The sequence below is a fragment of the Zeugodacus cucurbitae genome, chromosome 2 (genome assembly GCF_028554725.1).
Source record: "Zeugodacus cucurbitae isolate PBARC_wt_2022May chromosome 2, idZeuCucr1.2, whole genome shotgun sequence".
Classification (NCBI taxonomy): Eukaryota; Metazoa; Arthropoda; class Insecta; order Diptera; family Tephritidae; genus Zeugodacus; species Zeugodacus cucurbitae.
In genome coordinates, this window is record NC_071667.1 from 34,260,863 (window position 1) to 34,332,951 (window position 72,089).

The 72,089-nt window shown below is 36.5% G+C and overlaps 1 long non-coding RNA gene across 1 annotated transcript; it reads left to right on the forward strand.

Annotated features, from left to right (window-relative positions):
* Positions 1-35,645: 35,645 nt before the first annotated feature.
* Positions 35,646-46,831, forward strand: LOC105210708 (uncharacterized). The gene is made up of 3 exons (XR_008471071.1): positions 35,646-36,219; positions 36,297-38,534; positions 38,595-46,831. It is a non-coding gene; the product is annotated as an uncharacterized LOC105210708 (long non-coding RNA).
* The last annotated feature ends 25,258 nt before the right edge of the window (positions 46,832-72,089 follow it).

The window sequence follows — 72,089 nt, forward strand, 5'->3', positions numbered from 1 at the left end:
CAAAACCTTTCTCTCGAAAACTCCCAATGCCGTCTCATCGGATGTTGACATCGTCCACGCTTCACACACATCTGCTCCATCGTCGTCGATTGGGGAATCGGGTTCGCCATCTCCTGTTGTTGTACTTTCACTGCCATTCAGCAGGCTGGAGAAGTGTTCCCTCCACAAACTCAGTATACTCTGGTCATCAATAACTAGATCACCTCAGGGGGTCCTACAGGAGTGTGCTCCGGTCGTGAAACCTTCAGTTAGTCGCCGGATCTTTTCGTAAAATTTTCGAGCATTACTCCTGTCGGCCAGCTTGTCAAGCTCTTCCTACTCACGCATTTCGGCCTCTTTCTTTTTTTGTCTGCAAATGCGTCTCGCCTCCCTCTTTAGCTCTCGGTATCTTTCCCATCCCCCTCGTGTTGCGGTCGATCGCAACATTGCGAGGTAGGCAGTCTGTTTTCTCTCCACTGCGAGACGACAATCCTCATCATACCAGCTGTTTTTTTGGCTTTTCCGAAAACCAATGGTTTCGGTTGCAGCTGTACATAAGGAGTTTGATATGCCGTCCCACAGCTCCCTTATACCGAGATGCTGATGAGTGCTCTCAGAGAGCAGGAGTGCAAGTCGAGTAGAAAATCGTTCGGCTGTTGGTTGTGATTGCGGTTTCTCGATGTCGAACCTTCCTTGTGTTTGTTGACATGTGCGCTTTTCTACACAAAGGCGGGTGCGTATCTTAGCTGCTACAAGATAGTGGTCCGAGTCGATGTTGGGACCACGAAGCGTACGCACATCAGAAACACTGGAGACATGTCGTTCATCTATCTCAACATGATCGATCTGGTTGCGAGTGATTCGACCCGGGGACAGCCAATTAGCTTGATGGATTTTCTTATGCTGGAATCTAGTACTACAGACGACCATATTTCGGGCCCCGGCGAAGTCGATCAGCCTCAGACCGTTTGGTGATGTTTCGTCATGGAGGCTGAATTTTCCGACTGTTGTGCCAAAGACACCTTCTTTACCCACCCTAGCGTTGAAATCGCCAAGCACGATTTTGACATCGTGGCGGGGGCAGCGCTCATAGGTACGTTCTAGGCGCTCATAGAAGGTATCGTTGATCACTTCGTCCTTCTCTTCCGTCGGGGCGTGGGCGCAAATCAGCGATATGTTGAAGAACCTTGCTTTGATGCGGTTTGTGGCTAGACGTTCATCCACCGGAGTGAATGCCAGGACTCGACGACGGAGTTTCTCTCCCACCACGAATCCCACACCGAATTTGCGCTCCTTTATATGGCCGCTGTAGTAGATGTCACAAGGACCCACCTTCTTCTGTCCTTGTCCCGTCCATCGCATTTCTTGGATTGCGGTGATGTCAGCCTTTACTCTTACGAGGATATCAACCAGATGGGCAGAGGCACCTTCCCAATAAAGGGTCCGGACATTCCAGGTGCATGCCCTTAAATCGTAGTCCTTTAAACGTTTGCAGTGGTCCTCATCAAAATTGGGGTCTCTCATCCGAGGCTGTTTTGTTCTTTTCATTGGGGCGGTGTTTTTATGTGGTGGGTCCCAAACCCTACGCACAACCGCATAAGCGGGTTTCGCCTTCTCACTTTAGCTCGCCTCCAAACGGATGTCTGTTGGCTACCCAGAGGATACTTGGTCTAAGACCGGAAGTCGTGAGCTGCTTGAGCCACATGTAAAAGAATCGTTCCTGGCCATTCCCAAGTGAATGACAGTCAGAAACTTTCCTCACTTACGTGAACTTCTACATATGACTCCATCCTCCAAATATATTGTCGGCATACGACATACGTCTTGGTCTTTCATAAACTGGAATATCGTCTGTAAGTACAATTTTCATTGAAATTGGGGATATACGCGCCTCGCTTGGTTTATAGCTGGTAATTAACTGTTTTACAATTTTGATATAGTCTTCCTTTAAGTGTGACAACTCTATATCTGATTCAGTTGTTTTAGCATTTCCGGCTATTAAGCAAAAGCCTTTAAATTCTTCCAATAGTCCATCATTTAGATTTTTCTTTTCTACAATATCTTGCACTCTCGTGTCCATTTTTTCTAACAAAAAATTTCCATCTATTATGCTCTTCTGTTTAAATTCTACCAAATCTTCTGAAACCAACTCGTCGACATGAACCAGAATAGTAAAACTACCCAATGTGTAAAGCACACTACCGCTAATACCCCTTAAGCACCGCTTATCGTTGTTTAATTCTATATTTCGATTAGAGCCGAAAAGGTTACACTATTATAAGTCAAGTTTTTAAAAATACATCTTCCAAATTCCTGCGTTTTTTGAACCAACTGATTTGTTATTGTATTTACTCTATCGGTTACCGTTTTGAACGTGAGTTTGGTACCTGGACAATTTGCTGCAATATGTCCCGGTTGTCCACATTTGAAACATTTAAATAGTGTCTGTTTACAATCCTTGATATGAGAATCATTGCCGCATTTAAAACAACATTTGGTCACTTCTTTTTGTCCGCCTTGATTTTGCGAATTAATTTCTTTGATTCTGGATTGTTCAAAACTAGTCGCTTGCTGGCGGCCAGCCCGAACTTTTTCGTAAACCCGTATTTGCTCTTTTAAATCGAATAATGTTTTTGCTTGATATAAATTACTTTTATTTTGTCGCGTATCAGGAATACCGTCTATGAAATATTCAATTAGACTTATATCATCTATTCTAATCTGCTTACCTATTTCTATGAGACTATACAGATATTCTTTAAAATCTTAATTTTGCCGTTTTCTACGATTTCGTAACATACGGTGTACCTCAATGGCTGACACTACCGTACCAAACTCAGATCTAAAGCCTGAACTAAGGCTGTTCAATTACTAACGGCCCGTTGGCTGCGTATAACTGTTAGTAACTGTTTTGCATATATAAACTTTTGTATTTCGTTCCAGTTAACTGCTTCTGCATTTTCGATGAAATCTTCTAACCATTCCTCGACTGAAGGAGAACCCGACCCACTAAAGGATGTCAATGAATCCTCTATATCACGCAAAGTGAATAGTGTACGATTATGTGCTTCAGGTTGATTTTCGCGTGATGGCGTTGAGCCTGCATCACCGTATTCGGAATCTTCATTACCCTCGTCATCAACATCTACACTTTGGCCAAAATATTCAAGAAGTCGGTCTTGTAATGTAGTTTTTTGTCCCGTAACTGAGAGTCCTCGCTCAGACAACTTTTTCTTCAGTCCATCGACAGTCAACTTTAGAACTTCGTCGCGATTCATTTTAATAATATAGTCGTAAATATTATATTTAATTCTAATCTCAACGGTAGGTAAGTGTATATGTGTATACAAAATTTAGAAATATTTAATGTGTACTTATAAAGAAAATATTTCTTATTCTAATTCTACTCATATACTTCAACTGCAACGCTGTGTCCACCGACGCTTCGAAAAATTAGTTATCGCTGGCAATAACGACATCAACATTTGGCATAGCAACTCAACGTAAGCGATTTCATCAACAGCAACTCTGCTACAATTTTCCAACGATGCTTGCATGTACTTAACAACACCAACAACTTTAAACGACGTTGTACGTTTGTACCTTACTTAGCGTAGACGACGTTTTTTCAAAATTGTCTTCATATATGTACGTTTGTACATATGTACGTAGCGTTAGCCTAGCCTAAGGGGATTGCATTCTAAATATGACTACTTGTCACGCTATAGCGTATTCGCTCTAATCTTCTTTGTTCTACCATTACATTTGCGACCCAGTGTTTTACGTAATGCCACACGTTCTTCGACTGCAGCATGTGTACTACTATATTTTCTGGAGCTAATTTCTCACAGTTTTCGTACTCTAAATTCACTCTCTCCATCGTCCATCGTACTTTGGACGCTGTATCCCACTGTATTTGCCACTCGTTTATACTCTGGCATCTTTCTTTTTCACGCTCTTTAACTGTTAGAGGTTTTCCAAAATGTTTACTTTTCTCGTAATTTCTCTTCAACTCCTGAGCCATTAGATCTGGTGGCATTATGCCAGATATGACTGCTGCGGCTTCGTGAGACACTGTGCGGAAAGCGTTTGCAACTCTGATTGCACTAAGCCGGAATAGAGATTTAACAGGCTTGACATATGTTTTCTGCATAAGGGTAACACTGCTGCATATGTCTTCAATTTGGTGTAATGAAGGAGTGGGCCCAAGACAGATCCTTGTGGTACTCCACCGGTCACTTTGTATCGCTTGACTCCTTCGTCCGTATTGCACAGCAGGACTCTATCAGATAAATAACTGTTAATGATGCGTAGCAGATACGTTGGCGTTTTAAGAGCCTGTAGTCTTTGAAGTATGTGGGTCCAACATGCAGAATTGAAAGCATTTTTTACGTCGAATGTAACGATTGCGCAGTATTCCTTGGTTCCAATCTCTGTTAGTTTTTTGATCACGTCAATTGACGAGCGTCTCCTGCCAAACCCGTATTGGTTTTCTGACAACCCTTCCACTTCTTCAAGGTGTTTTTCTACCCGATTACAAATTATTCGCCCGAAAATTTTACCAGTAGTATCGATCATACATAGTGGCCTGTAAGAGCTTGGTTCACCTGGCGGTTTATTTGGTTTTGTTAAAAGCACCAAACGCTGCTTTTTCCATATTTTAGGAAAAATACCATCCCGTTATTTTTGTTTTTTACAGCAATTTTTAGGACCCTATTAGGAATGCCATCTAAGCCAGGAGCTTTTGCATTTCCGAAGCGTTCATCGTCATCGATCGGTATAAAAAAGGGGTCTCTAAGCTATTGGATAATACTCCCTCAGATTGTGCCCAAAGTTTCCACTACTTCTTTTAATAGTATATGGCAAGTCGGCATTTGTCCTTTATTACCCCTTACTTTCGTCATTACTGCTTTATAGGCTCCACCCCATGGGTTTTCTTCCGCCTTGTCACAGAGTTATTTAAAGCATGCTGATTTACAATTTCTGATCGCAATTTTGAATTCTTTTCGTTTTTTTTTTAATTTCTCGTAATAGCTCATTTCCACAGCATTTCTATGTCTTTGAAATTTCCTCCTGGCTTTATGGCAGCTGCTTCTCAGATCTGCGATTTCACTATTCCACCAATATACTGGCTTTCGGCGGCCGTTGCACTTGTTTCTGATCATGACAGCATCGCAAGCTTTGCTATCATAATCAATCAATTGTTTTGCTTTATCGTTCGCGTCTTTTGAGTTGTTCAATTCTGCATCCAAACAGATCTACGTCCATGGTCTCGTCTTTCCAACCTCCAGTTTGAGACTTATTCTCCCGTACACATCCCCCTTTCCATTTATCATATATGTCAATATCTATCATTATTGCTGGATGGTCGCTATGAGTGTATAGTTCACATATCTGCCACTTAGTCTTCCCTGCTAATGACCTACTGACTAACGATACATCAATTAGGGAGCCATATCCATTCTTTTCAAATGTGTTTTGGGTTCCTGTGTTCAGCAGTACCACGTCAAGTATAGAGAATGCTTTTAACAAAGCATGTTCACGTTGATTTTGTGGTCCTACTTCCCCATTCTATTGCCCAGGCATTGAAGTCACCTGCAATTACCGAATGGTGTTGTTTTTTGAGCATCACTAACTAGGTCGTCAAGAATCTTCTCATACTCTACAATAGATAAACTAGGTGGCAAGTAACAACTATAGATGTGAACACCACAAACTTTTACTCTTACGTAGAACGATTTATCAACAAGAGGTCTCTCTTGTACCGTTTTGTCGGCGCAGACCCAAATTGCCACTTTTTCAGTGCAATCGGAAAACCATGTTCCTGCATTTAGACTTTTATATTGCTCCGAAATTATTACGACGTCTATTTTCTTTTCACATACAGTTTGTTTTAGCAGTTCTTGGACTGCGTCACAATGGTTAAGGTTAATCTGAAGAAATTTCATTTTCCATTCTTACATGCTGCTAGGTACACTGGGATTTTTTTTACTACCAATTTGGTGGTTTGTACTTGCCCTTCCAGCGATTTTGCAAGATACACAAAAAGGTTCTTTAGTACAAGTTTTGGCAAAATGCCCTTTTTCACCACATTTACTACAACATTCACTTCGGTCTTCTGGATTAGTGCACCTGCACTGCACATTAACACTTCCTTTTTGCGCTCAGTATGTCACCTGTTTTTGGAATCATAAGGGCATTCGGTTTAGGAGGGGGCCTGTGTATATTCTTACCCTTTTCTTTTGTGGTCTTCCCTTTGTATTTAACAGTAACCCAGTTTCCGCCTTTACTGGTATCTTTCCTTTTATTACGGGAGGGACTTACTCTCAATTTTCCCCGTGTATGTTTTCACCCACATTTGTTAACTCCATTCCATGAGATGTTTTATTCTTCTTTGGGGCTGTTTTACGGTAGTTTTATTTCTCCTCCCGCATTCTTTTCGGTGTCGCCTCTGCCACACTTTTAACAAGGCTTTCTTCGAGTTGATATTTTGCTCTTGTGCACGAATATACAATCTCGAAATAGCACTTATGATCTCTCTCATGCTATTGTTTATAGAGCGTTGAGGTGGTCGCATCAAACTTACGAGCTTATTTATAGTGTCTCCTAGCTCTGCCATATAGTCCCTAACAGTTTGCACTGTTTCCACGGGAGGCGTATTTCCTAGCTGTAATGAAGGTGGCGACGATCTTACTCGTATAGGCCTACCCATAATAACCTTTTCAGGTGTGCGAGCTAACTTCGATCCTCGTTTAAAGGATCTACTGCTACGCTTTCAACTATGCTTGTGGCATTATCTGATACGCTGGCCAAGTGTGCCACCACCGTATCATTGCAGTCATTGGCCGGAAGCCTGCTTGCTCACTCCCTAAAAACCGCCGGCAGGTAATTCCTGAGCCGATTAAACTCATTTTCATCATCAACATCCAGCCCAACTGGTTGATGTCCTCGTAAGAGTAAAGGTTGACATCACCGCAATCCAAGAAATGCGATGGACGGGACAAGGACGGAAGAATGTGGGTCCTTGTGACATCTACTACAGCGGCCATATAAAGGAGCGCAAATTCGGTGTGGGATTCGTGGTGGGAGAGAGACTCCGTCGTCGAGTCCTGGCACTCACTCCGGTGGATGAACGTCTAGCCACAATCCGCATCAAAGCGAGGTTCTTCAACATATCGCTGATTTGAACTATGGTCGGCTGTAGTAATAGATTCCAGCATAAGAAAATCCATCAAGCTACTTGGCTGTCCCCGGATCGAATCACTCGCAACCATATCGATCATGTTGTGATAGATGGACGACATGTCTGCAGTGTTTTATATGTGCGTAGGCTTCGTGGTCCCAACATCGACTCGGACCACTATCTTGTAGCAGCTAAGATACGCACCCGCCTCTGTGTAGAAAAGCGCACACGTCAACAAACACAAGGAAGGTTCGACATCGAGAAGCTGCAATCACAACCGACAGCCGAATGAAAGAAAGAGGTCGAAACGCGTGAGTATGAAGAGCTTGACAAGCTGGCCGACAGGGGTAATGCTCGAAAATTTTACGAAAAGATCCGGCGACTAACTGACGGTTTCAAGACCGGAGCACACTCCTGTAGGACCCCCAGAGGTGATCTAGTTACTGATGACCAGAGTATACTGAGTTTATGGAGGGAACACTTCTCCAGCCTGCTGAATGGCAGTGAAAGTACAACACCAGGAGATGGCGAACCCGATACCCCAATCGACGACGATGGAGCGGATGTTCCATTGCCCGACCGTGAAACCGAGCTATTCAAATACGGCGGCGAAGAGCTGATAAGGTGCTTGCATCAGCTTCTTTGCAGAATATGGTCGGAAGAAAGCATGCCTGACGATTGGAATCTCAGTATACTCTGCCCAATACACAAAAACGGAGACCCCAAAATTTGCGCCAATTACCGTGGTATAAGTCTCCTCAATATCGCATATAAGGTTCTGTCGAGCGTATTATGTGAAAGACTAAAGCCCACCGTCAACAAACTGATTGGACCTTATTAGTGTGGCTTTAGACCTGGAAAATCAACAACCGACCAGATATTCACCATGCGCCAAATTTTGGAGAAGACCCGTGAGCAACACCAAAAGCTCCATCAGGATCGGGAAGGACCTCTCCGAGCCGTTCGATACCAGACGAGGTTTCTCGTGTGATTTCTTTAACCTGATGCTGGAGAAAATAATACGAGCTGCAGAGCTAAATAGAGAAGGTACAATCTTCTATAAGAGTGTACAGCTACTGGCGTACGCCGATGATATCGATATCATTGGAAACAACACCCGCGCCGTTAGTTCTGCTTTTTCCAGACTGGATAAGGAAGCGAAGCGTATGGGTCTGATGGTGAATGAGGACGAGACGAAATATCTCCTGTCGTCAAACAAACAGTCAGCGCATTCGCGTCTTGGCTCCCACGTCACTGTTGACAGTCATAACTTTGAAGTTCTAGATAATTTCATCTACCTGGGAACCAGCATTAACAGCAATAACAATGTCAGCCTGGGAATCTAACGCAGAATCACTCTTGCCAACAGGAGCTACTATGGACTAAGTAGGCAATTGAAAAGTAAAGTAATCTCTCGACGACAGCGGCTACGCTGGCTAGGTCATGTTGTTCGAATGGATGAAAGTGCACCAGCTCTGAAAGTATCCGATGCAGTACCCGTTGGTGGAAGCCGAGGAAGAGGGAGACCTCCACTCCGATGGAAGGACCAGGTGGAGAGGGACCTGGCTTCGCTTGGAATAACCAATTGGCGCCAACAGAAGGAGGGATACGTGGCGCGCTGTTTTGGACCCGGCAATAACCGCGTAAGCGGTGTCTACGCCAGTCAAGAAGAAGAAGAAGAAGAAGAATCCCGTCGAATTTTCGAAAATCCTATAATTAGCTATATGAGAGCTCGGGGAAGTTATGACCCGATTTTAACCCTTTCTGATACAGAGACACACTATTAGAAAAAAAGATTTCCTCTGAAATAAATTAAGATATCTGAGAGATTTACCGATATTTTCGGTGAAAAATTATTTTCGGTGAGTTCTTCAAATTCGATAACAGGGGCCTTGAAAAGTTATAGTCCGATTTCGACAATTTTTTCACAAGTGATGTCCCGGATCATAAACAGTATTTATGTAAACTTTTATTTCGCATCCACGTCCACCTCCCATACAAAGGTTAGGTTGAAAATTACTAAAATTGCTAACTCACTTACGAAAAACATCAGAAACACTAAGTTTTACAGAAGAAATAGCAGAAATAAGTTGAACTCAGATATTTTTACAAAATGGAAAATGGGCGTGGCATCGCCCACTTATGGTTCAAAAACCATATCTCAGGAACTACACGACCTATTTCAATGAAATTCGGTACTTAATTTTTTTTGGCACCATGTAACAGGGATGATAAAAGGTTTTTTAATTTCATCAGATACGTTCACTTTATAATATATACCTTTGGAACCAATGAAGATAGCGGAATAAAACTTTACACAAATACTGCATTTGAGCTGAGGTATCACAAAGGACACAAAGTTGCCTAAATCATTCCAAGCATTATAAATATAGACATGGAAAACCAATTGATTTATTTTTTTTTACAAATTATTATGCACTCAAATATACTTTGTTTACTAACTCACCTTGGTGTACACGTTCGATTTAAGTTATAAAAACTTATTTTATTTAAGTATAATGATTTTACACAATGATTCAAGAAATACATATGTATGAACGCTAAAAAAGGATACACTGTTTGTATTAAATGTTTATATTCGTATGTATGAACGCTAAAAAATGATACACTGTTTGTATTAAATGTTTATATTCGTATGAAAAACCGTGTAACAGAAATATAATATATGGAAAATTGGGATACTGCGAAAAACGGAGATATAACTCGATCAACGTCGTATCGATAAAAGAGGCTGTGGTATGCTTTATCTTCCTTTTTGTTAAAATTTGTATGCTGATTGGTGTCATCGTGTTTTGAGGTATGTGTGTGTTAAATGTTTATATTCGTATGTATGAACGCTAAAAAATGATACACTGTTTGTATTAAATGTTTATATTCGTATGAAAAACCGTGTAACAGAAATATAATATATGGAAAATTGGGATACTGCGAAAAACGGAGATATAACTCGATCAACGTCGTATCGATAAAAGAGGCTGTGGTATGCTTTATCTTCCTTTTTGTTAAAATTTGTATGCTGATTGGTGTCATCGTGTTTTGAGGTATGTGTGTGTGTGTTAACGTGTAGTATTCTCTGCCGTGATTGAGCTTTCTATGTGGTGAATTGCTATGAGTGTGTTTTTCGGTTTGACTCATTTAGCCATCCCGGCCCTCCTAGGGGAATATTTAGCCTAGAAGCCGCTGTAGCTGCTGTAGCGTGGCTACGACGCTGCTGAGGCCCGTTGACCGGCGGGATAGCGGCCTAAGCTGCTGACGTCGTGCTGATGTGGCACGGTGTTGCCAGTGACGGGATTCTGCCGAAGAGGGTCCGCGCCGGCGGTATTCTATCAGAGGCGCTCTTTGAGAACGCCGGATGTTACCGCTGGTGCGAGGAGCCGCTTGTCGCCCAGCGTCGCGTCTGTTAGTGCGATGCAGCAGCGTGTGATGCGCCTGCTGGCGTTGCATCGGTGGCACGCCCTTGAATATGCCACAGTGCGATAGCCGATGCGTGTCGTTACGCGGGTCAATTGGCGCGGCGGCGCCTGTCCTTGGTTGAGGCGCGGCCGGTGCAGTGGTGGCCCGGGGTGCTGCTATTGGCACAGATCCAGAGCGCGGGGCGCGAATTGCTGAAAGTATGGTTGGCGTTGAGGATGATGCCATATCCACGTGCGTTCCGGTTTGGGTGCTGAGATCAACTACTCGAACATGACCGTCGGAGCCGAAGTGAAGCTACTTTATGCGTCCAAGTCGCCATTCCGAAGGTGGGAGACAATCGTCTTGTATAAAGACACAATCTCCAAGCTTTGGTTCTTTCCCTTGAACTTTCCACCGGTATCTCTTGTGGAGATCCTTTATATAGTAATGCCCTGGGGTTAAGGGATCTTGCGAGAGTGGTGAGATAGGTCTAGAGTTTAGTACGGCTTCGATACTAGCGAGTAGTGTGGTAAACTCCTCATAATTAAACTTATGGTTACCTGCCGTTTTTTTAAATGGGATTTGAAGCATTTTCCTCCTGATTCCCAGAGTCCGCCCATGTGTGGAAAACATAGGGGTATGAATTGCCAATCGATCCCTTGGGATCATATTTTTTGAAAATTTCAGGGGCTACTTCTTGGCTGAATTGTAAAAACTCCCTTTCCGTGGCTCTTTGAGCTCCAACAATGTTTTTTCCATTGTCGCTCATAATTTTTAAAGAAAATCCGAGTCGTCCGACAAATCGTGCAAATGCTGCGAGAAAAGCTGTAGAACATACAAAGACAGCCACATACCCTTTTCTAAATGAGGAAGACCTTAACATCTAGGCCTTTATCTGGCAAGGTCAAGCAAATTCAACCCCAGTGATGGTAATGGATAGAGCATAATTGCAGCGTTCAGGTGGTAAAGCTGCCATGATCTGCGTACGCATCTTGTGTTTGTATATAGTACACTGTTTACACATGAATATGGTTCTTTTAATTTGTGGCTTTAGTCGCGGTTTATAAAATTCTTGCCGGTGAACTTCCCTTTTCGAGAGGTCGTTTTTCCAGTAGCTTTGATTTCTCTCGTCTGAAATAGCGAGTTTGGGTATATAAGATAAGACTGACCTTGGCATGTTGCAAGTCGGAATGAGTTAGTTGTGCGCAATGATCACATGATATTCCCTTAATTTTTTGTTTAATCCTTTCGATAAATTTATGGATGTAAGCTACTACCCTTAGTGCTCTAGGGAATGATGAAAATCGGTGGAGAATATCATCCTCTTCGGGAGGGATATGAAAATTTTCAATTTTCCGACTTTCCGGCGGAATTTTTTCTTTGGCCAGAATTCTTGTGATTCTGTTAGCCAAGTAGGACCGTTCCACCAGAGTGTAGTGCTGGTGAGGTGAAGTGGTTTGCAACCTCTTGGGCCCAGATCCACTGTGTTATCTCCAGTTGCAACATGTTGCCATTTTGCTGGGCCAACTAAGTCTAATATTTGAGATATGCGGTTAGGGACATACGTCTTCCAAGTATAGGGTGTTTTTTTTTTAGCCATGCTAGAACTATTTCTGAGTCTGACCAAAAATACATTTTGTGATCGTTTAATTTGAGATGGGTTTGAACTATTGAAATTAAATTTGCTAACAGAAGAGCACAATTCAGTTCGAGCTGTGGCAGGCTTAGTGTCTTCAAAGGTGCAACTTTGGCTTTGGCTACCAAAAGATGTGAAGATATTTTGCTATCGAACTGAGTTCGTACGTAGACAGTTGCACAATATGCCTTTTCAGAGGCGTCACAGAAACCGTGTAATTCAACATTAATTTCAGGGGTGAAGTTTACCCATCGAGGGATTCGAATTTATGATATGGTGTGTAAGTTGTTAGCAAATTGAACCCATTTTGTTATGCGTATAGGAGGATGGGATCATGTGTAGAAGTTCACGCAAGTGAGGAAAGTTTTTGATTGTCATTCACTTGGGAGTGACCAGAAACGATTCTTCTCCACATTGTTCAAGCAGCTCACGACTTCCGGTTTTAGACCAAGTATCCTCTGGGTAGCCAACAGACATCCGTTTGAAGGCGAGCTAAAGTGAGAAGGCGAACCCGGTTGTGCGTAGGGCTTGGGACCCACCACATAAAAACGGAGTACCAATGAAAATCGCAAAAGAAAGCCTCGGATGAGACACCCCCCTTTTGATGACGACCCCTGCAAACGTTTTAAGGATAATGATATAAGAGCATGCACCTGGAATGTCCGGACCCTTAATTGAGAAGGTGCCTCTGCCCAGCTGGTTGATGTCCTCATACGACTAAAGGCTGACATCACCGCCATCCACGAAGTGCGATGGACGGGACAAGGACGGAAGAAGGTGGGTCCTTGTGACATCTACTACAGCGGCCATATAAAGGAGCGCAAATTTGGTGTTTGATTTGTGGTGGGAGAGAGACTCCGTCGCAGAGTCCTGGCATTCACCCCGGTGGATGAACGTCTAGCCACAATCCGCATCAAAGCTAGGTTCTTCAACATATCGCTGATTTGCGCCCACGCCCCAACGGAAGAGAAGGACGATGTGACCAAAGATACTTTCTATGAGCGCCTAGAACGCACCTATGAGCGCTGCCCCCGCCACGATGTTAAAGTCGTGCTTGGCGATTTTAACGCCAGGGTGGGTAAAGAAGGTGTCTTTGGCACAACAGTCGGAAAATTCAACCTCCATGACGAAACATCGCCAAGCGGCCTGAGGCTGATCGTCATCAAGCTACTTGGCTGTCTCCTGATAGAAACACGCGGAACCAAATCGATCACGTTGTGATAGACGGAAGACGTGTCTCCTGTGTTTTAGACGTGCGTACGCTCCGAGGACCAAATATAGACTCGGACCATTATGTGGTCGAAGCGAAGATACGCACCCGCCTCTGTGCAGCAAAGAATGCCCGTCAACAAACACAAGGAAGGTTCGACGTCGAAAAGCTGCAATCGCAACAGACAGCCACGAAATACTCTACTCGACTTGCACTCCTGCTCTCTGAGAGCAGTCATCAGCCCAAACTCACTGCGTACCGCTGCAGCCGAAACAATTGGTTTTCGGCAACGACAAAAAACAAGCTGGTACGATGAGGAGTGCCGTCTCGCAGCGGAGAGAAAACAGACTGCCTACCTCGCAACGTTGCAAACGACCACAACACGTGCGGGATGGGATAGATACCGAGAGCTGAAGAGGGAAGCGAGACGCATCTGCAGACAAAAAAAGAAAGAGGCCGAAATGCGTGAGTACGAAGAGCTTGAGAAGCTGGCAGACAGAGGGAATGCTCGAAAATTTTATGAAAAAATGAAGCGACTTAACGAAGGTTTCAAGACCGGAGCATCCTCATGTAGAGACCAAGGTGGTAATCTGGTAACCGATGTCCAGGGCATACTGGGATTATGGAGAGAACACTTCTCCGACCTACTGAATGGCAGTGAGAGTACAACACCAGGAGACGGCGAACCCGATCCCCCAATCGATGACGATGGAACAGATGTTCCATTACCCGACCATGAAGAAATTCGAATAGCAATTACCCGCTTGAAGAACAACAAAGCAGCGGGGGCCGATAGATTACCGGCAGAACTATTCAAATACGGCGACGAAGAACTGATAAGGTGCATGCATCAGCTTCTTTGCAGAATATGGTCGGAAGAAAGCATGTCTGACGATTGGAATCTGCCCACAATCTGCGCCAATTACCGTGGGATCAGCCTCCTAAATATCGCATACAAGGTTCTATCGAGCGTACTGTGTGAAAGACTAAAGCCCACCGTCAACAAACTGATTGAACCTTATCAGTGTGGCTTTAGACCTGGAAAATCGACAACTGACCAGATATTCACCATGCGCAAAATCTTGGAGAAGACCCGTGAAAAGAGGATCGACACACACCACCTTTTTGTCGATTTTAAAGCTGCTTTCGACAGCACGAAAAGCAGCTGCCTGTACGCCGCGATGTCTGAATTTGGTTTCCCCGCAAAACTAATACGGCTGTGTAAATTGACGTTGAGCAACACCAAAACCTCCGTCATGATTGGGAAGGACCTCTCCGAGCCGTTCGATACCAAACGAGGTTTCAGACAAGGTGACTCACTATCGTGCGACTTCTTTAACCTGATGCTGGAAAAAATTGTAAGTGCTGCAGAGCTAAACAGAGAAAGTACATTCTTCTACAAGAGTGTACAGCTCCTGGCGTACGCCGATGATATTCATATCATCGGAAGCAACAACGGTGTCGTTTGTTCTGCTTTTTCCCGCATGGATAAGGAGGCGAAGCGAATGGGTCTGGAGGTGAATGAGGACAAGACGAAATATCTCCTGTCATCAAGCAAACAGTCGGCGCATTCGCGTCTTGGCTCCCACGTCACTGTTAACAGTCATAACTTCGAGGTCGTAGATAATTTCGTATACCTGGGAACCAGCATCAACAACACGAACAATGTCAGCCTCGAAATCCAGCGCAGAATAACTCTTGCCAACAGGTGCTACTTTGAAAATTTTGCGTAAGATTTATGGTCCTCAGAACATTGGCAACGGCGAATACCGCAGACGATGGAACGTTGAGCTGTACGAGTTATCCGATGACATTGACATAGTTCAGCGAATAAAAAGACAGCGGCTACGCTGGCTAGGTCATGTTGTCCGAATGGACGAAAACACTCCAGCCCTGAAAGTATTCGATGCAGTACCCGCCGGAGGATGGGGAAGGCCTCCACTCCGTTGGAGGGACCAGGTGGAGAGCGACCTGGTTACACTTGGGACTCCAACTGGCGCCGAACTGCGAAAAAGAGAGAGAGAGGTGGCGCACTATCGTCGATTCGGCTATAACCAGTTGCAACGCCAATCACACACATAGGTTTTACCTGTTCATCCCATTCAGTGCCATCTTGCCAAAATTCTTGGATGAGGATTTTTGCTTGAATCATTATTGGCGAAAGCCAACCTGCGGGGTCGAAAAGTTTTGCCACCGAGGAAAGTATTTGGCGTTTGGTTATGGAGCACATTGCAGATATTGACTCAATTCTATATGAGAATTGATCTGTTATCGCATTCCATTGAATCCCTAGCGTTTTTGTTGTACTAGCCTTTTCAAATTTAAGGAAGTCTGTATCTAATAAGTCTTTTTTATATCTTTTATTATTTCGGGGTGGTTTGATGTAATTTTCTTTAGGGGAAAACCTGCTGAATTAAGTGCTTTGATCACTTGAGATAGTGATTCGCACGCTAATGGGATACTGTGGCTACCTGATAGTATGTCGTCCAAAACCTGCTGAATTAAGTGTTTTGATCACTTGAGATAGTGATTCGCACGCTAATGGGATACTGTGGCTACCTGATAGTATGTCGTCCACGTATGTTTGTGTTTGCAACACAGAAGATGGTAGGAGCAAATTTGTTTCGCATGTTTTTGCAACTTCATGTAATGTCCTAATGGCTAAATAAGGTGCGCAATGGATGCCAAAGATAACTGTTTTAAGTTTGTAGTCGCTAATTGGACTATTAATTGCATTGTGGAAGACTATGCGTTGGAAATCTTAATCATCTTCATGTACCATAATTTGCCTGTACATTTTTTCAACGTCTCCGTTAATACATATTTAAACATGCGCCAATTTAGTAGAAGAAACATGAGGTCAGGTTGTAATGTTGGCCCTGTGTATAGTACGTCATTTAGTGATTTACCTGAGCTCGTAAACTTTGAGGCATTGAAAACCACTCGTACTTTCGTTGTGATTTTATCTGGTCTTATTACCCCATGATGTGGAAGGAAAAAAGACAAATATCTACCCTTGGATATTTTCTCATATGGTACAGTTTCCGGCTCGAAGGACCATGCTTACTAACACACCTTGGTGTTCACGTTCGATTTATGTCACTTTCTTTAAAAGAAAAAAAAAACGCACTTGTTTCGCACAAATCGTTATAAAAACTTATTTTATTTAAGTATAATGATTTTACACAATGATTCAAGAAATACGTATGTATGAACGCTAAAAAATGATACACTGTTTGTATTAAATGTTTATATTCGTATGAAAAACCGTGTAACAGAAATATAATATATGAAAAATCGGGATACTGCGAAAAACGGAGATATAACTCGATCAACGTCGTATCGATAAAAGAGGCTGTGGTATGCTTTATCTTCCTTTTTGTTAAAATTTGTATGCTGATTGGTGTCATCGTGTTTTGAGGTATGTGTGTGTGTGTTAACGTGTAGTATTCTCTGGCGTGATTGAGCTGTTTCTATGTGGTGAATTGCTATGAGTGTGTTTTTCGGTTTGACTCATTTAGCCATACTTAATTACATTCAACATGCAAAGTCCGCTCGAGAAACTTCAAAGAGTTATAGAGCGGGCTTATCGTGGACGTTCTTCCAGCACCTTGTCCACTTTTTGCATAAATTTTTGGCTTAAAGCCGAGTGGAAGAAATCTTTATTATGTATTTGAGTGTGTATGCGAAAAGTGTGTTTTCGCGAAAAAAGCATTTATAATATGTTAGCCACCTCATGCCTGCGGGTGCGAAAAATGGACAGTGGACGAAACGGAGCGGCTAATTCATGAAGTTGAATCAAGGAAAGGAAGTTGGAATTTCCTTTTCTCTGAAAATAAAAACTAAAAAAACTAAAAGAGTTAGATATAGAGTCATATATACAAAAGTGATCAGGGTGACGAGTGGATTTGAAATCCGGATGTCTGTCCGTCTGTCCGTCTGTGCAATCTGTGTGTGTGTGATTGGCGTTGCAACCGTTTAGCCGGTTATAGCCGAATCGACGATAGTGCGCCACCTCTCTCTCTCCTTCGCAGTTCGACGCCAGTTGGAGATCCCAAGTTTAACCAGGTCGCTCTCCACCTGGTCCCTCCAACGGAGCGGAGGCCTTCCCTTTCCTCGGCTTCCTCCGGCGGGTACTGCATCGAACACTTTCAGGGCTGGAGTGTTTTCGTCCATTCGGACAACATGACCTAGCCAGCGTAGCCGCTGTCTTTTTATTCGCTGAACTATATCAATGTCGTCGTATAACTCGTACAGCTCATCGTTCCATCGTCTGCGGTATTCGCCGTTGCCAATGTTCTGAGAACCATAAATCTTGCGCAAAATTTTCCTCTCGAAAACTCCTAGTGTCATCTCATCTGATGTTGACATCGTCCAAGCTTCTGCACCGTAAAGCAGGACGGGAATGATAAGCGACTTGTAGAGCTTGATTTTGGTTCGTCGAGAGAGGACTTTATTGTTCAATTGCCTACTCAGTCCAAAGTAGCACCTGTTGGCAAGAGTTATTCTGCGCTGGATTTCGAGGCTGACATTGTTCGTATTGTTGATGCTGGTTCCCAGGTATACGAAATTATCTACGACCTCGAAGTTATGACTGTCAACAGTGACGTGGGAGCCAAGACGCGAATGCGCCGACTGTTTGCTTGATGACAGGAGATATTTTGTCTTGTCCTCATTCACCTGCAGACCCATTCGCTTCGCCTCCTTATCCATGCGGAAAAAAGCAGAACAAACGGCACGTTGTTGTTGCTTCCGATGATATTAATATCATCGGCGTACGCCAGGAGCTGTACACTCTTGTAGAAGATTGTACCTTCTCTGTTTAGCTCTGCAGCTCTTATAATTTTTTCCAGCATCAGATTAAAGAAGTCGCACGATAGTGAGTCACCTTGTCTGAAACCTCGTTTGGTATCGAACGGCTCGGAGAGGTCCTTCCCAATCATGACGGAGCTTTTGGTGTTGCTCAACGTCAATTTACACAGCCGTATTAGTTTTGCGGGAATACCAAATTCAGACATCGCGGCGTAAAGGCAGCTCCTTTTCGTGCTGTCGAAAGCAGCTTTAAAATCGACAAAAAGGTGGTGTGTGTCGATCCTCTTTTCACGGGTCTTCTCCAAAATTTGGCGCATGGTGAATATCTGGTCAGTTGTCGATTTTTCAGGTCTCAAGCTGTAACTTGAGTAAAAATTAAGATATCTTGACGAAACTTGGCACAAATATTCCTTGGCACCATAAGAAGGTTAAGTTCGAAAATGGACGTAATCGGACCATTGCCACGTCCACAAAATGGCGAAAACCAAAAACACATAAAGCGTCATAACTAAGCCATAAATGAAGTAAAATTTGGAAGAAAGGATCGCACTAAGAGGAGACATATTTGGATGTAATTTTTTTGGTGAAGTGGGCGTGGCTCCGCCCACAAATAAGTTATTTGTATTTAACTCGCAAACCAGTGAAGCTATATAAACCAAACTTTCTGCGGTAGGTTCTCTTACGTACCCCACCACACATCATGAAAATAGTTGAAATCGGATAATAATCACGCCCACCACCCACACAAAAGTTAGGTTGAAAATCACTAAAAGTGGGTTAACTAACTAACGAAAAACATCAGAAACACTAAATTTTGCAGAAGAAATAGCAGAAGGGAGCTGTACTCAGATTTTTTTACAAAATGAAAAAAGGGCCTGGCATCGCCCACTTATGGGTCAAAAACCATATATCAAGAACTACTCGACCGATTCGAATGAAATTCAGTATATAATATTTTCTAAACACCCTGATAACACGGACAAAAAATGGGCGAAATCGGTTCACAACCATGACTACTTTCCTTATAACAAAATTTTGAATTCCATCTTATTCCTTCACTTTATAATGTAAACATAAGAAACCAATGAAGATAGTGGAATAAAACTTTACACAAATAGTGCATATCATCTCTGGCTTCACTTGCGAAAAAATTGTTGAAAACGGACCATAACTTTTCAAGGCCCCAGATATCGAACATGTTGAACTCAGCGGGGTCATAACATCTCCATATACAGTGGTGGCCATATCATATACAACTGGAACGCGATTAAAAAAAAAAATATATATCTTACGATTAAACTTTGCAGATTGTTGATTGAAATTATTTAATTTGGTGTTTTTACTATTACAGTATAAACTCGGTAACCGCAACCCTCGATACACGCAACTCCTCGATTCATGCAACACTATAAAACATAGCATTGTAACCTTTATAAGTGCAACTACTCAAAAATATTGTCCTCAATAACTGCAACTTTACATCTTAATATGTTTTGCTTCAGTTCTTTTTTTGTCGGTTTCTTCTTACGGCATTTTTTTTGTTATATATTCAATATATTTTGTTATATATTCGTTGCTCTGTCGACTTTACTGTTTTTGTGTGTGTGTTAAGAGCAATTGTCAACAAATGACTTTCATTATCAGTTTATTTTGCAACGCGCCAGTAGTGTTTTATGTGTAAAAGTCATGGTGGTCACAAAAAAATTAATAAAACTAACAATTAAAGAAAAAACTGAAATTTTGGATAAACTAGAAAGTGGTGTATCGACAAAAGCTCTTTGTATTGATTATAAAGTTCACAAGTCGACAATAACGAGAATAAAGAAGAAAAAAGCTTGTATACTTAAATATGCCACAAATATGGAAGCTGGGCCAGGAAAACGGCAAACCTTAAAATCTTTTGAATACCCAAGAATGGAAAAGGCTCTCTACAAGTGGTTTTTGAAACAAAGGAGTGAAAATGTGCCTATATCCGTCGGTATCGTCAAAGCAAAAGCTCGCAAGCTTCATGAGAAAATAAAAGAAAAGACAGGATGTTTTCATGCAAGTAATGGTTGGGTATCTAATTTCAAAAAGCGATATGGCCTCCGCCACATAAAAAAGAAGCTTTCCCCTTTCCAATAAGACAGCGTCCGTCGACCCATTTGTAATACGTTTTAGAATTAAATTAAAGAAGCTTGATCTTTCTGCAGAACAAATTTATTATGCCGACGAGTCCGGATTGTTTTTCAGGCAGATACCAGATAAAACGTTGGTGAGCTTCAAGGAATCTGCTCCTGGTCGGAAAGTTAGTAAGGAAAGAATAACATTTCTCGCAAGTTAAGCTCTTTATCATTGGAAAAGCAAAAAACCCTAGAGCATTCAAAAATTTTCAAAAAATGCCCGTTGTCTACAAGGCTAACAAGAACTCTTGGATGACTTATTTGTTTTTCGAAGACTAGTTTTATCATACGTTTGTTCCTGATGTGAGAAATACGAAATGTATTGAATTTTTGTTTAAAATTTATATGTATTTTTTTGGATTGTTATAGGTACGCGAATTTCTAGAATCAAAGGGACTTCCCAAAAAAGCCCTATTGGTCTTGGATAACTCCCCGTGTCATCGTAAGGACAATGATATGAAAAGTGGTGATGAAATGATATCCGTTATGTGTCTTCCACCTAACTGTACCGCGATTCTTCAACCAAAGCACCAAAATGTTATTAACTTAACAAAAGTCTATTACAAAAAAAGTCTTTTGGAGCATTTAATAGGGAATAAAACCCGATATGTTTAAAAAATAAAATTTTTAATAAAAAAATAAGATTTCTATATCATAAAACGATTTTCATTTGTCATATTTCTTGTTATATATTTTTCCTCACTGGGTGCAACAAACTCAATAAGTACAACTACCTAGATTTCTATTAGTTGTGATTACCGAGTTCGTACTGTATTTGACGTTTATAAAAACCAATATTTTCATTATTTAAAAAAAAATACAGGTACGATTTTGATTTGATCTCAAAAATTACGTGGACAAAATATATGCAACTTTTTAGAAACAAAGGTAAAAAATATGTTCTGCTAATATTTTGTTGCAATTACAATGATTTTTCATCAATTCACGATATTTCCTTGGTATTGAGCCAACAACTACAACTTGTCAAAGATTTTCATCGGAATCGATTTTCAGGCTCCTTGAAGTCTATTAAGAAGTTCAACGTAATTTTAAATGTTAGTCCTTTCTATGCGCCTGTTAATCAGATTTTACAAGTTTTCAATAGGATTTAGATCTGGAACCATTCCATAACATTCACAATATTGGCTTAAAGACAATATTTGGCATATTAAGACGTGTCCTTTGGGTGATTTTCCTATTCGAAGATTCAACACTATGGCATTTCCCGCTCAGAATAGGGCAAAATTACACCTTTATAAACACATTTGTAGTTATAATAATTCATAATTCCATTAATTTCATATATTAGTCCAACTCCGTTAGCAGAAAAGCAGCCCCACACAATTACATGGGCTCATATATACTATATATGACGATTTTCGTTATTCTATTAAACTTTATGCCGAATTTATGGATTAATTTGTATGTTATCTTAATAAAATTTCTTTAATAAATTGCGAGAGTATAAAATGTTCGGTTGCACCCGAACTTAGAATTTCCTTACTTGTTTTGTTTTGATTTTTTGTTGATTCGTAATGGAGCTAAGAATGAAGATTCCGTTTATAAATCCAATTGAGCGACTTTTTTAGCAAAAAAGCTTTTCAAAAATGCATGAACTTTATCCTTATTTTCTTTGTGAAAGCTCTTTACTATATCAGGATTTTCCACCAAAACCTTCAACTGCATATTGTTAATAGAATTTAGGTTAGGTTTAATGGCTGTTCCCCAGAAGAGGGAGAAAACACTCAAAGGAAAAACATTTGTGAAGTCAAAAAAAACCCTGATATATAATCATATTGGCTATATATATAGATATTGATATTGAGGAAAGCACCACGACCAGTGGTCTATTGTGCCCTCTCCAAGTCTACAGCGACTCTATAAGACCCAGTACCCTTAAAAATTCCAGGATAGTATTAGGACTAAGGGAGACGATGCGCCCCTCTGTTTGCTCCTGCTTCTGTGAAGCGCTGCACATTCCAGTAGTAAGTGCAGGGGAGTTTCGCCTCCATGTCACAGAAGCGACAGGTCCGCGACGAGACCAAGCCCAGATTATTAAGGTGTTTCCTGAGCTTACAGTGGCCCGTGTATATAACCACCAATACCCTTAGTTTACACCTTGAGAGGTTCATTAAGCACTTGAATCTTTTAGCGTTATAACCTCCCAATAGGCCTTTTGACTGACGCAATCTAGCTGACTGGCGCCAACTCCTCCCTAACTCTTTTTTCTTCTGCCCGGAACATATCCCGGATAGTGTAGGGACCCACTGCCAGAAATGGTTCTGGCCCAGTCGGTACAGTTGCAGCAGCTGTACGAGCAAGCTCTTCTGCAATTTCGTTCCCTTCTATCCCTTTATGTTCCGGCACCCAGATGAGGTGAACTTTATTGCACGTTGATAGATAATTAAGCCTATCCATGCACTCTCTAACCAAGCGGGACTTCGTTTCGTATGAGAAAAGCGCTTTTAGAGCCACTTGGCTATCGCTCATGATGGCAATTCTCTCGTTACGATACCTACGCTGGTTGTTTATCTCAGCGCACCGGTATATTGCATAAACTTAAGCCTGGAAGATGCTAGGAAAATCACCCAAGGGCACAGAGAGTTTAGAGCGTGATGTGGGGGCTGCAGCCCCAAGTCCTGCCAGCCAGACGTTTACACATCGTTAGTGCCTTGGCAACCATATTATCCACATGAGTATTCCAGCGAAGAGAAGCGTCTAAGGTGATTTCTAGGTATTTCACTACGCTGGAGAACTCAATATCACTACCGCTAAGTTTAATGGTCCTTAGAGCCGGCAGGGTTCTCCGTCTAGTAAAAGGGACGATGGTTGTTTTGGCAGGGTTGATGCCTAGTCCAACCTAGGCGCACCAGCGTTTTGCTAGACTTAAACTCTCTGAATAATATCACATAGGGTACTTTCGAATTTGCCAATTGCCAGTATCACTATGTCGGTGGCATTCCCTTGACAGCGGATTCCGTTCTCAGTTAGTAGCACTAGGACATCATCCCCCCTTGTGGGCAGCCCCTAGTGATGCCGATCTGAATTTTTCTTTCCCCTGAGATAGTCTCAGCGTCCATCTGCAGATTGGATTTGCCTCTTTTTCATAGCATTGATGATGCTAGAGTGTCAGGCATTATCGAATGCTCAGTCGTTAGCTGGTACAGGGCGGTGTTGGTAGACCTACCAGCTCTGTACGCATGCTGATTTCCGTGCAAAGGTTGCAGCTAGTGTGCCTTTGCCCTAATCTCATTATCGACTATCTTCTCCATGCTTTTCAGCATGAAGGACGTTAGACTAATTGGCCTGAAAGATTTGGCCAAGGAGTAATCCTTCCTACCTATTTCGGGTATGAAGATAACCCTAGCTATCCTCCAGGAGAGCGGAATGTAAGCTAATGCAAGGCTCGCTCTCATCAACCCCACCAGATGAGTTAGTAAGGTTTCTCCTCCACACTGTAGAAGGTCCGGGAAGATCCCGGCCGCTCCTGGCGCCTTGAGTTTCTTAAAAGATCGCAAAGACCATTTCACTGAGTACACTGTGAATAGCGTTCTCGCGAGTGCCCAATCAGTGCGGTTAGGGTTATAAGGACCTTTCTGCACAACTTGATTTACTGTTTCATGTGAGCAAAATTGCACTTACAATAAGAGAAATTTTGGAAGATGTGAGATTTTCTCCATGTGAAATTCATGTTATAAAAAACACAAATGTGTGAGTTTTTTCATTGGGAATGTCGTTCACATGAAATTTACAATAAGTACGATAAAGTTGAAATTTCCTCCATTTTTGAAACTGAAAAGGGTTGGAAAAATAAATCAATTGTATTCAGAAAACATAATCAGCCTTATTGTAAGTTTCATGTGAATAAAGCATTCCCATGAAATTTTATTTCCACACGAAAGACGCAGGTAGCAACCTTGTTTTTTTCTCCAATCGCTATCGATGGTGATCCCATTATATAGAGGGAATTATGTTACTGTTCAAATGCATGTCCTTTCTCCTTATTTCCCTTGGGAGCTATATTTAGATTTTCTACCAAACTCTGTTTCCCAAGAGAGAAGGAATACTCTTAGACCTTATAGTCTACGGTCTTTTGTGAACTCCGAAAAACCCTAAATTGATATTAGGACTCGTCAACACGCCCAATCGACTACAAATCTGCATGAGTTTTTTACTTCTAAATCCGCAAAATCGAAGGATAGTTAAAAAAAGTGAGATTCAAGGAATTTTAGTATCGATCTCGCATAGGTGGGTCATTCCATCAGCAAGTTGATTCTTCCTCGTCTTCTTCTAGGAAACTTATGCAGCTAGCATCTGATAAAATTTTTAATGGGACAATGATCCCTTCAAGTAATGATTTATTATTGAGAGCGAAGAGCTTCCTCGACGTCTCACGATTTTCTTTGGGTCAGCGAGATCTTACGACCGACCAGATCTCAGCGGAAGTCTGACTGTCTAGTAGAATATCACCAAAGAATAGGTAGTCCTCCTACTTGTTCCCATTCTACAGTAGTTAATACTAACGTACCTAGCATTGAAAGTTCGTTATAAGCCTTACGTTATTACCTGTGCTTCCTCTGTGGCCAGGCACCCAAACTAGTCTAATCGTAACCGGTATCGCCTGAATGTGAGGGTAGACATTTCCTGACCAGTCTCGAGCAGTTACTACCAGAGAGAATCGTCACTTCACTGAAGGATGTTATGCTTCGAAGCAATAGATCCATTGCTACCTTTATAGCATCCACTTGCGCTTTAAAAACGCTAAAATATTCGTGAAGCCTTTTGAAGTCTTCACCACACAAGGATCCCACCGTATATTAGTTTAGCTTTGGTTTTATATAGCCAACGGGCTACTTAATATACGTAGACCTTCGTACATATTAAAAAAGTTGTTAATATTGCAACAAACACGAGCGCATCAACAAATAAGCAGGTACCTGCAAGCGAGCAGACAGCGAAGAAAAGCATAACGCAAGGTGAGAATGCACAAATCAAAAAAGGTCCACCTGTTCAGATTGGCATTGACCGCTACGTCAATATTAAAAGGAAATTAAGTCCTGTAAAGTCAGCGGTCAATCCTAAAAAATTTCAAGGCGGCACGCCAACCAAGAATAAACCTGACGTTTTAAATGGCAACAGATTTGCCGTACTAAGCAATGGTTCTGATGATGATGCGTAGGGTACCACCACAGTCGCGTATGCCAAACCGCCCCCAATATATTTGCGCGAGCGTAGCTCAAATACTCTTGTTGCTAAATTAAGCGAAATTGTAGGTACAAAAAACTTTCATATAGTGCCTTTAAAAAAAGGCAATATAGACGAAACGCAAATACAGACATACACTGAGAAAAGTTTTATGGATGTGGTAAAGTTTTTGTCAGATAAAAACAAAAATTATTATTCCTCAAAGAGCTCAAAGGGCCTAGCTGTAGTAATTAAAGGTATAGAGTCTTCTGTAGACTCTAGTGAAATCAAAGAAGCTCTTGAAGATTGTGGCTTTGAAGTTAAAACTGTCGTAAACATCTTTAACAGAAATAAAGTACCACAACCAATGTTTAGAATTGAATTGATGCCGAATTCTAACCAGCTTAAAAAGAACGAAGTGCATCCAATATATAATTTAAAATATTTGTTGCACAGGAGAGTAACCGTAGGAGAACCACACCAAAGAAACGTTCCGGTACAATGCATCAACTGCCAAGAGTACGGGCATACCAAATCTTATTGCACTCTACGCAGTGTTTGTGTGGGTTGTGGGGACTTACATCCCACTTCAAAATTTATCCTCAAGAAAGAGGATTTAAACAAAAATGGAAGCAATTGTGGAGGAAGTCACACTGCCAACTACAGGGGTTGTCCTGTTTATAAAGATTTGAAATCGAAGTTGTCACAGGGAATTCAAGCACGACGTAACCAAATGTTACATACTCCCCGTACTGACATTATAGATATCATAGACCATATTCCGAAATCTAGTAATATTAAACATAATACTGTACAAGACCAATGTTCTAAAAGGCAACAATGTACAAATGCAACCACCGCAAAATCCTCCAAATGGTGGTATTGAAACTATGATCAGAAATCTTACGCAATGTATGACACAATTTATGTCTACAATGCAAAACATGAACCAATATTTAATAAAATCACAAAATGCAAATGCTGCAAACTTTATTAAGTAAAAAATGAGCATACTAAACATTTGTATATGGAATGCTAACGGTGTTAACCAACATAAACTAGAGATTATTAGATTTCTGTCTGAAAAAAATATAGATGTAATGTTAATATCAGAGGCTCATCTGACAAACAAAAACAATTTTAAAATACCGGGATTTAGTATTGGTTAGAAATCGGTTAAACCACTATACTCTGGGTTCTCATGCTTCAGCACAGTTACAAGCTACAACAATATGTATCGTTAAAAAATCGGGGCTGTGATTTAAATCTAACGGCTATATACTGCCCACCGCGTTTTAAAATTACAGATAGCGAATTTAAAGACTTTTTTGGAACGCTAGGTCATAGATTTCTAGCAGGTGGAGATTATAATGCAAAACACATGGACTGGGGGTCACGCCTTATTAATCCGAAAGGACGCCAGTTGTACCAAACCATTATGAACCACAATAATCTTGATATAATATCTCCTGGTAAGCCCACATACTGGCCCAGTGATCGTAACAAAATACCAGATTTAATTGATTTCGCTGCAACCAAAAATATAGATAGATCGCTTGCGACAGTTGATACATGTACAGACTTATCTTCTGACCATTCACCTGTACTAATAAAGTTGTGTGAACAACCCATATTCGTTGAGCCAAAGGTGGGTCTAACATCTCACAAAACGAACTGGTTAAAATATAAAAAATATGTGAGTAGCCACATTAATATTGATTTAAAAATAGATACAGAAAGAGATATTGATGAAAGCATACGAGAATTTAATGATGTAATATCAAATGCAGCTGTCATAGCAGCACCAAACAGAAATAATAAACCAATTAGCCGAAGAAAAATCACTAATAATGAAATAGAAAAGCTTGTAAATGAAAAAAGGCGAGCTAGACGTGAATGGCAGTTAAATCGCTCCCCTTCTACTCAGCTGCAACTAAAATATGCTGTACGAAAACTAAAACAGCGCTTAAACGTGAGGAAGAATACCACACACACAATTATATAAAGAAACTGTGTCCAAATTCAAACAAAGGAAATTCTCTTTGGAAAGCCCAAAAGTCAATGAAGCCTCCTTGGGTCTATTCAAACGTCATATTCTGAAATTATTAAAATCATAAAAGAGCTGAATCCAAAAAAGTCGGCAGGACACGATAAAATTACTCCAAAAATGCTAATTGAGTTACCAAATATTGCTTTAACAGCACTCTCCTTGCTCTTTAACGCTATTCTCAGTTTCGGGTACTATCCAATTTCATGGAAAAAGTCGCAGATCATCATGATAGACAAACCAGGTAAAGACTTGACACAGCCGTCTTCATACAGACCAATCAGTCTTCTACCCTGTATTTCTAAAATATTTGAAAAGGTGTTACTATCAAAGATGTCTCCTTTCCTCCATGAAAATAATGTAATACCAACGCACCAATTCGGTTTTCGTGCAAAACATGGCACTGTAGAACAAGTAAATAGAATTACTAACGAAATCAGAAGGGCGTTCGAGTATAGAGAGTACTGTTCTGCTATATTTCTAAATGTGGCTCAGGCGTTCGATAAAGTGCGGCATGACGGGCTTTTATATAAGATTAAAAAAATCTTACCACTCGAAATGCATAAAACCTTGGAGTCTTATTTAAAAAACAGAAAGTTTACTGTCAAAGTAGGAGACTTCATATCTGAAGAACGACCAATAAGAGCTGGTGTACCGCAGGGCAGTGTTTTAGGGCCAACTCTATACATAATATATACAGCAGACCTTCCAACAGCTAGTAATGTTTTGATATCAACTTTTGCGGATGACACAGCTTTAGTGAGCCGAAACAAATGCCCAATTATAGAATCAAGAGTATTAGAAGAGCATTTGATTTTTGACGAAGAATGGCTAGTCAACTGGCATATAAATGTAAATGAACAAAAGTGCAAGCATGTTACATTTTCCCTAAGACCAAAAACGTGCCCGGCAGTTAAAATGAACAATATTTTAGTACCCCAAGCGACTGAAGTAACATATCTTGGTATTCACTTGGTTAGAAGGCTCACGTGGAGAAAACACATATCGAGCAAAATAACCTGCATGAAGATAAGAGCTGCCAACTTAAATTGGCTTCTAAACAAAAATTCAAAACTTAGCCTAGACAACAAAGTTCTGTTATATAACGCGGTCATAAAGCCCATGTGGATGTATAGCATTCAACTGTGGTGTACGCCCTGTGCTACCAATATCGATATAATTCAGAGATTCCATTCAAAAATGCTTAGAACAATCACGTGCTCACCATGGTACATGCATAATGAAAATATCCATAAAGATCTTGGCATTCTCATGGTAAAGAAAGAAGTAGAGAATAGCAGAAACAAACATTTATCCAAACTCCGAGATCACCCAAACCCATTGGCTAATGCTTTAGTACATTCCTGTAATCAATCACGTCTAAAAAGAAGAGATATGCCAGCACACTGAAGAGCAACGTTTCACCAAAACAACTAAATCACTTGGTTGAGCTTGTCTAGTTTTAATTAGAATTAAGATTTTATAACTTATTGTTAGGCTTCAAAGAGCAGATTCAATAAATAAACAAATATTGAAAAAAACATGTAAGGAAAGGCTAAGTTCGGGTGCAACCGAACATTTTATACTCTCGCAATTTATTGAAGAAATTTAACCAATACATATATGCGGAATAGAGCTCACCGTATTTTTGAAAAACCCATAATTAGTTATATGGGAGCTAGGAGAAGATACTTATATACAAATAACCGAGTTGTGGGCGGGGCCACGCCCACTTCCCCAAAAAAATTACATCCAAATATGCCCCCTCCTAGTGCGATCCTTTCCAAATTTTACTATTATATCTTTATTTATGGCTTAGTTATGACACTTTATGTGTTTTTGGTTTTCGCCATTTTGTGGGCGTGGCAATGGTCTTCTTATGGTGCCAAGGAATATTTGTGCCAAGTTTCGTCAAGATATCTTAATTTTTACTCAAGTTACAGCTTGCACAGACGGACAGACGGACGGACGGACAGACATCCGGATTTCAAATCTACTCGTCATCCTGATCACTTTGGTATATATGACTCTATACCTAACTCTTTTAGTTTTAGGTGTTACAAACAACCGTTATGTGAACAAAACTTTAATACTCTCGTAGCAACTTTTGTTGCGAGAGTATAAAAAAAGAAATATTGATTAATTTGTTAATTTTTATACTTGTTCCCTACAATTTTTCACATAAACAAAATTTAATTTACAATAAGGGGAAATTTTCGAAGATGTGAAATTTTCCCCATGAGAAATTTATGTTACAAAAAACACAAATGTGAATAAAAACCTTAACTTGAAATCGTTAAAATCGTTTTTATACTTCTTTATTATTTGGAATCAGCTGTTCACGCGGCAAACGAAAACATTGAGGCAAATCAGCAGCCCCGTTCTCATGCCCTCACAAAAATTACCACCCTCACTATTGTGAGGTTTTTGAATTTTTTAAGGGTTATCATATGCTGGCGCAAATTCAAAACCTCAAATGCTTAAAATTTTCTCTCAAATCTGTGACGTCGGAAAGCAACCCTCACAATTCAAAATCAGTTGTGTTTGTGATTACGACCTTCTAGTATTTGATGTCCGTTGTCTTTCTCTCTGATAATGAATGCGTTGGGAACACTCAGAGTTCGACTCCCTAGTGCGAGCTTGCATATTTCTAATAATTTGTTCTTCAAGCCGCTGCGCACGTTCCATATTCGACTCTCAAGCGCGTACTTGCAAGGTTTTGAAATTTTGTTCAGCAAGCAGCTACGAGAGCTTGTTACTCTACTCTCTGGCACGCGATTGCGATGCGAAGTTTCAGATTAAGATCCATCACGGAGTCTTTTGGATACCCTACATATACATGTGCAAATATGTGATTGTTAGAACTAGCATGGAAAAACTTTTATTTGTTAATGAAATATTTTTATTGTTGGTATGAAGTTAGATCCTGAGGAATGTTTAACTTCTGCATGCATGCGGTGCCAAAGGCAGAAGTTAAACATTCCTCAGGATCTAACTTCATACCAAAAATAAAAATATTTCATTACGTATCCATATTCAAAACTAATTGTTATAAAAATAGCAATAAATAAAATTATTATATTTGTGTACTTCAAAATTTTTACATTTTCAAAATTCATTATTTTTTATGACTATCCATTTCTTCACGTGAGGTGAAAAGCATTTTGCTGTCAAACTGCTATTTTAATAAAATAAAAAAATATTAGGTTGTCAAATATCCCCCTTCCGCTTTTTTGCCCTTTATTCAATGCTATATAAAGAGTGTTTCAGTGATCGAATTTAGTTCAAATATGCGCCGTTTCGTTCAATAATCTGTTTCCATTTAGACGGCAACTTCATAATACACCCCTCATAGAAGCTCCTCTCCTTATTTGCGAAGAACTCGGACAGCCACTTTTCACAAGCCTCTTTTGAGTTCAGCTTTACCACCAAGGGCGTTCGCCATGGACAGGAACAGGTGGTAATCACTTGACGCTATGTCCGAGCTATATGGTGGATGCGATAGAATCTCCCATCCGAGCTCCCGTAGCTTCTGACGAGTCATCAACGAAGTGTGTGGTCTGGCGTTGTCCTGGTGGAACACTACACCCTTTCTGTTGGTCAATTCTGGACGCTTCTGGTCGATCGCCTGCTTCACAGCAAAACCTTCCTGGCCGTCAATCTCGGCTTGGCGGGAAGGTTTCTCTAGCTCCAGATCAGTTTGCAAGTGATTAAATAACGAAATGGAAGCAATATATGTGAGAGAATAAATAGTAGAGGTAAAGAAAGAATGCAATTATAAATGTATGTTGTTAATAGTAGGAGCATTGGCGATGTCCATCCCTAAGATATTTGCGACATCGAAAATCATAATGTCTTTACATTTTGACTTAATATGTAAATAAATATATGTACATAGTTTGGTAATTTAATAAATGTAAGTTCTTATACTATTCTTGAAATTTGTATCGTCTTTTTAGATGAGTTGCATAATATTTTGTATGACGATTGTTTGAATCGTCGATAACATAGTTTCCATACGAGGGCTGCTATATACATTTCTGGCCTAGGCAACACTAAGTGTTGCCAGGTGCAATCTGACATTTCCATTGGAAAGTTTGACATTTTTATACTCTCGCAACAAAGTTGTTAGAGAGTTTTTTATCTAAATTATATATTATGGAATGATTTTCAATCTGATAACATAAAATTCATTTTAAGCACAGTTGAACTATTTTGTTTTTGAAGAGCATTTTAATTTTTTTTTGTAAAATAAACCCGGCTTGATAATATAAATTTGTTTTAAATCTGAGTGCAATTACCTTAAGAAAAATTGCCTAATTTTATTAAGAGATTAATCAAGAAATAAAAATGTTATGCGCTAACTTATCACTTATAACAGCAAATGATTTTCACCTGACAACCTTGTTATAATGAGCACTCTTATTTTGATTTGTAAGCTATAATTTTCGCCAGAATCTATTTAAATAGTTAGTTAGTGGAATTGATAGTGCGGTTTTTGCTCACATGTAAATAATTAATGTAAACGTATCTATTTAGATACTTAAGTTAATTTTATAAGACAAAAAAATTTAAATTTTTAAATTTCACACCTACGTTGTCGCATGTGACCAATTTTAAGTAGTTACCAAAATCACAAATCTTCTGATTTTGGAACAAGCATTGTACCCTTAATTAATGCATGATATGTTTCTTTAACAATTTTTACTAAAGGGCTAAGTTCGGGTGTAACCGAACATTTTATACTCTCGCAATTTAATGATGTAATTTTATAAAGATAACACAAGTCGATCCATATATTTGGTATAAAGTTCAATAGAATAACGAAAATCATTATAAACAGTATATGGGGTCTGAGGTAATTCCTAAACCGATTTCACTCGTTTTCACCACCAAGATACAATGTATCGAAGACTATACGCTCACTTAATTTAATATTACTTATAATTAGGTATATGGGATCTGGGGGAAGTTACGACCCGATTTTTACCATTTCAGGTACAGAGAGAAACTGTTATAAGAAAAAAATTCAGAGGGAATGAATTACATTAAAATATCTGACGGATTTACCTACATTTTCGGTGAAAAATTAACCTTAGGCACTGAGTTCTTCATGTTCGATATCAGGGGCCTTGAAAAGTCATGGTCCGATTTTGACAATTTTTCCACAAGCGATGTCACAGCTCAAATACAGTATTTGTGTAAAGTTTTATTCCGCTAGCTTCATTGGTTCCTTATGAATACATTATAAAGTGAACGAATCAGATGGAATTCAAAATTGAGTTATATGGGAAGTAGACGTAGTTGTAAACCGATTTCGCCCATATTCCACCCGTGTCATCAGGGTGTGAAGAAAATGTTATATACCTAATTTCATTGAAATCTGTCGAGTAGTTCTTGAGATATGGTTTTTCACCCATAAATGGGCGACGTCACGCCTACTTTCCATTTTGTAAAAAAAATCTGAGTGCAGCTTCCGTCTGCCATTTCTTATGTAAAATTTGGTGTTTCTGACGTTTTTCGTTAGGGAGTTAACCCACTTTTAGTAATTTTCAACCTAACTTTTGTATGGGAGGTGGGCGTGGTTATTATCCGATTTACATCCAAATGTGCCCCACCCTAGTGGGATCCTATGTTCCAAATTTAATTTTCATAACTTTATTTATGGCTAAGTTATGACACCGTATAGGTTTTCGGTTTCCACCATTTTGTGGGAGTGGCAGTGGACCGATTTTGCCGAAAGCAACCTCCTCAGGGTGCCAAGGAACATGTGTTCCAAGTTTCATTAAGATATCTTAATTTTTACTCAAGTTATCGCTTGCACGGACAGACGGACGGACAGACATCCGGATTTCAAATCTACTCGTCATCCTGATCATTTATGTATATATAACCCCATATCTAACTCTTATATTTCTTGGTGACACAAACAACCGTTATGTGAACAAAACTATTATACTCTGTGCAACAGGTTGCGAGAGTATAACAAGTGCAGTAGAAAAATCGAAATGAGAAATGTAGCTCCTATTTGACTTGGCTTTCGTATATCTCGTAATTGGTTATGAATAAATTTAAAATGTATTTAATATAAACAAATTTAAATATTTATTTTTGAAAATATGCAAAAGCTTTGTAATTCTAATAATGTTTAATATTTTGTCTGCAGTGGATCTTCTAGCGGAAATGCCATACGTAATATCAAAATCATATTCATTAAGCAGAATTTTCCACCTCTGATGTTTCATATTAGGCTCTTTAATATTATGTAACCAAGTTAAAGGCTTGTGATCCGTTTTATTACAAATTTTCGACCATATAAATAAGTTCGAAAGTGTTTCACCGACCATACCATGGCTTAAGCTTCTTTCTCTATTGTAGAATATCGAATTTCATGATCCCACAGATCACAAAGTTCGAGATGCATAGCAAATTGGATGACTATTTTGACTTAAAAAAGAGCCAATTGCAAATTGGGAAGCATCGGTTGTGAGTATGAATTTCTTGTTAAAATCAGGTGGTTGTAAAACGGGTTTACTGGTTATAAGTTTTTTAAATTATTAAAAGAGTTCAAAAAATCAATATTTTGAAAATCTAAAATAACACTGGATCACAAATTTGAATTTGTTTTTTGTTCCACGGATGCCCCTATCCAATTTGTATGTGAAATGGCTCGCTGATTTCGAAAATCGAGTAAATTTTTTTTTATGGAGACGTCTTTGAGATATTTGCAATTTACCGTTATTCGACCCAAAAAACAAAGTGTCTTCATTTAATCAGGTATATCTCAATGACCAGTTGAGCAATCTTACTGCAAATTATGGAAAATAAAAGTGAATGAAATTTCCTAAAAATATTGTCTACTCCATTTTTCCATAGGCCTTATAATTTCTGAGAAATTGATTAACCACTTCGTTATGAAAAAATTAAAAAAAATAAACTTTGACAAGAAAAAAATTTTAAAACAAAAGATATTTTTAATTTTTTTTTTATTTTATATGAAGTCCTGTTTCTTTAGAAAAAACTAAGCTACCAACGAACATAATATATGGATAAATAGGAAAGTTGTACATGATCAAATAAATATATACAAGTCGCGCAAAGTCAATGTATACGTATATGCGTATGTAGTGTGTAAATTAGGGGTGGGATATCTAGCTATGCGCTGTTTCTGTTAAGTAAAAAGTCAATTTTCATGTCGTGTTTAGTTTTTATAAACTCATTTATTTATCCAATCTATATATTCAAAATATTTTGGTATTGATCCTAAAAATATTGATAAACCATGGACTCCGAATATTTTGTGTTCCTTGTGTCGAATAATATTGGTTCAATGGGAATCAGGATCAACAAAGTACGTATTAAAATTATAAAACTATGCTTCTTTTTATTTCATAGTAATTTTTAATTTTTTTCTTTTTCAGGCGATACATGAAATTTAATGTATCAATGATATGCCGAGAACCTACATGCCACTCAGAAGATTGTTATATTTGTATGACAAAAGTACTTGGCTTTGGAAAATCAAGAAAAGTGATTTATGCTAACGTACCTACCGTTTCATTGCCAGTTCCACATTCAGCTGAAGTTGCGTATCCAGTTTCGTTGTCAACAGCAGTATATGAAGGATCATCTGAATATGGGAAATCAAGTTGTAATGAATTTTTAATGGAAAAATAGAGAAACGTTCTATCAGAAGCGCAACTAAACGATTGGATTAGAGATTTGGAATTATCCAAGGAAAAAGCCTCTTGTAGGCAACAATTTCAATTCGTGTCACCCCATGTTAAGGTGACATATTATAGAAATCGTCACGAACCATTTGCCAAACACTATACGAAGGAAGACAATGTATGCTATTGCAAAGACATCCCAGAATTATTCAAAGAGTTTGGTCAACCATATGATTCCGAGGAGTGGCGATTGTTCATAGACAGCAATAAACTGAGCTTGAAGGCCGTATTACTGCATAATGGCAACAACAAGCCCTCGATCTCGATCGCGCATGCATTAAACATGAAGGAAACATACGAGGTAATGGAGAAATTGTTAAAATTCATCAAATATGAAGAGCATGATTGGAAAATATGTGCCGAACTTAAAGTCGTTGGAATGTTATGCGGTCTACAAAGTGGCAACACAAAACACTGCTGATTTCTCTGCAAATGGGATAGCCGAGCTCGTAAAGACCACTATTGCATTAAGGATTGGCCGGAAAGAGTTGAATTTACAATTGGTGTGGATAATATCAAATACGTCCCACTTGTAAAGAAGGAAAAAATCATTCTTCCGCCATTGCACATCAAGCTCGGCCAGATTAAAAATTTTGTTAAAGCGTTAGAGAAGGCAAAGCATTCAATTATTTGCAAAATTTTTTCCCAAATATTTCCCAGGCCAAGATAAAAGAAGGTATATTTGATGGACCTCAAATAAAAAAGTTGATAAATAATGACCAATTCAAAGGACTATTGTCACCAGTTGAGGCAGCAGCGTGGGATCCCTTCGAAATGGTCGTTTCTTCTTTTCTCGGTAAACACAAAAGTCCAAACTACGAGAAGATAGTGCGTGACCTAATCAAAAATTATGCAGAAATGGGTGATTATTCAAAACTTATTTAATTGAATTATATAAAATTTTATAATTTACTTATTTACATTTTCTTTTTTCTCCAGGCGTAAATATGTCTTTAAAAATTCATTTTCTGCATTCCCATTTAAGTTTTTTTCCGGCAAATCTCGGAGACGAAAGTGACGAGCATGGCAAATGAAATTAATTGAGAATCGATACCAAGGTTTCTGGGACGTCGGTATGATGGGTGACTACTGTTAGTTTCTCCTAAGAGAAACCGATCCTAAACTAAATAAACGACATAACAAAACACATAATCATTTCGACTATAATGTAAGAACATCAACTTAAGACAAAAATAACACATTGTTTTAATAAATATTACTAATATATAAATAAATGAGTTTATAAAAACTAAAAACGACATGAAAATTGACTTTTTACTTAACAGAAACAGCGCATAGCTAGATATCCCACCCCTACTTTACACACTACATACGCATATAACTATATGCTGACGACCTGTACGTAAATGACACGTACAGTACGTAAATTTGGAACCATGTACCGTGTACCGAAGCTTTAGCGAAAATCACGAAAATGTACGTAAATTGAAACGGAGAATATTGATGTACGTAATTTGCGTTAAAACAACAAAAAATTTCTATACAATTGTGTCCCACCCGTGACGATGGAATGAATACCCCTAATGCAAATTAAATATATTCACCCAGCTTTAACTATGTTAAACTCGCCATTATGGCAACGCCGTTTGTGGAATGCTTTTATTGTATTTGTTCGTGTTAAAGAGAAATTACATGTGGTAAAGCTCTTCTTATTTACATTTATTCATGTATTTTCTACCAACAATTTGTGGAACTTATGCTGACAGGTGATATTGGGGAAGCGACGCTATTGTGTGTGTACGTTGTATTATTTTTTTTAAATGTTGCGAAAACGTGGCAAAAATATATTTAACGAAAAATTGCGCGAAGAATTTTCGTTTATTAAGAAAGCGAAGATCGAAGGTGATGTCCTTTGCGAAGTGTGCAACACGGGTTTTAGTATTATGCATAGTGGTCGCCGAGATATTGAGTCGCATATTAAATCAAAAAATCACCAAAATGCATTGCACGCTGCCACGTCCAGCCACACACTGAATAGATATTTAAAAAGTTCAACTTTGACCGGAACAGATGCCCATATCGCGGCGTATGTAGGCGTTTGGGCATTTCATGTGATAAGTTCTAATCACAGTTTTCGCTCGGCCGATTGCGCTTCCAAAATCATTCGGAGTTGTTTCGCAATGTCCAAATTTTCTTGTGCGCGAACGAAATGCGAAGCCATCGCAACCGGAGTGTTCGCACCGTTCGTATTGCAAGAGCTTCGGAAAGACTTAAATGACTGTCATTTCTTCACTATATTGACGGACGCCTCTAATCATGGCAGCACAAAAATGTTTCCGATATTAGTTCTTTTCGGAAAAGGATGGCGTCAAAGTGAAAATTATAGACTTGGTAGATGCACATGGAGAAAGTTCCGAAATAATTGTAAATTTGCTGAATAGTGCTATGAACAAATTGAACATAAATAAGAAACTAGTTGCGTTTTGTGGAGATAACGCGGCGTGTAATTTTGGCAACGTTAATCGAACCGGCACAAATAATGTGTTCTACAAACTGAAGCAGCTTTATCCTGGATTGATTGGCGTTGGATGTGCAGCGCATATTGTTCACAATACTTTAAAAAAAGCTTGCGACAAAATGCCTTTTGATGTGGAGATCATTGTAGTCAAAATTTATTCACATTTCTATTTGTTCACCGTGCGTGTCGCAAAATTTAAAAAATTTTGTGAAACCGTGGATGTGGAATATAAAAAACTGATAGGTTACAGCAAAACTCGTTTCCTAGGCTTGTTGTCATCAGTCGACTCAATATTAAGAATTTTTGATGGTCTTAAGGAGTATTTTTTGGGAGATCGCAACACCCCAAATTCTTTGCTACTATTTTTTGAAGATCCAAGGGCTAAGATGTGGCTGCTTTTCCTTCGTGATCAAGTAAGTATCGGTTAATGGGAATGAAATGTGTCAGGCACCAATAACTTTCTTTTTAATTTCTTATGTAGGCATCTATTTTTAACAGAACAGTAAAAGCAGTGGAAAGCGACAATATTAATGCAATGGAAGTTAGGCATGCACTCAATTCTTTTGTCCAATCGCTCGAATCTCGGAAAAAAGAAGCATTTTTATCCGCTACAGTGCAAAAGGAAATGGAACATATTTCTGCTGTTGACGAAAGAGTGTCAAAAGAAGAGATGCAAGATCTCTCACGTCAATTCTATGGTTGGAATATTAATTTAGATTTATTTTCAATTAAAAAGATTTTATTCATTTCTTTCTTAGAATCATGTATAAAATATATTGATAAGTGGAAAGAACAATTTGACCATTTTATGATTTTTGCCTAGTGTGCGCTTGATCAACCACCGCAATGGAAGTTTATCGAAACCACCGCGAAGTACATCGCAACCAATATCCATTTTGATCTGGAATCATCCGATACTGATTTATTCGATCAGTTCACGTATTTGGAAAGATACGTAACCGAAGAGAAAATCCAATCGTGGGAAGAAAATGGCACTGCCACCGATCAACGCTGGGTTGAAATTTTTCAACATTTCGTCAAAAAGAAGGTTCCATACAACCAAATGGTCAGAATCACATATTCTCTCCTTGCCAGGCACATCAGCCACCGTTGAACGAGTATTTTCTCTGATCAATCAGATTTGGAACGATGAAAAATCACAAATAAAGATCGAAACATTGCGAGATCTTTTATATGTTCGATACAACATTAAAATGACTTGTAAGGAATTTTTTGAATTTTTAAAAATGCAACCTAAAATGTTGAAGGAAATTGCATCAAATGAAAAATACGCATTCAAAAATGCCAATCAGATCGACGAAAACAAAAATAAGTATGCTGAAATTTGTATGCAAAAAACGAGTTTGGATATCGAAAAATAAACTGCTTTCTCCATAACTTGACCATAAATTGAAATCAAATTAAATTAAATTGCATTTGCAAGCACCGTTTTTTTTCATTAATTAAAAACTGAACATAATATAAACTTATAGTAATCTAACTATGATTATAGAAAGAGGCAAGAAAAAAAAATTTTTGTGTACGTAAATGAGATCTTGAAAAGGTGGTCACCCTACGCATATACGTATACATTGACTTTGCGCGACTTGGATATATTTATTTGATCATGTACAACTTTCCTATTTATCCATGGATTTTGTTCGTTGGTAGCTTAGTTTTTTATAAAGAAACAGGACTTCATATAAAAAAAAAAAATTTAAATATCTTTTGTTTTAAAATTTTTCCCAAAAACTTAGTTGTATAATCAGCGAATTGAGATTTGTTCAAGTGAATTTTTAAATTAGAAGCGCGTAAAGTGTTGAAGATTTTTTAATAGATAATATAATATGTTCATCAGAGCTGGTGGAAAATATTAATATGTCATCTAAGTAGACAATTCAAATCTTGTTTATATGGTCACTTAAAACATAATTAATAAGCCTCTGAAATGTTGCAGGTGCTGTTTTGAGACCAAAAGGTATTCTCGTAAATTCGAAATGACCATCAGCTGTTGAAAACGCCGTCTTTGCTCTATCATTAGGGTGTACCTCAATCTGGTGAAAGCCTTTCGACTATTACTGGGTACGATTATTTCTTGCGCTAACCTTTCTTTTATCTGTCGATCTACCTCCGCGCGATGTACCACCGGATATTTATAAAATCTCTTCTCCTTCATTAAATTAAATAGGCATTGTTGTATCGTCTGTTAATTGTTTTTTTTTTTATAATCAATTATTGAATTTAAATCTAATAAAATATTATTCCCTATGATACCGTCGAAATAGTTGTGAAATGGATATTCTATAAAATTCACAAAATAGTTATTTTTATTAAATTCCTTAAAAAGTGGAAAACTATACTGGTTTCTTGTTAAAATATTTCTGCCTAATACTTTTAATGATCGTATATGATCGTACAAACGTAATGCATACCTAAGAATTTATTATACCAACTTTCATTCCCGTGTCTACAATAAATCTAAGTTTCCTTATATGTGTATTGACAATTATATAGGGTAAAATTTAAAATCAACGGGAAAAGATTTGAAGAATTTCCATTACCGTCATATGGCGGAATACTACTAAGATTACTTAATATAAGCTTAAATTTAGCATTAATATGTAAGTTTTTCATTTTAATTGTTGATTTGTTAAACAATCAAAGGTATCGTGCGTGTGCGGTGTTGTTGCAATATTTCAATTACAGCAGCTGTTAATAGATGTTGAACGAATGCGATTTGTTGTTGTTGTTGAAAAATTGTTTTTATAAATACCTGTTCAATGAACCTTACTGACTTCCTGCACTGGTTTTACAATCCAAAGTCACGTTTTGTCTTAAGTACAATGAAGATGTTGCTGTTTTTTCCCTTGAAAGCTCGACGAAGGAGTTACTGTTGCTTGCTTTTTTTTAGGTGATCTTCCTGTCATTCACCCAGGAAAAATTGTTGTTATTCTTTTTTGAAGGTGACCTTCTTGTCACTCACCCTGGATCAAATTTTGTTGTTTTCTAAAGCACGGCGAAGAAGATGTTGCGTTTTTCCCAAAGCTCGATAAAGCTTTAAATCACGGTAATTGAACCGGAAAAAGTCCGAAGATGTTGTTTTTTTTTTAAGCCGACGAAGTATTTGTAGTTGTATGCACAATTGGCCTTCAAATGACCTTATAGGCAGTTGCAAAAAATGTTTATAATTTATAATAGATTATTAACTTTTTCGTGAAAAATCATCACACTTCTTTTAATTAGTGTGTTTTGTTTTTTAGTACTTTCTGCACTTTAAATCACGTTTTTTAGTAATATTAAATTACTTTACGTAAAAATTTAAACTTTTTAGTTCGCGACCGACTGCGCCAATAAGAATACGTCCGTTCTTTTCAAATGTAACTTTATAAATGATGCATATTTACAATTCTTAGAACTAAGAGTAGATTACAATGAGCTTAAAACTAGTGAGAGTAAACATGTGTATTGTTGTTGTTTACAGAGAAAGTCCTTATTGGAAAGATCAGTTTGCAAGTGAGTAAATAACGAAATGGAAGGAATACATATGAGAGGATAAATAGTAGAGGTAAAGAAAGATTGCAATTATAAATGTATGTTGTTAGTAGTAGGAGCATTGGTATATGACTATATGTTTAAAATGATGTATATTATAAAGACATGATATAGCTTTCTCTAACTCTAACACCCTTCCAATTCTTCGATAACAATTTCGGTGTCTTGTGAATATTCTAAAACTTCATCGAAGCCAAGGTCTGCAGCCACACCATGCTTCAGTCAAAGGATCTCTCAAAACAAAATAAAACAGTTCCTCTATGCTAGTTATAACACTCAAATATTTACATATTTGTTTTCAAACATTGATGTAAAACAAAACAAACACAGATGTTTTTGTGTTGTGATGGCTGCTTTCACACGTCACAGATGTTTGAGGAAATTGTGAGCATTTCAGCTTTTGAATTTTGCCCAGCATAAGGTAATCATCACAAAATTCAAAAACTTCACAATATTGAGTGTGGTGATTTTTGTGAGGGCATGATAATAGGGCTGTAAGTTGTAAAATTTCCACATATCGTTCGATTCGTTTGACTGTCATTTTATATGACCGTGCGTTGCCAAATATGCCGGATATCATACACATAACTATATCGATTAGTTAGAAAATTGATTCAAAAAACTCTCTCTTTGGTTTTTTCTCGACAGTTTATCAAACAATTAATCACATATGCCCCTCCATACCTAGATCATGTATTCCGAATTTTATAACTTAAATTGTAGCTTTGTTATATCCCTTATTGTGTAACTACTTCTCATAGTATCAAGGTATAAGTTTGATCTAAGTTATATTAGGATATCCAGATTATATTATCGCTTGACCAAATTGCCGACCGGACAGACGGATGTTAAGCTGTGACCACGTCCACTTACCTAATGTCTTAACTTATATTTTATTTTTTGCATTTGTCCGGTTTTGACTATCTACAATACAATCTCATATCGATAATTGTAACGCGCATGCAGTTTTATTAAGATATCTGGATTTCAATTCAAATTGTCGCTTGACTGAATGGCCGCATGGACATTGTGACTAAAATTTTAAAATTTTTGATACAGTGAAACTTCCAAAACTCGATCTTTAGAATTGGTAATAGCGTTTAGAAAGCAAATTTCATACAAATTTACTTCCATAACTCAAACTTTCTTAACTCGAAGGTCTCCATAACTCGAATTCTTGAATTGGTAATAGAAACAAATTGTATACAAATTTCATTCCATAAATCGAACTTTAAGAAAGGCATGAGATACAGACGTCAAGAGCCAAGCAATAGCAAAGTGCTGCAAACAAAATTACAGAAAACATGTTTTAATGTATTTACATAAAACTTTTTGCGAAGTAAATAACTAAAAATGTGTATAAATCTATGATTTATAAAATTATGTTTTAATGAAATTTCTATAACTCGGAGTCAATCTAACTCGAAGTTTTTTTGTGGATTATGGTGATTCGAATTAGAGAAGTTCCACTGTATTTTAAATAAAATTAGCAACATATCAAGAAGTTTGAAAAGTACATATGTATATTAGCAGTAAATACAGAGAAATTGAAATAATCGCCAGCATCCCTTCAATCCCAATGAAAAAAGCAAGCATTCCATTTGTTAATTTCACAAGAACAATTTTCGTAGATGAAGAGATCTTCATGTACTCACATGCATTTCGCTAAATGCATGTAGCTAAACTGCATTTCGCAGTAGCGGTATTCGTCAATGAAGTTTTGAGTATTCTAAGAGAAGAGAAAATCTTTGCCTACAATTGTGCTTGTGCGCAGTATCCAAAGAGAAGTTACTAATGTATAACATTTCTCTTTTGCAAGCTCTTAGCTACATATAAAACACATATCTACATATGTATTCTGAGATATGCAATCTACATACATATGTATTCTGAGCTATGCATTCAAACACCATGGCATTCGTTCACTAAGCTACTTAGTGCATTTGTGAGATGTGACACTTCGCGCGTCTCATTTATATAACTGTGCTATCTTTTCAATTTTTAAAATTCGTAATTTCAACTTAACGGTTGTTTGCCGTTAAGTAAAAACCATAAAGTGTTATAATTAGGCCACAAATTAAATTATTTCTAAACAAAATTTAGAAACCAATTGCAGCAGTTACATATGTATGCATATCACCAAATTCGTTTATATGCAAGATGTTCTAAACATTTTATTAATTATCTCTATGAATAACTGATCCGAATTTCTAGATATGATTCGAATATTCAACTAATTGTCGATGGTACATCCGTATACATTTCTTTACTTACAATATTTAATCGCACGCTGATATATTTTTATAAATAATCAATAGATACGATATATAGAACCAGAGGTGTGAATTATATATAAACTTAATATTTATCTAGTACATAGGGTAAAGATTTCACCATACTGAGATATACTCTCGCAACATGTTGCAAAGATAGTAATATAATTTTGTTCACAAAACGGTTGTTTGACTGAACTGAAAATACATACACTGACTCACATTGTAAATGGGACACCCCAAAAATATTATTTTTTTAAACTTTGAATATAAATGGAAAACAAAGTATGCAAGTTTTTTCTATAATTCTTTTTTATTTCAAATAAGACATCTATTTTTATTGAAATGGAGAAAAAACAACCAAAGATTATGCTTTAACAACAACAAAAAGAACATATGTATGTATTTATGTACATACATTTATTGCGCGTTCAAGCAACTCACACTTGAAATGATACAGTTTAGCGTCGCGCCATAGTACCGTTATTTTGTCGTAAAACTGAACTATAAAGTGCTGAACACAAAGACGACGACACGACACGACGTAGCGACGGCTGATCACAAATGTCGCTTTGAAGCCAGCGTCTTGAAAATTTTGAAACAGCAATTTCATTGTTGCCGTACTTTCACTTCAATAAAATTTACATATTTAGATTGAAGTGAAATTATTTGTGCAAAAAATGTAAAAATTGGCGATTTATTTGTTTTAAATAATCGATTGTTATTATAAATGTTATATCAAAGCTATTTTACGTTTCTGCTGGCAAAATTACGTCATATTTGTTATGACTTTTAACTTTACAGCTGCCCATTGTCGTCGCCAAAATTAGAAACATTTTTAATTTAGCGACAACGAAAACTACAAGACTGTTGTCGCGTAGTCGTGCTGTTGTCAAAAAATCTGTGCCCATAAGAACCCGTGTGTTTTAATATTTGACAGATGTCGCTCGTCGTTTGTCGTCTTCTATGTGTTCAGCACATAAGTGATAATGCTTTTAGTAGTTTCTTAGCTGGCAACAGAATAAGATTATCAGTGACTAAAAGTAAAAAAATGCCTCGCACTACGATAGCAAAAAGGAAAATTATTGTTAATAATTACAAAAACAATAAATCTATAAGGAAAATCGCTGAAATTGTAGGCAAAAATAAATCTACTGTATTTAACATTATTCAGGGCTTTAAAAAACCCGTACATTATATAATAAAGTACCTGACCGATGTACAAAACCCGTACATTATATAATAAAGTACCTGACCGATGTACAAAACGAAAAATTGACGACGGTTTTTGTTGCGTATAATTAAAAATAACCCATATACATATGTCTGTTGTAGAGTTACAAAAACAGCTAAACGAAGAAAAGAAAGTTGAAGTAAGTGCAGAAACGGTTCGTAGATTGCTTAAACAAAATAAACTTATCGCCAGAATACCTCGTCGAAAACCACTGATATCACCAAAAAACCAAAAAGAAAGAATGGAATTTGCTCTGAGATATCAATATAAGGACTATTATTTTTGACGTAAGGTAAATAATTTTTAAAGCTTGATTAATGAAATTTTGTGTGAATTTCAATTATTTTAGGTTCTTTTCACTTACGAAACCAAAATTAACATCTTTGGATCGGACGGCAAACGTTTCGTATGGAGAATGTCCGGTAAATAATTGGACGACAAAAACATAAAAATACAGTGAGGTTCGGGAGTGGGTCACTGATGATTTGGAGTTGTATGTCGGGGGATGGAGTCGGAAAACTGCATTTTGTAGACGAAATGTTAGATGGTAAAGGATATATAGACATTTTGAAAGCAAATGTTCAGCGCGAAACAACTTGGTATTCGTGATTGTTTTATGTTTTACCAAGACAACGACCCAAAACATAAATCCTGGAATGCTAGAAATTGGTTGCTCTATAATTGCCCAAGAGTACTTTCTACACCTGCTCAAACCCCCACATTAATCCCATAGAGCATTTATGGGCAGAACTTAAAAGAAGACTGTCTAAAAGAAAAATTAAAACAAAATCAGAGTTAAGGAAAGCAGTGAAAGAAGAATAGAGCCAAAAATTGTGGAAAGTATGCCACGTCGGCTCCATGAGATCTTAAATAAGAAAGGAAAATCTACAAGATATTGAACTCCAGCAAACTTATTTTTTTCTTCACTCTACAAACTGTTCCATTTCAAGTGTGAGTTGCATTGGACGCGCAATAAATGTAAATATGTTCTTTTTGTTGTTGTTATAGCAAAACCTCTGGTTGTTTTTTTATTTTCAATAAAAAATAGATGTCTTATTTAAAATAAAAAAGAATTTTTGAAAAAAGTTGCGTACTTTGTTATACTCTCGCAACCTGTTGCACAGAGTATAATAGTTTTGTTCACATAACGGTTGTTTGTGTCACCAAGAAATATAAGAGTTAGATATGGGGTTATATATACATAAATGATCAGGATGACGAGTGGATTTGAAATCCGGATGTCTGTCCGTCTGTCCGTCTGTCCGTGCAAGCGATAACTTGAGTAAAAATTAAGATATCTTAATGAAACTTGGAACACATGTTCCTTGGCACTCTGAGGAGGTTGCTTTCGAAAATGGGCCCACAAAATGGCAGAAACCGAAAACCTATACAGTGTCATAACTAAGCCAAAAATAAAGTTATGAAAATGAAATTTTGAACATAGGATCCCATTAGGGAGGGGCACATTTGGATGTAATTTTTTTGGGGAGGTGGGCGTGGTCCCGTCCTCAAATTGGTTTTTGGTACATATCTCGGAAACCAATAGAGCTATATAAACCAGACTTTCTGCAGTCGTTCTGTTTAGCCACTTCTTAGTACAGTATAAAAATGAAAGAAATCGGATAATAACCACGCCCACCTCCCATACAAAGGTTAGGTTGAAAATTACTAAAAGTGGGTTAACTCACTAACGAAAAACATGAGAAATACTAAATTTCACATAAGAAATGGCAGATGGAAGCTGCACTCAGATTTTTTTACAAAATGGAAAATGGGCGTGGCGTCGCCCACTTATGGATCAAAAACCATATCTCAGGAACTACTCGACCGATTTCAATGAAACTTGGTTTGTAATAGTTTCCTTACATCTCAATGATAGGTTGTGAAAATAGGCCAAATCGGTTCACAACCACGCCTACTTCCTATATACCTGAACTTTGAAGTGGATCTGAATCGTTTACATTACAATATATAAAGTAAGCACTAGTGAAGATATCGGTGCAGAACTTTGCATAATTACTATATTAAGGTGTGGCAGCCCCATTCTAAAAATCGCCGAAATCGGACCATAGGTTTTTAAGGCCCCATATATCGAACACGAGGACCTCGGTGCTTCTAACCTAATATTGGGGTTTCCAACTTTCAATGGACTTTATACAATATATATGACGAATATGCGGGTCAAATTGTGTGTTATATATTACTAATAAAGTTAAATAAATTGCGAGAGTATAAAATGTTCGGTTACACCCGAACTTAGCCCTTCCTTACTTGTTTTCTATATATATTCAAAGCTAAAAAAATAAATATTTTTGGGGTGTTCGTTTTTAGTATGAGTCAGTGTATATAAAGCGCTCTAACTAAGCCAAAAAACTGTAAAATATAGATTTAACCACAGTTTTAGTTATTTACTTCGCAAAAATACTTTATTTAAAAAAAGTTAGTCAACTAATTCTTTGCAAAATGCAAATTGATACAAAAAATCAACTTTGACACGAAATTTCTATAACAAAGGTCTAGTTTTTTATGATCTTTATGTTACATTATTATTATAAGATATCTAGTAATAGAATTTGTTAAAAAAAACAACAAAAATAAAACAAAAACCTAAGATAGACCTCGAATAAGCAAAAACAACAAAAAACCAACTGTCAATGAATTTATTGCAAAATGCATGTACAAGTAGAATAGAGATTCCTGAGAAATGAACGAGACATCATTTAAAAAAAAACAACAACACATGTTCTTCTGGGAATATTCTGGCATATATGAGTTAACGAGAAATTTATCGAATTTGTAGATTTTAAAAAATAGATGTACAAAATTTTTAATATTAAGCTAAGGACTATATAAAATATTATTCAGGGGCAAAAAAATTAAAATATACTACATTTGAAGAACTCTGGACACAAACTTTCAGAGGTTTCACTTTGGGATTTTTATACTCTCGCGACATGTTGCACAGAGTATCATAGTTTTGTTCACATAACGGTTGTTTGTGTCACCAAGAAATAAAAGAGTTAGATATAGGGTTATATATATATAAATGATCAGGATGACGAGTGGATTTGAAATATGGATGTCTGTCCGTCCGTCTGTCCGTGCAAGCGATAACTTGAGTAAAAATTAAGATATCTTAATGAAACTTGGAACACATATTCCTTGGCACCCTGAGGAGGTTGCTTTCGAAAATGGGCAAAATCGGTCCATTGCCACGCCCACAAAAAAGTTATTAAAATAAAATTTGGAACACAGGATCGCATTAGGGGCACATTTGGATGTAACTTTTTTGAAGAAGTGGGCGTGGCCCCGCCCTCAAATAGGTTTTTTGTATTTATCTCGCAAATCAAAAAAGCTATATAAACCAAACTTTCTATAGTCGTTTCTTTTTTTCACTAACGAAAAACGTCAGAAACACTAAATTTCACATAAGAAATGGCAGATAGAAGCGGCACTCAGATTTTTTTACAAAATGGAAAATGGGCGTGGCGTCGCCAACTTATGGGTCAATAACCATATCTCAGGAACTACTCGACCGATTTCAATGAAACTTGGTTTGTAATAGTTTCCTTACATCCCAGTGATATGTTGTGAAAATAGGTTAAATCGATTCACAACCACGCCTACTTCCTATATACCAGAACTTTGAAGACGATCTGATTCGTTTACTTTACAATATATAAAGTAAGCACTAGTGAAAATATCGGTGCAGAACTTTGCACAAATACTACGTTTATAGTGTGGCAGCCCCATCCTAAAAATCGCCGAAATCGGACCATAGGTTTTCAAGGCCCCATATATCGAACATGGGGACCTCGGTGCTTCTAACCTAATATTAGGGTTTCCAACTTTCAATGGACTTTATACAATATATATGACGAATATGTGGGTCAAATTGTGTGTTATATATTACTAATAAAGTTAAATAAATTGCGAGAGTATAAAATGTTCGGTTACACCCGAACTTAGCCCTTCCTTACTTGTTCTTAAATATTATAATAAGTAGATAAAAACCCCAAAAAGTTGTATGAAAAAGTTGGGGAAAAATAAAAAAAATATTACGACATCAACTGTAACCATGAGCAAGTGAGAAAAGTGTTGAATCTACCTCAGTACTCATCGCAAGTTGCCAAGAAAAAGCCACCACTATATGCCAATAGCATCTATTACTATTGAAAACTTGTTATAGTTGATTTTACTAAACCAATGGAATACTGGAATGGCGTTATATTTTGTGACTAGACGAAGACAATGACGTATTAATACGATGGACCCAGGAAAGTTTGACGGAAACAGACTTCAGTCCTCCGTTGGCCTATTGTAGTTATCTATAGCGAAGTTGATATATTTTTATATTCTCACAACAAAAGTTGATTAGAGAGTATTAGAGTTATGTTCACATAACGGTTGTTTGTAACACCTAAAACTAAAAGAATTTGATATAGAGTCATATATACCAAAGTGATCATCTTGACGAAACTTGGCACACACGTTCCTTGGGACCATGAGAGGGTTGCTTTCGAAAATGGGCAAAATCGGACCACTGCCACGCCCACAAAATGGCGAAAACCGAAAACACATAAAGAAACACAAATTTGGTACAAAGGATCCCACTAGAGAGGGGCCCATTTGGATGGAAACACTAAGTTTTACAGAAGAAATAGCATGAAAGAAGCTGCATTCAGTTTTTTTACAAAATGGAAAATGGACGTGGCATCGCCCACCTTCTTCTTAACTGGCGTAGAAACCGCTTACGCGATTATAGCCGAGTCCACAACAGTGCGCCACGCATCTCTCCTTTTGGCGGTTTGGCGCCAATTGGTAATACCAAGTGAAGACAGGTCCTTCTCCACCTGGTCCTTCCACCGGAGTGGAGGTCTCCCTCTTCCTCGGCTTCCACCAGCGGGTACTGCATCGAAAACTTTCAGAGCTGGGGCACTTTCATTCATTCGAACAACATGACCCAGCCAGCGTAACCGCTGTCTTTTTATTCGCTGGACTATGTCTATGTCGTCGAACAACACATACAGCTCATCACTCCATCTTCTGCGGTATTCGCCGTTGCCAATTAAGGGACCGTAAATCTTCCGCAAAACCTTTATTTCGAAAACTCCTAGTGCCGTCTCATTGGATGTTGACACCGTCCACGCTTCTGCACCATAAAGTAGGACGGGAATGATGAGGGACTTGTAGAGTTTAGTTTTTGTTCGTCGAGAGAGGACTTTACTTTTCAATTGCCTACTCAGTCCATAGTAGCACCTGTTGGCAAGAGTGATTCTGCGTTGGATTTCAAGGCTGACATTATTATCGGTGTTAATGTTGGTTCCTAGGTATACGATATTATCTACAACTTCAAAGTTATGACTGTCAACAGTGACGTGGGAGCCAAGACGCGAATGCGCTGACTGTTTGTTTGATGACAGGAGATATTTCGTCTTTTCCTCGTTCACCACCAGACCCATTAGCTTCGCTTCCTTATCCAGGCGGGAAAAAGCAGAACTAACGGCGCGGGTGTTGTTTCCAATGATATCGATATCATCGGCGTACGCCAGTAGCTGTACACTCTTGTAGAAGATTGTACCTTCTCTATTTAGCTCTGCAGCTCTTATAATTTTCTCCAGCATCAAGTTAAAGAAGTCGCACGTTAGCGAGTCACCTTGTCTGAAACCTCGTTTGGTATCGAACGGCTCGGAGAGGTCCTTCCCGATCCTGACGGAGCTTTTGGTGTTGCTCAACGTCAACTTACACAGCCGTATTAGTTTTGCGGGGATACCAAATTCAGACATCGCGGCATAAAGGCAGCTCCTTTTCGTGCTGTCGAAAGCAGCTTTAAAGTCGACAAATAGATGGTGTGTGTCGATCCTTTTTTCACGGGTCTTCTCCAAGATTTGGCGCATGGTGAATATCTGGTCAGTTGTTGATTTTCCAGGTCTAAAGCCACACTGATAAGGTCCAATCAGTTTGTTGACGGTGGGCTTTAGTCTTTCACACAGTACGCTCGATAGAACCTTATAAGCGATGTGAAGGAGGCTTATTCCACGATAGTTGGCGCAGATTGTGGGGTCTCCCTTTTTGTGGATTGGGCAGAGTACACTGAGATTCCAATCGTCGGGCATGCTTTCTTCCGACCATATTTCGCAAAGAAGCTGATGCATGCACCTTATCAGCTCTTCGCCGCCGTATTTAAATATATCGGCCGGCAATCCATCGGCCCCCGCCGCCTTGCTGTTCTTCAAGCGGGTAATTGCTATTCTAATTTCTTCACGGTCGGGCAATGGAACATCTGTTCCATCGTCGTCGATTGGGGAATCGGGTTCGCCATCTCCTGGTGTTGTACTTTCACTGCCATTCAGCAGGCTGGAGAAGTGTTCCCTCCACAAACACAGTATACTCTGGTCATCAACCACTAGATCACCGCTGGGGGTCCTACAGGAGTGTGCTCCGGTCTTGAAACCTTCAGTTAGTCGCCGGATCTTTTCGTAAAATTTTCGAGCATTACCCCTGTCGGCCAGCTTGTCAAGCTCTTCCTACTCACGCATTTCTGCCTCTTTCTTTCTTTTTCTGCAAATGCGTCTCGCTTCCCTCTTCAACTCTCGGTATCTTTCCCATCCCGCTCGTGTTGCGGTCGATCGCAACATTGCGAGGTAGGCAGTCTGTTTTCTCTCCACTGCGAGACGACAATCCTCATCATACCAGCTGTTTTTTTGGCTTTTCCGAAAGCCAATGGTTTCGGTTGCAGCTGTACGTAAGGAGTTTGATATGCCGTCCCACAGCTCCCTTATACCGAGATGCTGATGAGTGCTCTCAGAGAGCAGGAGTGCAAGTCGAGTAGAAAATCGTTCGGCTGTCGGTTGTGATTGCAGCTTCTCGATGTCGAACCTTCCTTGTGTTTATTGACGTGTGCGCTTTTCTACACAGAGGCGGGTGCGTATCTTAGCTGCTACAAGATAGTGGTCCGAGTCGATGTTGGGACCACGAAGCGTACGCACATCAAAAACACTGGAGACATGTCGTCTATCTATCACAACATGATCGATCTGGTTGCGAGTGATTCGATCCGGGGACAGCCAAGTAGCTTGATGGATTTTCTTATGCTGGAATCTAGTACTACAGATGACCATATTTCGGGCCCCGGCGAAGTCGATCAGCCTCAGACCGTTTGGTGATGTTTCGTCATGGAGGCTGAATTTTCCGACTGTTGTGCCAAAGACACCTTCTTTACCCACCCTAGCGTTGAAATCGCCAAGCACGATTTTGACATCGTGGCGGGGGCAGCGCTCATAGGTACGTTCTAGGCGCTCATAGAAGGTATCTTTGATCACTTCGTCCTTCTCTTCCGTCGGGGCGTGGGCGCAAATCAGCGATATGTTGAAGAACCTCGCTTTGATGCGGATTGTGGCTAGACGTTCATCCACAGGAGTGAATGCCAGGACTCGACGACGGAGTCTCTCTCCCACCACGAATCCCACACCGAATTTGCGCTCCTTTATATGGCCGCTGTAGTAGATGTCACAAGGACCCACCTTCTTCCGTCCTTGTCCCGTCCATCGCATTTCTTGGATTGCGGTGATGTCAGCCTTTACTCTTACGAGGACATCAACCAGCTGGGCAGAGGCACCTTCCCAATTAAGGGTCCGGACATTCCAGGTGCATGCCCTTAAATCATAGTCCTTTATACGTTTGCCGTGGTCGTCATCAAAAGGGGGGTTTCTCATCCGAGGCCTGTGTTTCTTATTCACTGGTTATTCGTTTTTATGTGGTGGGTCCCAAGCCCTACGCACAACCGCATAAGCGGGATTCGCCTTCTCACTTTAGCTCGCTTCCAGACGGATGTCTGTTGGCTACCCAGAGGATACTTGGTCTAAGACCGGAAGTTGTGAGCTGCTTGAGCCACATGTAAAAGAATCGTTCCTGGCCACTCCCAAGTGAATGGCAGTCAGAAACTTTCCTCACTTTCGTGAACTTCTACTCCATCGCCCACCTATGGGTCCCAGAGGATACTTGGTCTAAGACCGGAAGTTGTGAGCTGCTTGAGCCACATGTAAAAGAATCGTTCCTGGCCACTCCCAAGTGAATGGCAGTCAGAAACTTTCCTCACTTTCGTGAACTTCTACTCCATCGCCCACCTATGGGTCAAAAATTGTGCCTTATGGTAATTTTTCACCCCAAATCGGTAAATCTCTCAGATATCTCAATTTAATTCAGAGGAAATCTTTTTCTTCTAATAGTGCGTCTCTGTACCAGAAATGGTTAAAATCAGGTCATAACATCCCCTAGCTCTCATACACTTAATTATAGGATTTTGGCCTTGTGGCCTTGTGGCGTGGACTTGCCTCTAATAAGTTTTCACTTCCATACCACTTACTCATACAGTGCTATGCCCCCATACATAAGCTATGATGAAAACTAACATAAGTGAGTTAATACGAATGCACACAATTTTATAGTAAAGATATAGCAAATATGTTACGGAAGAGCGGCATCAAGTATGTATAAAATTTTGAAAATGAGCCCGAATCTGAATGAAGGTCATGGATTGTTTTTTTCTCATAAATGATGCTCCCGATGCTACAAAAGGTTAATGCTTCCCTTTCGATCATATATCTAATATAGGGTGATCCAATTCGAGATTCCCCCCTTTTTTTAAGAAAATAACACAGAAAATTCAAATTCAATGGGGAATGTTTATTATCATTCGAAAGAACATTTTTGACATTTATTTCTTAAAGATTATGGCTGGTATTGTCACCGGCGTAGCAAACGTACTTGGCGAGTCGAACGCTTTGGCGAAAATTCGACTCGTTCGTATTGTGACTGGCGAATGAACATATTCGTCTAACTTTTTTGTTGCGATACCAAAATAATTGAAGAATGTCACACGAATTCATCCGAAATTGACATTTGAAACGTCTTTAATTTCAAAATTGTTTTTGTTTACAAAATTTATTTTGAATTTCATACAACCATGGGCTTATTGTAAAAAATGTTTAGCAACGTTGGTTTATATTTTGAAGACAGTTATATTGAAAGCACAACAACAAATTTACTTAGACAGCGACGGTTCATCGGGGATCACTCCAATCCCATGGAACTTCCTTCCATATTGTAATTATATATTGTTATAAAAGTGCATACACAAATATTAAATATATTTTTATATTCAGATTTAAGGAAAACTTTCAGTTAAGTCAGAATGCATTTATGTATGTGTTAGACAATATGAAGGAAATATTTCCTTATCACCTATCGTCGTCAATATCGCCAAATGCTCCCAGTATTGGAAATCATGGAATAATCCATTCTTATCCAAACAATATTTGTAGCCCTCACAAGAAGGCATAATAAAAGTAAGAATATTGATAAGTAAGCAAAATTCAAGATTCCGTTATTTGTTTTGATAATAATTGGAAATCCAATGCTCTGACATTTCATCACTTAATGCAATGCCAAAGCATCTCAAATAATTAGCTTTTACATATAGAATTGTAAGTACATAAATATAAGCAATTTTAAGAATAAAGTCAGTTCCGTCCAGTTGGTGAGCGGACTCAAACCAACACTTCGTCTTTTATTTAAAACCGCGCGTAGCGGTAAATAATATATTTTTTTAATACTTCCCACGTAAGGGAAGTTAATTGGCCCCCAACGTGGGGCCACGAAAAAAATCGAAAAATCCTCGGAAAAGGATTCGTGATCGTGGCCTAAACCCACATATAAAGATCCTTATAAAGGACAAATAGCAAAAATATAAAAACCTCATGTGAGAGGTAACAAAAGAAATTGCATAGTAATAAGTTTTAAATAAAAATTAAACGTGCAGTGTCGTGTAAAATAAAAAAAGGAGAAGTTTTAATAAAATTTAATGAAACGTGCAGTGTCGCGTAAATTTAAAAAAGGAAAGTTAAAAGTATAAACTAAAAGTTTAACGAAACGTGCCGTGTCGCGTAAATTAAGCAAAAAAATTATAATAATTAATATTGAAACTTTTTTATATAAAAATAAAAGAAAATTAAAACTAACAAAGTTACTATCAAAAAAAAAAAACAATACAAATTAAATTGTAAAAACTTACGAAAAAATACATAGTTACAACAACTGCAAACAATGAACAATATATATAATATGATAATAGTGATGAACAACAACAACATACAAATTTACATTTGTGACTACAGCAGCGTGGGAAGTGCCAGGAAGTTCATAGGATAAGAAGAGGACAATAAGAGGACAACACTGGAGAAAGCAGTAAGATTAGGCATTTAATAATTATTACTAAGAAAATTAAATAATCTTAACATTATTAATTATATACATATATATATATATATATATTTATGGGGAATACCAAAACTAAACCTAAGTACATTAGATTGTATTACTGTCAATATTGCGGTGGGGACCACAAAGAGAAAAAGTGTCCCAGAAAAAATAAAACATAATTTATGGTTTGTACAACCAATAATAAAATAAAATAAAGCTGCGATTCACCACCTTCGGGTGGACCCTCCAGAGAATTATAAAAAAAACATAATAAATAAAAAATCAAGAATATAAAGCAAGGCTCGATCGCCAAATAATAAAATATTTTGAAACCGCGATTCACCACCGCAAGGGGGACCCTACGGTTTATAACAAAAACTCAATTCTGCGATTCTGAACTCCAGACACTCCAGAATAAAAGAGTCTCCTTTCCTAGAAAGGATCAAAAATAAAAACAAAAAAAATTAAATTTTTAATCAATAAAACTAAAATAATTTAAAAATAAAAATGACGACTGAGACAGGATTAACAGTAGATTTAATTACGCGCCTAATTGCAGAAAGTAGAATTACTTTAAGGCAGGAAATTGACAGGCTAAAAGCGCAAGTCGAGATAGAAACACACAGGGTAACAGATTTTCAGACAGAAGTAATAAACGACAATATTCAGTGTCATGAATCACTGGATGTTATAAAATCTTTACCAGAATTTTCAGGAAGGATAAATGCTTATGTTAGCTGGCGAGAAGCAGCACATAATGCGATGAGCCTATACGTTAGAGGAAGCCGAAAGTACTTCGCAGCCCTCACAATTTTACGTAACAAAATTACGCTGGAAGCTAATGATACATTAACCAATCATCGCACTGTGTTAAATTTTGACGCGATAATTGCGCGTCTCGATTTTGCGTATTCGGACAAACGTCCAATACATATCATAGAACAAGAAATGAGTGTTCTAAGTCAGGGCTCAATGACAGTAATTGAATATTACAATTCAGTTAACAAAAAACTAACTTTAATGATTAATAAAACCATAATGATTTATGGTGGAGCCGCATCAATAACAAAAGAATTTTATTTGAAATTTAGTGTTTCTGACGTTTTTCGTTAGTGAGTTAACCCACTTTTAGTAATTTTCAACCTAACCTTTGTATGGGATGTGGACGTGGTTATTATCCGATTGCTTTCATTTTTGGACTGTATTAAGAAATGGCTAAAAAAACGACTGCAGAAAATTTGGTTTATATAGCTCTATTGGTTTCCGAGATATTTACAAAAAACTTAGTAGGGGGCGGGGCCACGCCCACCTCCCCAAAAAAATTACATCCAAATATTCCATTTCCATTTTTCCATTGCTTACTTTATGGCTTAGTTATGGCACTTTATGTGTTTTCGGTTTTCGCCATTTTGTGGGCGTGGCAGTGGTCCGATTTTGCTCATTTTCGAAAGCAACCTTCCTATGGTGCCAAGAAATAAGTGTGCCAAGTTTCATCAAGATATCTTAATTTTTACTCAAGTTAAAGCTTGCACAGACGGACGGACGGACGGACGGACGGACGGACAGACAGACATTCGGATTTGAACTCCACTCTTCACCCTGATCACTTTGGTATATATAACCCTATATCTAACTCGTTTAGTTTTGGGTGTTACAAACAACCGTTATGTGAACAAAACTATAATACTCTCTTTAGCAACATTTGTTGCGAGAGTATAAAAAGAATAGAGACCAAGCTCTTAGAATTTTTATAACCGGACTTAACGCTCCATTAAGAGATATAATATTTTCCCTCTGTCCGGAAGATCTGCCTGACGCATTGGCCAAAGCTCAGGAATTAGAGTCCAATAATCAGAGAGCCCGATTTGCACAAAATTTTGCAAATGAAAGGATAAAAGTAAAACAATATTATCCAAATAACAATTTACGATTTCCTCAGAGGAACAACATGCCAAAACCACGGCCGATGTCATAGATTATACCCGACAGGACTACGCACTTATTGAAAATGGAGACGTTTCTATTTATGAAGAATATGGAGATATATTTCACATTACTAATTTGACAATATTTGAAAATATAATAGCAGAAGAAAAATCAAGTTTTTATAGCAGTATGTAATATGAGATAGATAATCAAGATAATATAGAAATTACCACTCAAGAAACAGAATCAGAAATATTATTAATTGAAACTTTATTAGGACAGTTAAAACAAAACCATGTTAGTCAAAAACGAGGAATAAATGAATTAGGGACACTTTGGAAATGGATAGCGGGAACTCCAGACCATGACGATTTTATAAAAATAATTATAGATTAAATGATTTAATAATAAATAATAATAAACAATTTACTACAAATTCAGAAATTTTTAAAGTAATAACAGAATTAACTGATACTGTAAATAATATAAAAGGTGATAACACAGTCAGAAAAATTAAAAGAAAAAGAAATCAATATTTTATACATGAACTACAAAATATAATAAATACAATAACATTTGGAAAAATAGGAATTTTAAATCCTACAATATTATATTTTGATGAATTAAAAAATATAACATATTACCAACATGGTATAACGACCATTACAGACTTAATGGACATTTCAAAATTTAAAATAGCACAAAAGGAAAATATAATTATACTTTATATTAAATATCCTAAAATAGAATTAACATGTAAGTACTATGATGTAAGAGCCATAGCTCAATTAGATGGTTAGCTTATAATTGGCCAGAACATAACATATTGTAATAATAACTTTTTTATACTCTCGCAACAAATGTTGCTAAAGAGAGTATTATAGTTTTGTTCACATAACGGTTGTTTGTAACACACAAAACTAAACGAGTTAGATATAGGGTTATACATATATACCAAAGTGATAAGGGTCCGTCCGTCCGTCTGTGCAAGCTGTAACTTGAGTAAAAATTAAGATATCTTGATGAAACTTGGCACACTTATTTCTTGGCACCATAGAAAGGTTGCTTTCGAAAATGAGCAAAATCGGACCGCTGCCACGCCCACAAAATGGCGAAAACCGAAAACACATAAAGTGCCATAACTAAGCTATAAATAAAGCTATGGAAATAAAATTTGGTATGTAGGATCGCACTATGAAGGGGCATATTTGGATGTAATTTTTTTGGGGAAGTGGGCGTGACCCCGCCCCTACTAAGCTTTTTGTACATATCTCGCAAACCAATAAAGCTATATAAGCCAAACTTTCTGCAGTCGTTTTTTCTAGCCACTTCCTAATACAGTCCAAAAATGAAAGAAATCGGATAATAACCACGCCCACCTCCCATACAAAAGTTAGGTTGAAAATTACTAAAAGTGGGTTAACTCACTAACGAAAAAATCAGAAACACTAAATTTCACATAAGAAATGGCAGATGAAAGCTGCACTCAGATTTTTTTAGAAAATGGAAAATGGGCGTGGCGTCGCCCACTTATGGGTCAAAAACCATATCTCAGGAACTACTCGACCGATTTTAATGAACCTTGGTTTGTAATAGTTTCCTTACATCCCAATGATATGTTGTGAAAATAGGCCAAATCGCCTCACAACCACGCCTACTTCCTATATACCAGAACTTTGACGACAATCTGAAACGTTTACTTTACAATATATAAAGTAAGCACTAGTGAAGATATCGATGCAGAACTTTGCACAAATACTATGTTAATAGTGTGGCAGCCCCATTCTAAAAATCGCCGAAATCGGACCATAGGTTTTTATACAATATATATGACGAATATGTGGGTCAAATTGTGTATATAATAATATAACATATATAATATAAATAAAGTTAAATAAATAAATTGCGAGAGTATAAAATGTTCGGTTACACCCGAACTTAGCCCTTCGTTACTTGTTAATATATAAAATTGTAAAACTGAAATTACAAAAACACATTGCAAATTAAATAAAAAACGTACATGTTTGTCAGAAATCTTAAATAAAAAACAAGGAAAATGTAAAAAATTAAAAGAAAAAAATTTAAAAATAGAAGAAATAAAACCAGGAGAAATATTGATATCAGAAAAAATATTGTAGACAACCAAACATTAACTGGAACATATTTAATAACTTTTGAAAATAATTCAGTAATAAGTTTGATTATTTATTACTTATGAAAATATTGAAACAAAAATTTGGAATTATCTTAAAAATAACCATATCAATAATTTTGAAATTTTAGAATATATTGAAACCAATAATAAGCTGTTAAAATTAGATAATATAAATATTTTAGCAGAACGGAATAAGGATATCACAGTTCATTCAATTTTTGGTACATAATTTTAATCTTCGGAATACTTTCCATAACTTACATAATTTTAAAATTCAAAAAATCTAACGAAATTCCCAAACCAATAGAAAATTTGCAATTGCAAGAAGTCACATATAATGCTCTTTTAGACCAAATACATTAATTAACTAAAAATAATAGTGAATCGGGGACGATTCATCTCAGGAAGGGGGGAGTTAACGACAGCCTCCACACAGCAACTTTACCATAACTATAAACATAATTGAATCTTTACACTTTGTAACTATGCTACCACATAAATTAAAATCTTTATTAATGTTTTTGTTTATCTAAGAATTCGAAACACTTTTTCCGTTCAGAATGGAATAATCCATTCTTATTCAAACAATATTTGTAGCCCTCACAAGAAGGCATAATAAAAGAAAAAATATTGATAAGTAAGCAAAATTCAAGATTCCGTTATTTGTTTTGATAATAATTGGAAATCCAATGCTCTGGCATTTCATCACTTAATGCAATGCCAAAGCATCTCAAATAATTAGCTTTTACATATAGAATTGTAAGAATTGTAATTGTAATATAAGCAATTTTAAGAATAAAGTCAGCTCCGTCCAGTTGGTGAGCGAACTCAAACCAACACTTCGTCTTTTATTTAAAACCGCGCGTAGCGGTAAATAATATATTTTTTAATACTTCCCACGTAAGGGAATTTAATTTGTATGGATCAAAACGGATATAAGTGAAGAACATAAACAACTAACAAGAAGAAAATTTTATACGAATTCAGGAATTCCAAATGCGATTATTGCTCCAAGTGAAAACAAGCATTTATATCTAAATCGAAAGGAATTTTTCAGCATAAACGTAATGATTGTAAGTAGCAACTAAGCATATAAATTTTTAATTATTATTATTTAGACTTAACAAATACATTTATTTAGGCGTGCGATCATGATATGGTAATACGGTGTGTTGATGCAAGATATGGTGGATCTTCAGAGACTCATTTGTGTGGAATATTAGCACATTGAAAACACATTTGGAACGGACATACCAAAGAGGAGATCACAATTCGGTTTATTTAGGTACAAACCTACATTAAATTATGTATTATGTATTTACATACATATTTACTAAAACGAAACATGTATTAGGTGATTCTGGTTATCCACAACATGAGTACCTATGGATACCTTACCGAAATACTTTATCAGGAACAGTGGAATCAAAATTTAATTAAAAACATGCAAAGGCAAGGAACGTAGTTGAAAGGACAATTGGAGTGCTAAAATGCCGATTTCGTTGTATACCAGGTGAACGTAAACTTCGATATTCTCCTAGTAAAGCAACAGTGATTATTAATGTCTGCTGTGCTTTACAAAATATTTGTAAGCAGTATGACGTTAATGATCCTGAACAAGAAACTTTCGTTGATGTAGTAGTACCACTGGAACCAGTTGAAGAAAACTTCAGTGGTTCAGCAGCGGATCGTCGCCGAAGACAAATAGCGAATTCTTTGTTGATATTGTAGTTACATCCCTCAATGCAGTAGTACATAAGTTGGTGTAATGTACAGTGATTCCCGCTTAAGTACAAGTGTGGAACGTCAATCATATGCTATCTTTTGGAATTTGCTGATCTCTAACTTGTAAATCTCTGAATCCATTTTGTTTCGTTATTTCTGTCAAAACCATTGTCCTTTTACACTGTTGTGTCATTAGAATTATTACTGTCATTATTATCCAAATCTGTATATTTTAATGGTATTTTTATGTTACTGACATGTATTTTGTCTAAATTGTGTTTTCTATATTTAGGCTGTTCATTGTGCCTAACTGCTTTATAATTTTTTATAAATCCTTCCTTTTTATTTTCCTTATAATTTTCTTTATTCAGATTTAATTTATTTATAATTTTATTCTTTTCTGCTATTAAATTGTTTTTTTTTACTTTTTGACATGTTTCGCATTGGTTAATTACTATTTGTATTATCTATCCTAATTTCGGATAATAATTTTTCTTTCTAAGTTGATTATATGTTTCTTGTATGCCTGAATGCATACTTCCTCTAATATGATATAACGAAATTTGTTTAACCGCTACGACTTCTGTTTCTATATCTTGTGCTCTCATTGTTCGTTTAATGAATTCTAATTGTTTATCATTTGAAAACATTTATATTAGATTCCGTGCTATATTATACTGTCTTTCAGATAATACTGCATAAATTTCTACTTTTCCTTTTGCTATACATTTTCTAAATATTTCACTCAATCTATCGAAATCATATTCAGAAATGAAAATTATTATTTTGCCATGAATCGTTTCTAGTTCTTCTGTTTTGTTATTTGTTAAAATAATTTGAGTTTTATATTTGTTTACAATTTCATTTTTTATATAAATATTATTTAAATTTGTTCTGCTGAATGAATTGTTTGTATTCATATATTATCATCTGTATTTATAACTACTTTTAGGTTATTTTATATATTTCCCTCAGTACTTTCATCCTCTTTCTCTTCTTTTATAACGTCCTCATTATTTATTACTTATGAAAATATTGAAACAAAAATTTGGAATTATCTTAAAAATAACCATATCAATAATTTTGAAATTTTAGAATATATTGAAACCAATAATAAGCTGTTAAAATTAGATAATATAAATATTTTAGCAGAACGGAATAAGGATATCACAGTTCATTCAATTTTTGGTACATAATTTTAATCTTCGGAATACTTTCCATAACTTACATAATTTTAAAATTCAAAAAATCTAACGAAATTCCCAAACCAATAGAAAATTTGCAATTGCAAGAAGTCACATATAATGCTCTTTTAGACCAAATACATTAATTAACTAAAAATAATAGTGAATCGGGGACGATTCATCTCAGGAAGGGGGGAGTTAACGACAGCCTCCACACAGCAACTTTACCATAACTATAAACATAATTGAATCTTTACACTTTGTAACTATGCTACCACATAAATTAAAATCTTTATTAATGTTTTTGTTTATCTAAGAATTCGAAACACTTTTTCCGTTCAGAATGGAATAATCCATTCTTATTCAAACAATATTTGTAGCCCTCACAAGAAGGCATAATAAAAGAAAAAATATTGATAAGTAAGCAAAATTCAAGATTCCGTTATTTGTTTTGATAATAATTGGAAATCCAATGCTCTGGCATTTCATCACTTAATGCAATGCCAAAGCATCTCAAATAATTAGCTTTTACATATAGAATTGTAAGAATTGTAATTGTAATATAAGCAATTTTAAGAATAAAGTCAGCTCCGTCCAGTTGGTGAGCGAACTCAAACCAACACTTCGTCTTTTATTTAAAACCGCGCGTAGCGGTAAATAATATATTTTTTAATACTTCCCACGTAAGGGAATTTAATTTGTATGGATCAAAACGGATATAAGTGAAGAACATAAACAACTAACAAGAAGAAAATTTTATACGAATTCAGGAATTCCAAATGCGATTATTGCTCCAAGTGAAAACAAGCATTTATATCTAAATCGAAAGGAATTTTTCAGCATAAACGTAATGATTGTAAGTAGCAACTAAGCATATAAATTTTTAATTATTATTATTTAGACTTAACAAATACATTTATTTAGGCGTGCGATCATGATATGGTAATACGGTGTGTTGATGCAAGATATGGTGGATCTTCAGAGACTCATTTGTGTGGAATATTAGCACATTGAAAACACATTTGGAACGGACATACCAAAGAGGAGATCACAATTCGGTTTATTTAGGTACAAACCTACATTAAATTATGTATTATGTATTTACATACATATTTACTAAAACGAAACATGTATTAGGTGATTCTGGTTATCCACAACATGAGTACCTATGGATACCTTACCGAAATACTTTATCAGGAACAGTGGAATCAAAATTTAATTAAAAACATGCAAAGGCAAGGAACGTAGTTGAAAGGACAATTGGAGTGCTAAAATGCCGATTTCGTTGTATACCAGGTGAACGTAAACTTCGATATTCTCCTAGTAAAGCAACAGTGATTATTAATGTCTGCTGTGCTTTACAAAATATTTGTAAGCAGTATGACGTTAATGATCCTGAACAAGAAACTTTCGTTGATGTAGTAGTACCACTGGAACCAGTTGAAGAAAACTTCAGTGGTTCAGCAGCGGATCGTCGCCGAAGACAAATAGCGAATTCTTTGTTGATATTGTAGTTACATCCCTCAATGCAGTAGTACATAAGTTGGTGTAATGTACAGTGATTCCCGCTTAAGTACAAGTGTGGAACGTCAATCATATGCTATCTTTTGGAATTTGCTGATCTCTAACTTGTAAATCTCTGAATCCATTTTGTTTCGTTATTTCTGTCAAAACCATTGTCCTTTTACACTGTTGTGTCATTAGAATTATTACTGTCATTATTATCCAAATCTGTATATTTTAATGGTATTTTTATGTTACTGACATGTATTTTGTCTAAATTGTGTTTTCTATATTTAGGCTGTTCATTGTGCCTAACTGCTTTATAATTTTTTATAAATCCTTCCTTTTTATTTTCCTTATAATTTTCTTTATTCAGATTTAATTTATTTATAATTTTATTCTTTTCTGCTATTAAATTGTTTTTTTTTACTTTTTGACATGTTTCGCATTGGTTAATTACTATTTGTATTATCTATCCTAATTTCGGATAATAATTTTTCTTTCTAAGTTGATTATATGTTTCTTGTATGCCTGAATGCATACTTCCTCTAATATGATATAACGAAATTTGTTTAACCGCTACGACTTCTGTTTCTATATCTTGTGCTCTCATTGTTCGTTTAATGAATTCTAATTGTTTATCATTTGAAAACATTTATATTAGATTCCGTGCTATATTATACTGTCTTTCAGATAATACTGAATAAATTTCTACTTTTCCTTTTGCTATACATTTTCTAAATATTTCACTCAATCTATCGAAATCATATTCAGAAATGAAAATTATTATTTTGCCATGAATCGTTTCTAGTTCTTCTGTTTTGTTATTTGTTAAAATAATTTGAGTTTTATATTTGTTTACAATTTCATTTTTTATATAAATATTATTTAAATTTGTTCTGCTGAATGAATTGTTTGTATTCATATATTATCATCTGTATTTATAACTACTTTTAGGTTATTTTATATATTTCCCTCAGTACTTTCATCCTCTTTCTCTTCTTTTATAACGTCCTCATTATTTTCTATTCTACTAAGAAAATCTGCTACTTTGTTTTCTTTTCGTTTTATATATTCAATGTTAAATTGATATTCTTCTAATTTTAATAACCATCGTTGATGTCTTGGTGACATATCCTTTCCTCTATATTTTGAATGTAAATATTTAATTGTTTGCTGATCTGTTACAATTTTAAATTTTCTACCGTATAAATATGGTCTAAAGTAATTTACGCACCAAATAATTGCTATAAATTCAGTTGTTGAATAATTCCTTTCATAATTACTTAAAGTTCTTGACGCATAACATATTGGATCTCCTTCTTGTGATATAAATGCTCCTATTGCATAATTTGATGATTCTGTGGTTAATGTAAATAACTTTTCAAAATTTGGATACCGTAAAATTGGATGTGAGCTTATCAATTGCTTAAGTTTTACAAAAGCTTCTATGTATGAAGGATCTTTTGCATTAATTCTGACTCTTTTCTTCAAATATTTTATAATTGGTTGTGCTACCTTTGCAAAATCTTTAACAAATTTTCTATAATAGCCGGTTATACCTAAAAAGCTCTTTATCTGTTTTTCCGTTTTTGGTAATTATAATTCTTCTATTACCTTTATTTTATTTGGTTTAGGCTTCATGCCATCTTTTGTTAAGATGTGCCCTAACAATTCTGTTTCGTTTTTTAGAAACATTACATACAATTATCCATTTGTATTTTCAAATTTTTTGATTCTAATACTTTTAAAATATCTTTAATTGTTTGCAAATGTTCCTGCAATGTTGCAATAAAGATGAGTATATCGTCTAGATATACTACATAAGACGTTGAAAGGTTGCCGGTGCATTCTTTAACCCGAATGGCATTCTAGTAAATTCATATAAGTCACGAACGCTGCCTTACACCTATCTTCCTCTTTAATTGTTATTTGATGATACCCTTTTGCTAGGTCCAATGTTGTAAAATATTGGGCACGTCCCAATTTATCTAATATTGATTATATATTTGGTAAGGGATATTTATAATCAATAGTTACTTCATTTAATTTTTAAACTTTATAAAAGAACTGGAGCTCTTGTTGACTATTTAAAATATTCTAAATTGCGTCGTCAGTTTGAGGAACTTAACAAAAAATGTTATAAAAACTACATAATCAAAGTAAAAAATAATATTATTCGTAATCCGAAATTGTTTTATGGTTTCGTTAACTCCAAACGCAGGATTTCAAATTTTCCGTCCGCGATGAAATATAAATCAACAATGTCATGTGACAATTATATTATTTCTAATATGTTTGCAGAATTCTTCAAATCCAATTATTGTTCAAACTACCCTATGAATGTGCCATATCATCAAGTGTTATGTCCGAGTACTGTAATTAATACACCAATTATTTCTGAAACAGATGTCTTAAATTATTTAGTTACGTTAAAAGATTCGTTTAAATATGGCCCTGATATGATTCCCTCAAGCTTTCTTAAAAATTGCGCAAAATATATCTATCTGCCCTTAACTAAGCTTTTTAACCTATCTCTTAAACAAGGTATTGTTCCATCAATGTGGAAAAACTCTTTTATATTACCTTTGCATAAAAGTGGAGTTAGATCATCTGTTGAGAACTATAGGGGGATAGCTAAAATGTCAGCTATACCCAAACTTTTTGAAGCTATTGTCACTGACCAAATAACTTTCTTAATCTCTCCTTTAATTTCATTCTCTCAGCATGGATTTTGTAAAGGGAAATCTACAGTAACTAACTTGCTTGAATTTGTAAACCATGTGTCAATGGGTTTTAGGGATAATAAGAATACTGATGTTATATATACAGACTTTAGTAAAGCATTCGATAGAGTAAACCACTCAATTCTTTTGCAAAAACTGAATCTTCTTGGTTTTCAACCAAGACTTCTTGAATGAGTATCCTCATATCTTACTAACAGAAAACAACAAGTTTTATTTAATAATACATTATCCGATTCAATTAGTGTCACTTCAGGGGTTCCACAGGGTAGTCATCTCGGCCCGATTCTGTTCTTGTTGTTCATCAATGATATACCTTCAGTAATTAAGTTTTCAGAAATTTTATTATATGCGGATGATGTAAAACTTTTTAAATCATATACTTCTCATAACGAAAGGACTGAGTTGCAATCGGATTTAAATAATTTAGTTACTTGGTGTCACAAAAATGATATGCCACTGAATCTTAAAAAATGTAAAACGATGTGCTTTTCCCGTAGAACTGTTGATCTTTCCCCCTATGTAATAAATAACTTCAGTTTAGAGCAAGTTTTTAGCTTTGTTGATTTAGGAGTTAATATGGACCCTAAACTAAATTTTAATTCTCATGTAAATTCAATTGTCTTAAAAGCTAAAGGTGCTCTTAGCTTTGTTAAACGTTGGTCTAAAGAATTTAGTGATCCGTATATTACTAAAATTCTTTTTACAACATTGGTAAGGCCTATATTGGAGTATGGTTCTGTGGTATGGAATCCTAGCTATCAATCCCATTCTGATAAGCTTGAGTCCGTTCAAAAACAATTTTTACTTTTTGCTTTAGGCCACTTACATTGGGATTCAAGATTGAATCTTCCCCCGTATACTAGTCGTTTAAAACTTATAAATCTTCCCACACTCACTAGTCGCAGAGAAATGCTAGGTATAATTTTTCTAGTAAAACTTCTGAATGGTTTAGTTTGTAGTTCATTCCTTTTGTCTGATATTAAGTTTAATGTCCCATTGCGTTCATCCAGGCAGTTTAGACCATTATTTCTAAAATCTTCTAGAACAAATTTTGAGTTAAATGAACCATTCTGCCGAATATGTCATGATTTTAATTCGCATTCCAGCACATTTGATCCATCTGACTGAATATTTAGCATCAAAAAAACTATTTTATCTTCTCTTAATAAATAATATTCAGAAATTTTTAACTTTTTGTTTTTATAAATTTTTAAATCTCAGCTGTTGAAATGTTTCTTTCTGTAGCTGAGCAGTTTGAGAACCGGACGCTTAAAAATCTCTTGCCTTTCTAGACTCGGCAAATTCCGCTCGTATGCGAACTGCGCCCCACGCGTCGGTTGGGCGGGAGGAGGGTAATCGTTTGGGTTAATAATAATTTTCTGTAATCTACTACTATTCTGTGTTTTCTTTTTCCTGAATTATCCACTTTCTTTGGAATTACAATCAAGGGACTTGAGTATCTGGAATTACTTTTTCTTATAATTCCTTGCTCTTCCATTTCTTTGATTTGTCTTCGAAATTCCTCTTCGTGTTGAGGAGGATTACTGTATAATTTAGAATTAATTTGCTCTACTGTAGTGGTTCTATTTTCATGCTGGATTTCTGTAGTACTAGTTAATTTTTCTCCGTCTTTAAATAATAACTTTTCGAATTTCTTCAATAATTCCGTGATTTCTCTAAATTCTTCTGTATTTAAATAATTTAACTGAATTCCTTTTATTTTTTCATTCGTTGTCTCTAAAGTGCATATTTCACTGAAGTTGAATGTTTTATTTAAAAAATCTCACTCTTTTTTATTTAATGAAATTTTTCCTTTTATTAAATTTATCATTGTATTTAAATGAATTAATAAATCGATTCCTATTATGAAATTATATTTCCTATTTTTTAATGGTTTTGATCGCCATCTTATACATGCGTTTTCTGGTAAATTAAATTCTTTTTGTGCTTTAGTATGCACTTCGTGGGTAATTATTTCCTTATTTCTAAGTGGAATTTTTCGAAATTCGTTTAATTCTACTAAACTTATATTTGCTCCTGTATCTATAAGCGCAACGTATTTTTGTAAAAATAGAATTATTCACTTCTTTGTTATCTTCAAGTTCTCTATAGCTTTAAAGAAAACTTCAGTGGTTCAGCAGCGGATCGTCGCCGAAGATAAATAGCGAATTCTTTATAAATATTGTAGTTACATCCATCAATGCAGTAGTACATAAGTTGGTGTAATATACAGTGATCCCCGCTTAAGTAAAAAAATATTTGAAATCTTTTTCAACTATTTAGTTGTTTAATCGAAAAGAATCGTACATATCTAAATGTCAAATTTAAATTTCTCGGTTTTCGCGTAACAAAAGAAAATTAATTAATGAAACTAATTTTGTAAAATGCCTGGAAAAGGGCGGAAAATTACTTCTTTAATGATAAAACAAAAGATCGAGATTATAAATATAGTTAACCACGATGAAATATCAAAAAAGAGGTTGCTAAAAAATACAATTGCAACGTTTAGACTATTCGCCGAATTTTAAGATACTAAAAAGAAGTGGAGTTATCTACCAAAATAATTTAAAACGCAAGCGTCTCCGCCAAAGTTCATGCAACAGAGTAAAAAACGCGGTAATATCTAGTGCTCAAGTTTTACAGAAAGCTAAGGATTTTGCAATTAAAAAGGACTGCGACTTTGAACCATCCTATTCGATATAAAAAACTACAAGGCGAGGTAGCTGATTCAGATCACGCAAATTTTAATACTAGAATGTGTCTAAGTGTTTTTAAAAATAACGAATTTGCGAAAGAAAATTTCAGTTGGTTTAGATGGTTAAGTCAGACTGAATTTACAATTTATTAATTATAATGGTTCAAGTTAATGGTACAATGGTATTTCTGCTTACAAAGCATAATTACTTATTTTACTTATTACATATGTTTTACATTAAAGTATGCACTTGCTTATGCATCGTTATTACTTATATGCTGACTAAAGTTAATGAACTCAGGTTATTCAAGTTCTCAGAAATATTGTGAATTAAGTGAATTTGTTTTACATCGATTTATACAAAAACAAAGGATATGAGGTCTTATTATTTCGTTAAAAAATTCGGCAAATTTATCAGTTTTACTATTTGTTGTTGGTTTATTCATATATGTAACTACTCCCCCTTTTATATCAGAATTCTCATGAATTCTTTTATTTAATTTTTTATTTTTATTTATATATACTTGTGTTTTTTAATAATGCTTAAGATATTGCAAATCTGTTATATATTTGTATGTATTTTGAATTTAAAAATATTCTCCATATTTGATTTAAATTCTTCTACTTTTTCATCAAAAGTTATTTTTTTTGTAAAATTGTGAATATCTTTATATTTCAAAGTTACAATATTTTCTTTAATTTCTTTGACAAAATTAGAAAAATAATAGTCGTTAATTTTAATTGAACAATTATTAAATCTTATTAAATAGTTTCCACTTATTATAGGTATTTCTTAATAACATGTATTATTGATCATTAAATTTATAGCATTTTTAATAAAAATTGTTTTTAAATTCATTTGTATTTCGAGTTCTTTACATTTTATAAGATTACAATCATTTCTTAAGATACAATGTTTGCCCATTTCATTTGTTCTAATGATTTATTATCTTCATATATCAATGTTTTATTTTTATAGGTAAATATTTCCTCTATTTTTGCATCTATTTCATTATTTTCATTGTTAGGTATTGGTATTATTTTTCTTATTTTTACATTTACAAAAATTTTTGGTATTTTTATTCCAAATACAAGAAATGTATTATTTACCATTGCTGTTCCCAATTGTAGATATTTAAGCTTATTATAATCGATATTATATTTTATAATTTCTTCATTAGTTAAAATATTCGGATGTATTATCCCATATTTACCGGATACAACATTTTCTTGTATATGTTCTATTTTACTTTTTAAGAATTGATTTTTTGTACATTGATTTAAGTATAAATTTTGTTTATATTCTTCATATATACAGTACTTTTCGTTTAACTGCATATCGAATCAATTAACAGATACTCGCTTAATTGCACAATTTGTTCAATAATAATAATCCCGTTTAAATGAAAAGTTTGTTCAATTATAGAAATCACGTGGGAATCAAAATTTTAAAGTTTTTTTGTCTTTTTAATTTTACAATATTAAAATATTATCTAAAAGTATGAAATCGATATGATTACAATTTCAAGAATGTAAAAATTTAAACGGATTTATCTCAAAACTCGAATTTTGAAGTCAGTGGACACTATTTCTTCAAAAGTTACTAGCAGACCCGGCCACACGTTTTTGTGGCTAAGGTATACTTAATTTAATATTAAGTTGGTCCAATCTTGGCTTCGGCGACGATATTGATTACTCGATGTTGATTTATGTTACGCAGCATGATTACAACTCACACTACTTTTAATTACAAAGTGAGTGGTGATAGTACAGGCAATTTTAAATAGTTTGGGATAATTGACTACGTCATCCTGGTTTGTAGCTGTGTAAACTCTCTTGGACCGAAATTCTAAATTGTCGCATTAAGATCATCGATATCTTTTTTCTTTACCACCAATATAGGTCATTCAATCAGTCATTTATGGTTATCATATCATCATACATGTCAGGAAAACTTCTCTTGCGAGTCAATGAAGTGACAGAAATCTGTTGGAAATGCTATTAATCCATCGAGGTGTCAACTGCCAACTACTTCTACAATCGTAAATTGATATTGTTGCAAAAACACTCATATGTTAGTTGTTAATTGGCGATTCTTTATGTGTCGCCACAAATTAAATGATTTTAGGCATGCGATTAGCCCGTCAGTAACAGTTGATCTAGGAATAATTGGAAGAGTCTGGCGTAAATCACCTGCTAACAGAATCCTGGCTCCACCAAAAACGTTCATCGACAATAAAGATATTTTAAAGTCCTGTGCAGTACCTCCAGCGACTTCTTGAATATTTGGAAAATTTTCGTTATAGCGCTATTTTTGGCGATTTTGCCGACTTGTGTTTAGTTCATTTGCAATTTAGGAGGGGTTCCACAGGGTAGTCATCTCGGCCCGATTCTGTTCTTGTTGTTCATCAATGATATACCTTCAGTAATTAAGTTTTCAGAAATTTTATTATATGCGGATGATGTAAAACTTTTTAAATCATATACTTCTCATAACGAAAGGACTGAGTTGCAATCGGATTTAAATAATTTAGTTACTTGGTGTCACAAAAATGATATGCCACTGAATCTTAAAAAATGTAAAACGATGTGCTTTTCCCGTAGAACTGTTGATCTTTCCCCCTATGTAATAAATAACTTCAGTTTAGAGCAAGTTTTTAGCTTTGTTGATTTAGGAGTTAATATGGACCCTAAACTAAATTTTAATTCTCATGTAAATCCAATTGTCTTAAAAGCTAAAGGCGCTCTTAGCTTTGTTAAACGTTGGTCTAAAGAATTTAGTGATCCGTATATTACTAAAATTCTTTTTACAACATTGGTAAGGCCTATATTGGAGTATGGTTCTGTGGTATGGAATCCTAGCTATCAATCCCATTCTGATAAGCTTGAGTCCGTTCAAAAACAATTTTTACTTTTTGCTTTAGGCCACTTACATTGGGATTCAAGATTGAATCTTCCCCCGTATACTAGTCGTTTAAAACTTATAAATCTTCCCACAC